This window comes from Notamacropus eugenii, chromosome 5, assembly GCF_028372415.1.
Source record: "Notamacropus eugenii isolate mMacEug1 chromosome 5, mMacEug1.pri_v2, whole genome shotgun sequence".
Taxonomy (NCBI): Eukaryota; Metazoa; Chordata; class Mammalia; order Diprotodontia; family Macropodidae; genus Notamacropus; species Notamacropus eugenii.
The window spans coordinates 278,275,761-278,347,849 of record NC_092876.1 but is presented as its reverse complement, the minus strand read 5'-3'; the positions used below and the strand labels follow the sequence as shown (position 1 = coordinate 278,347,849).

Sequence of the window (72,089 nt, the reverse complement as noted above, 5' to 3'; positions counted from 1 at the left end):
CTTAAGAGAAGATCTCACCATGTCTCTTTCTTCCCCATCAACTCCAGTGGCTTCCTATTGCCTCTAGAATATAATATAAACCCTTTTGTTCCTCATTTGAAGCCCTTCATAACCTGACTGCAACCTACCTTTCTAGATTCATTGGACTTTATTCCCCTCCCACACTCTGAAATCCAGGGACTGAAACTGACCTCTCTGTTCCATACACAAGATGCTCCAATCCCATCTCCATGCTTTTGCACTAGTTTTTTCACTTGCCCGGAAAGCATTCCCTCCTTACCTCTGCCTCATAGGGTTCCTCCTTTCCTTTATTCTAGAGCTAAATGAATTAACTGAAAAAGCATACATTAAGCACTTACAATCTCTGCCTTCAATGGCTTCATATTCCAATGTGGGGGACAAGAAGATTTCAATTTCAAACTCACATTGTAATGGTGGAAGAGGGGGGGAAGAATATATATAGAAGGGTTTGGTTTCAAGTCAGATGGAAATGTCCCAGGATTCTTCTAGTTCAGTGGCAAAGCCAACGATAATTGCCTTCAGCTTCCCTCATCAGCCTCAGCTGATTCTGAACACTAGTATTTCTTATGCCAGTGGTGTCAAAGTCAAATAAAAGCAGGGACCACTAACTCATACATAAGGACCCCTGTGGGATGTATATTGACTTAGAAAACCATGTGTTAACATAGTTATTTTTTATTAAACAGTCAACATATTAAAACCATGTAGGAGCTATATTTTAATCTGGTTTGTGCCACACTCGATTGAGTTGTGGACTGCATGTGACCCATGAGCCACATGATCAATGCTTTGACCTTATACTGTTTTTATAGGACTGTTGCTTGGCCTTCCATCCATCTCTTGTGCATTTATTTTTAAAACTTACATTTTGGTTGATGAGTGATCTCTGCATCCACACTGGTCTCTTCAGACATTTCCTATTTTATTTCTCCTTGCAATTGTTTATCTTTGTGTCTTCAGAATTTTGCTTTTGAGTATTTCTCATACCTCCCAATTTAAATTCCCTTGAAGTCTTTTATTTCATGGGATCCCACTTATCTTTCCTACGAATCCTTTGAGATATACTTTCCAAACATCAAGGGTGTATCTAAAACTAGCCCCAGATCTCCTCTCTTCTATCACAAACTCTAAAATGGAGGGTCATTTTCTCCAAATTTCCCATCATTTCCATTTTCATCACCAAACAGTTTTTCCCTATTAGTGAGATCAAATCCAGAAGAGTATTTCTCTTTTTTTGCTACCTCTATCTTTTGAAAGATGAAATTACCACTAAAGCAAGTCAACAAGTTATTTGCTTCTATGCTTTTGGTAGAGAAAGTACATCCCTCAGACACCTGGATAATCGAAGTTCCCTATCACTGCTATATATACCATGTCCATTTGCCAGGCTTGTGATCTGTTTTCCAAAATCCTCATTTTCTTCTTTTCTATCCAGGTGGTCTATAGTTTGCATCAATAACAAAACCACTTCTACCCTCCCTCCATTGATCTTTATCCAAATCTTCTCCACCATACTCATCCTCTCTGCTCCCTGGTTTCCTCACAGCTTCTTAATAATCATTGCTACCCTAACTTCTTCCTTTTACCTATCCTGTTTCTCTGAAATAAAATATGCCCATCCAGAGTCATAGTCTACTCATAGTGTTCACCTCCTCCAGTCTCAGGGACACCTATGAGCTCAAAGATTGTATCAAATGTAACTCCACATCAAATATACAAACCATTCTGTGCTCATAATGCCAATCCTAAGAAGTCTGACATGGTCAGTTGATCACACACCATCAACTTTTCATGTGGTCAGTGACCCCCTTGCCTATCAATTAGCTCCCTCACCAGAAACTCCTCCAAATCCTTATCACACCCCACTCTCTCAGCCTGGTTCTTCAGCTGGGTCACAGAATCTTTACTGGAGATCATCTACTTTAATACTTCCCTGAATAGGAATATCCTTTGCAGCTGAGTGGTGCAGTTGATAGAACAGGGGACTTGGACTCAGGAAAACCTGAATATGGATCTTGTCTCAGACATTTACTAGTTGTATGGGTAAATCACTTAAACTTTCTCAGCCTCAGTTTCTTTCATCTGTAAAATGGGGATAATAATAGCACTTACCTCCCAGGGTTGTCAAGAGGAAAAATAAGATGACATTTGCAAAGTACGTTGTAAACCTTAAAGCACCATGTCAATGCTAGCTACCATTGTTATTCCAGCTATCTGAGAGGCATGCATCCAGTTCTTCCTCCAGTAAAGAGGTGCCTATCCTCTCCCAAGGCAGCTGATTCCACCTTTGGACAATTCTCATTGTTAGAATGGAAAGCCTTTCCTTACATAAAATCTAAATGTGTTTCTTTACAACTCCTAGCCATTCCACCTAGCTCTGCTTTTGGAGACAAGAGAAAACTAGTTTAATCTGTCTTTCCACATATGCTAACCCTTCAAATATTCTGAAGAAAGCTCGCATGTCCCTCCTACTCCTTTTTTTCTTCCTCCAAGTTAAACATCTCCAGTTCTTTCTTCCAGTCCTCACATGGCATGATATAGAGGTCCTTCCCCATCCTGGTGGCCCCCTTTTGCATACATTGCAACTTATCATCATCTTTTCTAAAATGCGATGCCCAGAACTGAACACAATACGACAAATGTGATGGGATAAGCAAGTCCATTAGACCTTCCAGGCTTCCTGGAAAAAGATGGCCCTGATGACCAGTCCTGAAATTTCTTTATTTAGCCCTTCTCTAAGATTACTGTAAATACTACCTCCTCTCAGCCCCCAATGGCTGTCAGATGATGGAATTCATTACTGTGAGCAAGTAATTGTCTCTTTCTTGATCTAATACTTAACATTTATATAGCAGGTATTATTTCCTGGGAGGGCTCCCCACGATGATCAGGAACTTGACTTTAAAATGTTCGTAATCCTGCCAGCGGAGAGTTTTCTTCCAGAACTGCCTAAATTTAGTGTAGATGCCCACATACAGGTACTAATTTGCCACAGAATCCAGCTTCCAAGAATCTGAAATCAGATTCATTCCAAAAGTTGGACCCGGGGCTTAAAACCAGTTCAGACTTATCTAGAAAGTTGGGCATCGGCTGGTGTTGCCTCTGTAATATGCTTAGGGGAACAATGACAGGTTGAGGAACAATCCCGTCTCAGGTGGTGGTAGCCCCCCTGTGCTCACCTTGTGGGATCTTTTTGCAGCTCCACAAATCACGTAGCTACACCCAGCTTTTCTTCCCAGCCCACAAATAACCTCCACAGGATGTTTTCAGTTTCTATCAAGAGTAGACTTCACAGTTATAGCGTTATTACTGTCAGAATCCTGCAACCTCTGATTTGGGGCATATCTATGAGAAGGGGGATGGGCTCAGCTGTTGTCAGCGGTGTGCCTGTCAGTAACCTCATAACACAGATTCATCACCACTCAAGCCTTCAGTCTTTTCAGACCCACACCCCGCCAAGACCTCAGGCAGCTCAAAATATACACAAAGCCTCCTTAGGGATATATACCAAACAGAGAAACCCTAAAGCACCAGATTCACTGAGCTATCCTGATCCACCACAGAAAGGTCTCACCTAGTTTGCTCATTTTCTTTCCCTCCTATCCTCCCTTCCCTCTCCCACATCCCCTCCCCTGTCCTCTCCTTTTATCCTCCCTCTTACCTTCAACTTTCCATCTTTCTCCCTCTTCCCCTTTCTCCTTTTCTCCCATTTTCTTTCTCTTTCCTCCCAAATAGCATTTTGTTCAACCCCAAAGAATTTTGATATTCAGGGTAGCACTTCAGACATCATTGGAGAGCATTTTCAGGGTGGAAAAGCACCTCTTAAATCTCACCTGCTTCCTCTGTCTCCTATAAGGCTGTCATATCTGATCAATCCTAGACAACAGCTCTTGGGCTATTCCCACAGACTCTACCCCCACCTGTTTTCCCTGGAGTTGAAAGGGTCCTTCCTGTGATGCTACATGGCTATCCCTGACCTTGATAGACTTAGCTCATTTCCCTTTCTCTCCCAGCTGGACTCAATCCCTAAGGCCCCAATTTCTCTGTAATGCTGCAGGTTCTCGATTTCTGGTTAGCATGCAAAGCTCCAGAATTGGACAGCTATACTTAGTAGTGCTTCCAGGCCTTTCCCCCTGGCTCTTTGCCTGGGTCCAAAGGAGACTTCCCAGGACAAGGGATGTAAAATCACTTCTTTGGTTTTTGAACTGATGTGCATATTAATGCATCCTGGCAGCTCCTTAATTATGCAGATAATCTCATAGGCCATCTCGCTTCCTGTCATAAGAAAGCCAGCTTTGTTTGGAGAGACAGTGGTGGGGGAGTGAGCTGTGTTCTTGGAAGCCTTCAAAGTGATCTTTATGTAACCCAGCAAACCCTCCCCCTTTGGAGAAGTCAGATATGTTGGGGCAAAAACGAGAGGCGGGGGAGCGACTGGAAAGGACTGTCTGCTGTGATCCCAAACGATGTCAGGAAGAAAAGGCAGTAGAGATTGCCTGAACAATTGATTTATAGGGAACAAGTTTAGGAGACAAGAGGGAAAGCAGTCTAATTACCCCCCAGCACTATGGTCTGCTTGTAAATTATTCATTTACATAACCAGACAGTGCTTGGTGCAGGCCTATTGTCTGTTCCCCAAACCCATTCCAGCCCATTGAGATCAGTCATTTCAGAGTCCATGGAGATCCCATACAAGGAGTGTTCGTTCCTTTTCCCTACTTCTCTCCTATAAGATAGACTCTGAAGCCTTAGAAAGCATGTCAAGGGTCACTCAGTATAAACCCTTGGCCTGCACAGGAAGTGCCAGGTGACAGCCATCCACCCTCTCTGCTGACAGCTCACAACCTACCAAGGCAGCAGTTGGACAGATCTGATGGTAAGGAAGCTCCTCCTCCCTGTCACTTGGAATCAGAATTCCAGAGACACCAGGTCTGACTCTTCATGAACCCCGTGGACCACACTGTACCGTGGAGTTTTCTTGGCAAAGATACTAGAGTGGTTGTCCATTTCCTTCTTTAATGGATTAAGGGAAACAGAGGCTAAGTGACATACCCAGGATCATACAGTCCAAGTCTGGATTTGAATTCATGTCTTCCTGACTCCAGAACCAAAAATGGACTCCAGAAATGGCAAACCACTACAGTATCTTTGCCAAGAAAACTCCATGGACAGTGTGGTCCATGGAGTCACAAAGGGTCAGATATAACTAAATGAGACTTTGGAGAGCAAACCTCTGGAGGCAGAGGAGTTGTGCCCCTGTGGGCCTAGAGTTAGGAAGACCCAAATTCAAATCTGATCTCAGACAACTTACAAACTACATGACCCTAGGCGAGTCACTTTACCTTTGTCTGACTCAATTTTCTCCACTGTAAAATGGCTGTAATAATAGCACCTACCTCCCAGATTTGTGAAGATTAATTCAATAAACATGTATTAGTACCTACTCTGTGTGAGACACAGTTCTAAGCACGGGGGATACAAAAAGAAACCAAAGACAGACGCCTCAAGGAGTTTACAAACTGATGAGGGAGGAGAGACAACATGCAAACAAAATACATACAAAGCAAATTGTATATAGTATAAATAGGAAATAATTAGCAGAGGGAGGGCACTGGAATTAAGAAGGGTTGGAAAAGGCTTCCTATAGAGATGATATTTGTTTCAAAAAAAGTGTTTAACACAATGCCTGGAACATTGTATGAGATCTTTAAAAGATGTTTGTTCCCTTCCCTTTCATCTTATAGATAGAGATGCAGCAATTTGCTGGAGGTCACAGGCAGCTAGAAGCAAGGAAGGCCCAAAATCTAGGTCTTCTGAATCTTAGGACAATTCTCTTTCTACTCCACAGTACAGATAGTGGTTTTATCTGAGTGGACTGTTCTGCAGACCTTTTCGTAAAGTGATTTTTACCTAATGTGAGTTTGCCCTCCGATGAAGGAGAGTGAGGCCCTGTAAAGGGAGGGGGCCAGCACACAGACATGTGGGGGTGCGGGACAGAGAAGCAGAATCAGAAGCACACACAGAGTCGGGCCAGCCACACCAGGGCCTGATCGGAAGGGGGTGGGGCAGACAGGTAGGGGCCTCACTCAGACACAGACTGGGGAGACACTCAGGACTAGGGACAGATGCACAATACCCAAGGCAGATGGATTGAAGACACAGGGCCAGACTGGACACAGCAGGGCTAAGGTCTCCTCCCTTGGTGCTGGATGTCTCAAGTCAAGCCCCCATCCAGCCGTCCTGGTCTCTCTGCCAGTCCATTCCTCCACTTTCACATGGAGGGTTTTTTAATTTAATTTCTTGTTTTGTTTTGTTTTCTGAAGGAGGGTGAGAGGGAGCAGGGGATAGGAGTGGAGGGAAAGAGCATTGTGCCGTCTAATAAAGTTAGCGTAGGTTTTTTGGTGATGATTTTTTTTTGTTTTCTTTTATTTTGCTTTTTGGAATGTGAATTTCTAAAGCCAAATTCACATAATGCAAATTTATGCAAAGCAAGAACCATCTTATTGCCCTTAACTTATTACCCATTGGTCCTAGATTTGCCTTCTAGAGCTATTCAGCCTGCAAGGTGAACTTTCAGTCCCCCAAAATGGTTATCACATCTCCCCTAAGCCTTGTCTTTTCCATGCTTAATGTCTCCAGTTTCTTCTTCTGTAACATGGTTTGAATTCCCTTCATGAGTGATCTTCCCAAGGACAGAACAGTTTAACATCCTTCTTAAAGTGGAGTAACCAGAATTAGATCCAGTACTGAAAAGAGCGATGATGATGATGATGGTGGTGGTGGTGATGATATGGTGATGATAACTGCTCTTCTATAGTGCTTTAAGGTTTTCAGAGTGTGTTGCCCACATTATTCCATCTGATCCCCATAATAACTCAGTGAGATAAGAGTGTAGGTTAATTATCATCATTCCAATGTTACAGAGGAAGTAACTGAGGCTGAGATTACCCGATTTGCTCATGACCGCAGAACAAGCGTCATTGGTGATATTGAACACATACATCTCTTCCTGATTCCAAATCTAGCTTTTTATCTCCTGAGCCAAGCTTTTCAGGCTCAGTGTAGAAATAGTAGAACTGTCATCTCCGCACTACACATTGTGATTCTATTTCTGTCCTAAAGAATTGTGATATCTCCACTTGACTTTATAATAACAGGAACTTACTAAGCACCTACTATCTATAAAACAGAGTCAGTTAGGTGACAATAGATAAAGCACTGATTCTGGAGTCAGGAAGACCTGAATTCAAATCTAGCTTTCGATTTATGTGTGACCCTGGACAAGTCACTTAACCTCTGTTTGCCTTAATCCACTGGAGAAGGAAATGGCAAGCCATTCCAGTATCTTTGCCAAGAAAACTCCATGAAGAGTATGGTCCATGGAATCACAAAGGGTCAGACATGACTGAACAACTGAACAGGAACATGTATGGAGTGCTAGCCTTGGTGCTTTGGATTTAAAGACAAAAAAGAAAAATAGAACTTATCCTCAAAGAACTTACGTTCTACTTCAGGACACAACATATAAACAGCTAAGGAAGTGAAAGACAATTTGTGGAGAGAGAGATCAGAGAGGCACTCTATATTAGGGAATATCAGAGCTGAGCCTTGAAGAATGCTAAGAATTCCAAGAGGGTTATGAATAAGAGGAACTGCATCTAGCCTAGGTGAAAGCATAGTGGCCAGAGATGGAATCGTGAGGCCAAGCACAGCAAGCAGACCAGAGCTTCTACTAAGTGCATTTGGGTTTCCAGGGTCACTAACCCCAAACAGCCCTAGAGTCCCATAGCTGTATGACTTCAGAAGGAGCTGAAAACAATTCATTCTGTAAATGGAGTGACTCAAAACTGTCATTGTCTTTCTCCATACTCCTGATACTATTGTGTGGGCCCCCAGGGGCCAGAGAAGGTTCAGAGGTTCAGATGGTGAGAAGATTGGATGCCAGGTGGTAGAGGGAAGGGTGATAGAGATGATGTTTAGCTCAGAGGACAGAAGACTTAAGAGGTTTCATTTAAGTATTATTAAGGGACTATTAAGAGAAGAGTCTAATGACTTATTCTGCTTGGCCCCAGAGCACAGACGTCAGAGTAATGAGTGGGAATTGCAGCCAGCTTTTCCAATATAAAGAGAAAAAATTTTCTTTTTAAAAAATTTTTAAAATTTATTTTATTTTTAATTTAGGGAACAAAGCAAGCATTTTCATAACACAGTATGATAAAAAAAAGATGATTACACATAAAACTGCAAATCTATTAAGTACAACTTGCTAGTCTTTTAAAATATATAATAAAGTTAGCTTGTAAATTTTTTTTCTTTTTTCTTTCTTCCCCCCACCCCACCCTAGAGATGGCTACCATTAGAAGCTATCTGCATCCACAGAAAGAACTGAGAGATAGATGTATAGAATAATTTTTTTAAACTTTCTAACAATTAGAGCTACATAAAAATGGAATAAACTATCTTAAGAGGTAGTGAGTTCACCATCAATGAAGATCTTTAAACAGAAGCTAGGTGATCACTTGTTGGGATGTTTGTAGGGTTATGACCCTACATAGAATTATGCTTTGGTCATATGCTTAAGATTTCTGAGTTGGAAGGGGCCATCAAGTCCAACCCCATTCCTGAGGAAAATAAGATTCAAAAAGGTTAGATGATCTACCCAGGATCACACAGTTAATAAGTATCCAAGGGAAGATTCAAACCCAGGTCTTCTCAAGTGCAAGCCCAGCAATCAATCCCTATGTCATGATGCCTCTCATGAAGATTCATGCTTCAGGTACTGGATGGACTAGATGCCCTCCAAGACCTTTTCTAATTCTGAGATTCTGAATATTTGTCCAGAGCTATTTTAAAGTAGTTTTAAGAGCCCTAGACAGAAGTCAAGTGACCTGGACTCTGATTCCAGTACCCCCAGTGATTTGCTTAGTTGCCTTAATTAAACATGCCACTTTAATCTGTCTGAGTTTCAGCTTTCTCAGTATTTCTCATACTCCAGTTTGGTAGGACCTGCTGGAGTCTGGCCTTTGGAAAGTCAAGGCCACCCCTACACATGGAAAGGTAACCAATGAGAACTGTAATAGAGAATGCAAGGGTACAGAGACTTCTCAAAATAGAACCAATCCACTGGTTTTTCAACACATTACCAGGTTCACTCACACATTCAGGATACTTTGGAAGTAGGCACAGAATCATGCTTCATTCTTCTTCCTCTAGTCTCATCTCCTGTGTTGGGATCGAGAGACAGATATTCAGAAGCATCTACTGTGATACATATCTATGCAGGCAAGAAAGGGTATAATTTCAAGGATCTTTAATGATTTTCTGTGTCATGGACCCCTTTGGCAAACTGGTGAATGAATTCTCAGGAAAGTGTTCTTTATTGCATAAAATAAAACATATAGGGCTACAAAAGAAACCAATTATGTTGAAATATAGTCATAGAATATACAAATATTTAGACAAAAAGTTCGTGGGCCCCAGATTAAGAATCTAAGATTGCATGTAGACTCTAGAATTGTCAGGGTTGGAGTGAGATGACTAATTCAGCTTTAGTCTGAGGGCTAAGGTGAGAATTATTGTCTCATCATCATCATCATCACCATTGTCATCATCATCATCCAGGCACAGTGGCAAAAGAGCCAGCCACCAAGTCTGGAAATCCTGAGTTCAAATCCAGTCTCTGGCACATACTGGCTGTGTGACTCTGGGTAAGTTACTTAACCTCTCAGTGCTTTGGTCTCTGAGATTGTAAGTTGCATGAAGATACTAACCTGCTTTGGTAAAGGGAGTTTCCTCACCTAGAAGTTCCCCATATGAATGAAATCACAGATTCAATTCCAACCCTGCTACTATTATTATTAGTAATAGTAATAATAAAACTATTCATTTCCTTCTCCCCTTTTTCAATGGTGCACATATCCAACAGGTCCTAGGACAAGTAACTGCCCTGCTAGCTTTTCTTATGTTTAATCTTCTGCAGACTATTATCACACAGGTAAGGAAAATGATTGCTTTCTGTAACTGAATAAAAGTGTTAGGATGTCAGCTCATTTTCTGTAAATTCACAGAAAGCATCTTCAGGAGCCTCCCTATAGCAGACAAGATGACAGGGATGGTATATATCCATCTTACTCTGCTCCCACATGCTTTTTTTCCACATAAGGTTGTCAGTAAGTTGTTTCTCAGTTGTATCTGACTCTTCGTGACACCATTCTGGGTTTTCCTTGGCAAAGATACCAGAGTGTTTGCCATTTCCTTCTTCATCTCATTTTTTCAGATAAGGAAACTGAGGCAACCAGGGTTAAGTGACTTGCCCAGGGTCATACAGCTAGTAAGTATCCAAGGCCAGATGTGAACTTGGGAAGATGAGTCTTCCTGACTCCAGTCCCAGGACTCTATCCACTGCACCATCCAGCTGCCCTTCTGCAAGGTAGGGCTCTATATTTTGAAAAATTGGGGGGGGGGGCATAGTTTGGAGATTATGAATACTTGGTACAATGCCATCTGCTAAAATTGCTCACATTTTTTGTAGATAAATGTTATATTTGGAAGATTGGAGACTACAGTCTTGACAGCGTGATGACCTGGTTCTAGTATAGTTTCTGGGTTGAGTCCTCAGGGTTATTTTGAGGCCTACATCTGCAGTAAAGGGATTTGTCATCTGTCAGTTTATGGGGGAAACGTGGTCCTGACATCTGATTCTCGTCACTAGGTGACACCTGTCTACGTATTCACTAGGTACTCAGTTACTGCAGCCACAGAGACATGTTTGCTGCATACTCTTTCCTTGCATAATCTGCGTTACTCTTGTTGTTATATCACTATGAGATGCGTAGTTCTTTGCAGTCCTAGCCACCAACCCTCTTCAATTCATTTTAGCCAAACCTCATTATCCCTTCTGCTTCTGACCCTCCCTCTGCCCCTGACCCTAATACCCCAGTTCTCTTTTCACACTGGAAGCTCCTTCAGCACTTACGACCTCCTCACCCTGGAATATCCCTCCACTCTTACTCTTATTCCTTTAAAAGTGGAATAAGAAATTAACAGCCCAAAAGAGGAGAGGGAGGAAATTCTAGGTACAGGAAATACTGAAAGTACTGGGTGCGTTCAGGAAAGAAGTGTTCCTGTGGACGAGTAGGAGGCAAGTCATCAAGAGCTTCTTAAGTCATTCTTGGTCCTGATGCCACGCTCCCCAGCCCAGCCTTCCCCTTGCCTCTCTCCACTCTCATATCCTGCCTTACCCCGCCTAAGAAACGACCTGATTCCAGGGTTCTGATCAATAACCTCCATTATTATCGCTCATTTTTCAGATTTTACTGCTTTGAAAGAATGCCGCTGTCTGGGACCTCCACTGCAACAATGCCAGAACCTGGGCCAGGCCTTTGAAGGAATTCGGAATCCTTCTCACACATGATCACCCCCATTCTTCTCCGTCCTCTCAGGCATAGCAATCCTCCCCTAACCATGCGCCTTTGTTCTCTGCTCAAAGCAGAGTGGAGTTATTGTCCTCCACAATTCCATGGCATAGATACTGGGGATTAACATTTCCCTCCCTGCTATTCAGGCAGGGAATAGTCACGCAGACAAAATCAGTGACTTCCCCAGCAAGCCAGCCTATAGAAAAGCTGAGAATGGTAGTCAATAGTGCTTTGAAAGGCATGAAGCCCTACGTGAGTATAAAGCACCATTATTACCATTATTAGCTATGAGACCCTTACCAAATCACTTAACCTTTCTGAGCCTCAATTTCCTTATCTGGAAAGTGTTCTCCCATCTCACAGGATGGCTGTGAGAATTTAATTCTGTAGTGCTATGTGCAAGACATCCTGCTAGGTGCTGGGGATTCACAGATGGAAAACCACATAGTGTCTGCCATGAAGAAGTTTATACCCAACTTTCTTTAACATCTCCAGTTCCACTGGCTCCTTCCCTGGTGACCACACAGAAATACTCAAGTTTCCTCATCATAAAGACTCTCTTCCCTTGATCCAATTGTCATGCTCTCAGTTGTTCATTTCTCTCCTCCTCTTCCATATATAATAGACCATTCTGGCCCCCACCACCTGAAAGCCACCTCTCCCCCAAGACTCTCTGGTACCCTTAAGGAGACTTGGTTATCTATGCCCTCTGCCAATGGCTCCAGGCTCCAGTGATATTTTTCCTTCAATTGTAGTGGTGGGTTCACTGCAGCCCAGTTCCATTTAACCAACAGTTAAATTCATGTTTACAAAGGAATATTTTCTTCTAAAGGTATAATCACAAATATACAAATTCACTCCCCCAACAAGTGGGAGGCAAAATCTTCCCCACCCCCATCCCCTTACACCAACTCAGTCTCTAGGGAGGGGGAGGAGATGAGGTTCACAGCTTAGCTTAGTTTCTATAGCTCATAGTACTAGTTCCAAGGCCAAAACCCTGCTCAGATTCTAAGTCTCTTGGCTTCTCAGGGTTTGGCTAGGTAGCTAGCTGCACAATGCTGCCTACAATCCTGGGTCCAAGGTCATCACCATGACTTGAACTCTCAGGGCCTGTTGTAATTGCCTTCTGCACTGGAAACTGAGGAGGATGAACAGCATGGAACAGGAATAAACACACCTAAGCCCATTTCTGGAAGCCAAGGTAAAAGAGAGAGAAGAGGGGAAGGAAGTCCTTCATTCAGGGCATCTGTGCTACGGGTAATCTTTACCCTCTGGACACAGCAGGGTAGCCAAGAGATCCTCAGAAACAGTGGAGGAAAAGAGGAGCAATTGGCTCAGTTTCAACAATTTTAAAAATTCAGGCAGACAATTTAAGAAAGGTACCCACAATCATTTAGTAGGGGATGCAGAGGCCTCCATGTTAAGCAACATATCCAAAGGCACCTCCACCTTAGGCAAATTGGGTATGGCCAGACAAGCTTGGGTCACATCTGATAAACTACTTACCTCTGCCTCCTTACCACTCTTCACTTTTCAGTGTCCCATAATCTGTAATAACCCTATAATATGTAGCTCATACCCTACCACTTTTCTGAACTGATCTCTCTAAGTCACCAGTGACCTAACTGCTAAATGCAATGGTCTTTTCTCAATTCTTATCCTCCTTGACTTTTTTGCTATATTTAATGCCATCTCTTCCCTCAGCCTCTGTGACACTGTACCCTCCGGCTTCTTTTCCCTTCCACCTCTCTGACCAATCCTTCACTGCTCTCCTTTGCAGGTCCATCTATCTTTCTTGTTCTTCCTCCTAACCATGAGCATCTATTTCCACTTCTCTTTATATGATGATCTCCCCTTTGGTAATCTCATCTGTGTCAACAGTTTCAATTGTCACAGCTTCACAAATAACTCTCAAATTTATATCCCCATCCCACAAACATGTCCTTGGCACTCTAGACTCAAAGTGCCACCTGCCTACTGAATATCTGCCCCTTGATACCTTTCTGACATCTAAAACTGAGATATCCAAAGCAGAACTCACCAGCTTCAACAAAACCTGCCCCTCCTCCCACTTCCATACTTTTGCTGATGGCTGTGTCATCAACATTCAACATCAACCATTCACCCATTCCTCAAGGCTGGCAAACTGAGAGTCATCCTTGACTCTTCCCCTTCTTTCATTTACTATAACCAGTTGGCAAGTTGCTGATTCTATCTTCACAATAGTTCAGCCCTTATTCCTTTTCACCTAGATTAGTAGTTTCTTAAATGCCATTAATTTCTCCCTCCCCAGTCTACAAGTGCCAAAATAATCTTTCTAATGTACATCTGCACAACCATGGCATTCTCCTGCTCCAAAGCCTTCAATGGCTCCCCATTGCCAATAGGATAAAATACAAAATGCTCATCCTGGCCTTTTAAGACTCACCACAGTCTAAGTTCAAGCTAATATTTGATCCCAATTCCAATTTTCTTCTGCTCTACATTCCATCAGAAATGGAATGTAAGTTATAGAATTTAATGTTCCTGTAAGTAAGGATTGTGGTGTTTTTGTCTCTGTATCCTCAATCCACAGAACAAGTACCCTACATAAAGAACAGGAGCAAGGACTGAGCCTCTTATTTCATTGACAACAGGCAAATCCCAGGAGAGTAAACTGTACCAAGGCAGTTTGGTGCCTTATCTGCAAAATATCATCTTAGTTTCTAACGAGCATTGAGTGAGCATAAGTGACTTGCCCAGGGTCTCCTAGCCAGTTTCTATCAGAGGCAGGACAGGAAGGTGCACAATAAACATCTGTCAGGATTGTAGCTATCATCGTCCTGCGGCTCCCAGCTCTGGGGCTCCCAGGCTCTGCGCACAGTGCCCTGTGTATGTTGCTATCAGTCTTGAGTGCACCGCAGCTGTTCCATAAATATTCAGCAGCTCCAGGAACAGCAATAGAAGATGCCACTGTGGAGAAAACAATTGTCACCCAGCCCCTGCTTGGTCTCTCAGCGACACGTCATCTCCGAGCTGAGTGCCCCCTCCTGCATCCACCTCTCCCTGAAACAGCCACGATTCCCAGGGGAGGAAAACAATTAGGTCCTCCCTCCCTTTCCTGGGCCTTTGCTCAGCTCTCCGCTGGGCCCTCCCTTGACCAGGGAGAGTCAAGATGAGATGCTTTTTCACACTAACGCAGGGCTTGTCAGGGAGTTCTGCTATTTTCTCAACAACCAATGGCTGGCTTGCTCTTCTCCTTGCTCGCTCACTTCCCTGGCAGTGAGGGCACATACCTGTTCTCCTCCAACAGCAACACACAGCTTGGTGCCTGTCGTAGGGAACCTCTGTTAGCGAGACTTAGAGAGAGTTCACTGAGAATATTTTCACTTGGGATCGAAGCTGTTGAGCAGGACCTAGCGGTGACTTTTCAAGGTCACCGAAATAGTTAAGTGTTGGAGTTGGGATGGAACCCAAGTTGTCTGATTGCAAATCTGAATCACTTTCTACTACACTAGCCAGTCTTACTTTACAGATAAAGAGAAACCAAGGCCCCAAGAGCTGAAGTACTTTGCCTGGGGTCACAGAGAGTCAGGAGGTGGCAGAGCCAGGATGATAACTGTCTTCAAGCACTTGAAGAGTTGTTACAGGGGAAGGATTAGCTTTGTTCTTCATGGCCCCAGGGGACAGAAATAGGAACAGTGGGTGGAAAGTGAAGAGAGGCAGATTTAGATTGGAGATAAGGAAAACTAATTGACTTAGAGCTATTTCAAAGTGGAATGGGCTGCCTGGTGAGCATTGATTTGGAGAACTTAAGGGTCATCTAGGCCAAGTGCCTCATTTCATGGTCATTAAAAGGAAGAGGGAATGGGAAAGGAACATACATTTATTAAATGCCTATTATTTGCCTTACAAATTGATCCTCACAACAACTCTGTGAAATGTTTACTATCATGATGTCCATTTTCCCCCACTTAATAGCATTTTTTTTCTAATCACAGGTAAAGATAGTTTTCAACATTCACTCTTACAAGAGTTTGAGTTCCAATTTTTTTCTCCCTTCCCTCCCTCCTCCCCAAGAAGGCAAGCAATCTGATATAGGCTATACTTGTACAATCATATTAAACAAGTTTTCACATTAGTCATGTTGTGAAAGAAGAATCAGAACAAAAAAACCATGAGAAAGAAAAACAAACAAAAAAGAAAATCATTTGTTTCGATCTATAGTTCTGTCTCTGGATGTGGATGGCATTTTCCATAATGAATCCTTTGGAATTGTTTTAGGTCCTTGCATTGCTGTGAAGGGCTAAGTCTATCAGAATCAGTCCTTACACACTGGCTATTACTGTGTGTATGTTCTCCTGGTTCTCACTTCACTCAGCATCAGTTCATATGAGTCTTTCTAGGATTTTCTGAAATCCACTTGCCCATCATTTCTTATGATATCCATTGACCTTGAACAAATCTCTGCTGCCTCTTTGAGGCAGTTAGTTTGGTACGGTGAATAGAGGCAGGTTTAGAGTCAGGAAGACCTGAGTTGGAACCCAGTTTTGAACACATGATAGCTATGACTCTGGGCAAGTCATTTCACCTCTGCCTGGCTCAGTTTCTCCAGGCCCAACACTCTATCCAGAGTGCCACCCAGTGGTAGTAACTGAAACACAGAAAAGGAGATAGTAGGGTCCCCTTGGTTGAAGATCTTACCTTCATCCAAAGGCTATAAGGCTACTTGTTGGATGTATGGTAAGAAGAGAATCCATATTCAGATACAGATGGCACTTAGTAGTCTCTGAGGTCCCCTCATGGCTCTGAGATTCTCTAATAACTTCCATGTCACTAAGAGGGGCTTTAATGGGAAAGCAGAGGTGGGGGAGAAGGTAGCAATGAGCCTAGCAGCAAGAAACCCAGGCTAGATCTCAGAGATGGCAATGAAGAGATGGGTAGGCAAGAAAGTGATACCTCAGGTACAGTTTGCTTCTCAGCAAAGAGGACAGTCTGACACCTGTCTCCATTGAGCAGGGGGCAAGCAACTCCATCAGGAGTTTGGAGGCAAATTTGAGGGTGTATGTGTGTATACATGAGCACCAAGGCATGAGATGCCACAGGATGCAAGAAAAGAGGTGAGGATGAATCCTGGAAAGGAGTCACACCTTCTCCTCCCACTTTGTAGGAAGCATAAATAATACTCTTTCTCCACACTGGCTCTTGGCAAAGCCCAGTCAGCCCCACTCTAGTTACAGCTCTGACAAAACTCCAGCTTCTTTGGCTGATTAACTTCAGTCCATTTGGACATCTTGGTTTCCCCAGCTGGAATGTTTACACTTATGAGATGATCAGTTTGAAGTTGGAAGAGACTTCAGAAGCCTGTTAGTTCAGTCACTGGTTTTACAGATGAAGAAGTTCTGACACAGAAAGATGCTAAGTAATTGACTCGAGGCCACACAGATTTGTAAATGGAATAGTCAGTTCTTCTGAGTCCAAATCCATCATCCTTTCCACTTATCACAATGCCTCCTCCTAGATCCTTCAAGAACTACCTCCTATATGAAGCCTTCCCTGACTACCCCAGGCCCCAGTAACCTCACCTTTCTTCCCTTTGAACTCACTGCATTTCTTGCTTTTGCCAGCTACTTGGCATTTATTGTATACTACCTGGGGACCCTTCTTTTATTATTGACCTTTCCATGTGTGTAAATTTGATATCTCTTTGTCCTCCTCATCCCCCAACAGCTCCCACCTTCTGGAAACAGAGAATGCTCTGACTCCTAAAACAGGCCTGGGCACAGTATGGGTGCTAAGTAAATGTTTGTTAAATGGATCTCTCCCTTGTTCTACACCTCCTTGATACTTACCACAGAATCATACAGCACCACAGACCAGAGCCAGAAGGGACCTCAGAGGCCGTCTGATCCACCTAAAGATGACCAGAGGTTTTATTTCATGCTTATGTAGATCTAATTTCTTTCCCTCCTCTGATATCACAGGTGGGGAGGTGGCAATTAGCAAGGTTTCCTGGCAGCATGGAAGGTTAGGGGAGGGGAGCAGTATTGTGATGGGGGATAGGTCAGCAGGAGAAAGGGACACATCAGGAATTCAGAGATAAGGCATTTCCAGAGAGATTGTAGCTGTTCAGTCATTTCAATTTTGTACAACTCTTTGTGACTCCATTTGAGATTTTCTTGGCAATATATTGAGGTGGTTTGCATTTCCTTCTCCAGCTCATTTTGCAGATGAGGAAACTGAGGCAAACAGGGTTAAGTGACTTGCCCAGGGACACATAGCTGGTAAGCTTCTAGCTGCCTTCAAGAAAGATTAGGCCTAATAAAATCCAAACAAAGCAAAAGTTCTCCTAAATTAGCAATGAGTAAGATTTAGACAGGTGGGATGGAAAAAAATAATTCTAGGATGAAGGAGACACCAGGAGTGAAAGTGTAGGAGTGGCAATCAGCATCGGGTTGTGAAGTGACCTTGAACGAGCCTCTGTAGCCTCTTTGAGGCAGCTAGCTGGTACAGAGAATAGTCTGACCTAGAGTCAGGAAAACCTGAGTTCAAACCCAGCCTTGAACATATGACAACTATATGACCCTGGGCAAGTCATTTCCCTAGGTCACTTAACTCTGCCTCAATTTCCTTATCTGTAAAATAAGCTGGAGAAAGAAATGGCAAACTATCCTGGTATCTTTGCCAAGAAAACCCAAATGGGCACACCAAGAGTCTGACAAGACTGAAAAACAAGATCCCTTCTAGCTCTGAATCCAATGGTCCCATGATTTTAAGAGACACTCATCTGAAGAGCCCAAGGCAGAATAGGAGTGTTCATGTTGGAGAGTGATGGAAAACAAGGCTGGACTGGTCAGATGAGGCTAGGCATGAAGGGGCTGAAAAGCAAAGCAGAGGAGCTCACACTAGATACAGTAGGGTAGGAGAGGCCATTAAAGGTTTCTGGGAAAGGGAGTGAAATGATGAAATCAATGTTTTAGGGAGGTCAGTGTAGCAGCTGATAGAGAATAGATTAAGGAAGGGAGACATAGGAACAGGGAGGCCAGGGAGGAGGATGCTGCTGTCTGAGGTGCTGAGTACCTGGGCTGTTATATGCCCATGGGAATGGGGAGAATGAGATTGAGAGATGCCTTTTTTTTTTTTCAGTAGAAATTAACAGAATAAGATAGAGAGGATGAAGGAGAGGGGAAAGTTACAGCTGACCCTGAGTCTTAGACCACTGGTCCAAGGCCAGCACCCCAAAGGTACTCTATGGTCAAAGCCCTCTGGGGTCAAAAGAGTTCCCATTTCCAAAGCACTGAAAGTCTAACAGCATACCTTCTTCACATCCACCCCATATTATTATTGGGAGCCAATATTATTCTCCCCATTTGAGAGATTAGGTGAATGATGCTCACATAAATGAAGTGAAGTTAACTGGGACTTAAACCCAAATTTCCTGAATTCTCCATTCTTCCAGGGCTCTTTCTGCCTCATCTTATCTGTGCTGTTTACTGACTGACTGGTTCCCCAGAGCTGCCACTGGATGACAAGGAAGCTTGCAGGAAGTAGAGGCAAGCTTGACCCTCTAACCAGCCTGGCTGAATATTTAAGGAGGAGCAGAAGGGGATCGGTTCACCCTAGAGACATGAACATCAAAGGGGTCACTGAAGGCCAAATGGAACTGTTCCTTCTCATGACAAGTCAGCCTCCCTGATGCAGCCTGCAAGGAGGGCTCTGTCGGCTGGCATTGAAGCCAGATGAATCAGAGTTACTACATGCTCGTCTCTGAGGCAACAACCAGTGATGGCGCTAGGAGCCATGGACCAGAGAGAGTCAGGGCACCCCAAGGGTAAGGTCCTCATCTGGGAGGGCTGCTTCATTTAAAGTAGGACACGGCATGCAGAGAGAGATTCTTTTGGATCAATGTAACCAAATGGAGAATAATGCTACCATTTTCTAATGGGTGAAATGGAGCAGAACATCCCCAAGATATATTAAGATGGCAAGATGACGTTTCTATTGAGATGTTGAGATATTTCTATTTTCTTATTCACCCAGACTCATAAGTTCAGAGTCATCCTTAACATTCTCTCCCTCATCCTCTATATTGCATCACCTTTCAAGTCCTGTTGTTGCTACATCTATTACATTTGTCCCCTTCTTTCCACTCAATTTAGTTCAAGCCTTCATCATCTCTTGCTTCTTAATGGGTCTCCCTGCCTCTGGTTTCTTCCTACTACAATCAATCCATCATTCATGAAACTGCCAAAGTATCCTTCTCACCATGCCACTCCCCTACTCAGAGATCTTCAGTGACTCTCCATGGCCTCCAAGATGACATATAAACTCCTGGGCATAGCACTGAAGGCTCTTCCCAATCTAGACTTGTTACTCACATTCATATGTTCCAACCAAACTGCACCATTGGATTTTGCCTGAATTTGATTTTTCATCTTCTGCCCTGTGCCATCCACCCTCTAGGCCCAGAAGGTAATCTTATTTCTGCTTTTCACAACTCCCAGGTTCCATTTCTTCCTTGAAGCCTTCCCTGATAATTGTTAATGTTCGTCATAGCATCATAGAATTAGAGGGTTTGAAGAGACCTCATCAGCCATCCAGTCCAATCCAAACACTCAAGGAATTCTCACCCAACAAGGAGTTGTCCTGGTCCCAGACTGAAGACATCCCATGAGGGGGAACCGATTGCACCTTGGGGTGGCTCTAATTCTTGCACGTGGTTCTTTAATTTGCCTTAGTTTGCCTTTTATCTGTGTACCTAATATGTTTTGCTTCCCAGCTTCTCCACTCCCCAACCAACATAGACTATGAGCTCCTTGAGGAAAGGACTGTTGCTTCATGGTTGTCTTTGTACTCCCAATAATACCTAGCTTAGCCCCTGGCCCATGGTAGGGACTTGATCAATGTTTGGTGAATTGAACTAAATGTTATTGCTAGAAGAGATATTGAAGCAGGGGTTCTCAGCCTGGGGTCCACAGACCCTAATGGGTGTGTTGATAGTTTCAGGGGTCCATGAGCTTACATAGAAAAAAACTACCTCTTTATTTTAATATATTTCATGTCCTTAGTAACCCTAAGCTTCTTATTTTGTGCATTTAAAGACATTATTCTGAGAAGTGGTCTATAGGTTTCCCCAGACTAATGGACCAAAGGGTCTAAGGGGGCCTTAGAAATAGTTTATTCAGCCCTCAAAGAAACTGAGACCCAGAGAAGTTGAGAGACTTACCAAGATCATATAGGTAGAAGGATCAGGAGTCAAACCCAGGTAATCTGCCTCCAGGTTCTGCATATTTTCCCTTTAATACCCTATTTTCTAACAGCCAGTATTTATCGACTTCAAATGTACCATAGAACCTCCAGTACTGAGGTATCAGTGAGTCAGCAAGGAAGAGAATAAGTATTTATTAAGCACCTACTGTGTGCCAGGCACTGGGCAATATTATCTCATTTCATCCTCAAAACAGCCCTTGGAGATAGCTACTGTTATTATCCCCATTTTTGCAGTTGAGGAAACTGAGGCAAACAGAAACTAAGTAATTTGCCCATGGTCCTAAAGGGGGTCTGAGGCTGTGTTTGAACTCAGATATTCCTAACTCAAAGCCCAAGGTTCTATCCACCATGCTTCATAGCTGCCTGATTACAATATCACCTACTATGTATAGAATCCTATATTGGGTACTAGAAAGAGTTTCAAACGAAGAAAGAATATTGATGTTGGAGTCAGGATCCTGAGTTCAAGACTTATCTCTGAAAAATACTAGCTGTATGTTTAGAGGAAAATCAATTAACATCTCTATTCCTCGTTTTATTCCTCTATTAATATAATGTAAAATAATTAAATAAAATTTAATAATGAAGAAAATAATACATATATTAATAATAATAAAAAGAAAAAATAATGGGGCTTATTATAAAGCATAACCTTTATAAATCTTAACACATTAAAAAATTCTGATCTATGATGGTTTATGAAATATAGAAAACATTCTTTCTGCCCATTTCTACTCTGAGCCTCAGTTTCCTCATTGGGGATAATACAACTTACCCTATGTGCTTCACAAGAAAATTCTTTTGTAAACTTTCAAATGCAATTGACATTTGAGTTGTTTTTAATATTACCACGGCACCTGTTCACAGGTGGACAGGTAGGTGGCACAGTAGATAGAGTGCAAGGCCTAGAGTCTGGAAGACCTGAATTCAAATCTGACCTCAGATATTTACTAGCTGTGTGAACCTAGATAAGTCACTTAGCCCTGTTGGCCTCACTTTCCTCATCATTAAAATGGGCTGGAGAAGGAAATGGCAAAGTACTCTAGTATCTTTCTCAAGAAAACCTCAAATGGGGTCATAAAGAGTCTAAAACTACTGAACAAGAGCAAACCTGCTCACAAAGAGCCCAGAGAATATAAATGTAAAAAAAAAACAAAACCCCACATTAGTTACATTTTTTTTTTTTTAGATTAGCTCTCCACCTCTTACCCAGGCTGGAAGTACAGCAACCTCTCATGGGCCCAGTTCTACTTTTGAGCATCACAGTTTAGATCTGCTCTGTTTCTGACCTACCCTGGTTCAAATCTCCTATTGTGCCAGACTTAGTGCAGACATCCCATTAACTTAGCCCACTGCAGCCCAGAATTCCTGAGATCAAGTGATCCACCAGCTTCAAATTCCCCAGTAGCGGAGATCACAGGTATGTACCATCACAGACAGCTCATTCGTTCGTTCATTTGTGACAGTGGTCATCCCATGGACTATGAATTGGGATAAGCTTGGGTCCTGGCCACTTCTGGGACACATGGGCTTATTCCTGAAGTACTTGACACTTTGAGATAATGACAATCTCTTGGCCTCCATGATGAGAGGGTGGGGAAGGCAGTATGTGGAGGGATCAACAAAGAGAAGTATCTACTGAAGGGGAGAGAAAATAGATGCCTGCTCAGTAGTGACTCTATCCCTCGGCCCTTTCTCTTCTTCAACTCTCTAGGACAGAGATATCAAACTCACTGCCTGCTAGGTTTCCAAAACTCTCCACTTAGGCCTGACCCAGATTAAAATGTAAAATAAATAAAAATATAACACAGCTAAGGTTAATCTGTGGTTTTCTAAATCATGGGAAGTGTAGGGATCTGGTTCTATTTGAGCTTTACACAACTGCTCTTGAACATATATGTTAAGTACTCCTCACTGTCTCTCTTTCTGGGATTTTTTTTTGTAAGGGGTGAGAGAGAGGTACCCTGGGGAAAAAAATGACCACAACTTGCACATGGCAGTTTGAGTAGGGGGCTCAGTTAAGTTAAGTGTGCCTGGCCTTCTGGATGTCTTTTGGATTTGCATTTCTTTCCCTGAGTACAGGTGACTAAACAGCAATTCTGACATGGAGATGACCAGCCCTGGAAGCAATCTTGTGAATTCAAGAAATCGGGAGTTCCATGGTCCCCCAGTGGGTGCCAACTGCACTGTAGGAGGCACTCACTACAGCCACTATCACATTTCTTAGAGGGGAAGACAATCACCAAGAGGATGAAGAGTTCAGTCCGTGAGTTGGACATTTGACTGGTCAAAAGACATAAACTTTGAGGGAGACAGTGCATAGCTGAGTGGAAAGTGTGGTGCTGAATCAGCAGGTCTGAAAAATGCTTCATTTTGATGTTTTAAGTGTCAACCTCCTGGAAGAACATAATAGTAGTTATAATTCACCACTTGGTGTTTAAGCTTTTGTCAGTGTTCGCTTATGAGTCTTACTGTGTTTGTAAGCATTTCTTTTGGGTAGAAGAAATAAATTGTTGTCCTTTACCAGATCTATGGGGTTGCTAGGTGGCATAGTTGATAAAGTGTTGGGCCCGAAATCAGTAAGACCTGGGTTAAAGTCTGTCCTCAGACAATTACTACCTGAGTGACCCTCAGTAAGTCACTTAACTTTGTTTGCCTCAGTTTTCTCATCTGTAAAATTAACTGGAGAAGCAAACCACTCCAGTATCTTTGCCAAGAAAACCCCAAATGGGGTCACAAAGTATCAAACACAACTGAAAAACAACTGAACAATAACACCCTGATATACAATCTACACTGACCATGTTTCTACCCCATCCTCTCTTTGGGGAAGACCCTACATATGAGCTGTGATTCTCCTTGGTGTTCAAGTATAAGGGTATAAAGAGCCAGAAGAACGAGGGCCTGGCCCCTTCAGAGTCCAGGATCCTCTAGGTCCAAGCCCAGGGTACTCATGAGTCTGGAGCCAAGGGGAACCCTTACTGAGAGAGGCTGAGCTTCCTGGACCTAAGAGCAGTTGTATATTGCTACACATGTAACACATGTTACACATTCAGCGCTTCCCACATGCCCCAAACGGAGCTAGCCTCTTTTTTATATGGGAAGGAGATACCACTATTTTTCCGAGGTACTATGTTCTATAGACAGTTTTGCTACTAGAGAAATGCGACAAAATACAAGCATGTGGAATCTATAATGATTTTTCATTTTGTGGTTCATTGAAAGAAAACAAATATACTACAATTAAGACATTCTTCTACATTTGGGACACCCCACAGCTGTGTAAGTGACAATGCTTTCTGTTTCTTCAAACCAAGTGTTCTCATAGAACAATCCAGGGTCATTTGGCTTTTAATCAAAATCGCACAGGAGACAGTGGAAAGCCCATGTAAGTAGAGCCAGGATCTGGATTCTAATTCTGCTTCTGCTACTTATTGCCCGAACAAGCCATTTAACCTCTCTGGGTTTCAGCTTCCTCACCTATAAAATGAAAAGGGTGAACTAAGGTCTCTTCTACCTCTTTTGTTGTTGGTCAGTTGTGGCCGACTCATTGTGACCCCATTTGGGGTTTTCTTGGCAAAGATCCTAGAGCAGTTTACCATTTCCTTCCCCAGACCATTTTATAGATGAGGAAACTGAGGCTAAGAAGGTTAAGTGACTTGCCCAAGGTCACACAATTAGTAAGTGTCTGAGGCCAGATTTGAACTCAGACAGATGAGTCTTCCTGACTCTGGGCAATGTGCTCTGTGCACTATGGTGCCACCTAGCTGCCCCTTCCAGCTCTAAAGTACTATATCATGGAGATCTTACTGAATATGGATTCCTTCTGGCCCTCCGAAGCTGGTCTGGTTGGAGAGCTTATATGATTCCAGTGGATTATATAGTTTGCAAAGTGCTCTCCTCTCAACATTCTACCAGGCAGGCAGTGTATTATTATCTCCATCCATTTCCCCTCCCTCCTGCCTTGTAGCCCAGCATATACAGCAATACATCCTGGACCTGGGATTTCATGGGCATGGGAACTCGCTCCACAGTTCTGATCCCAACTTGCCCATAATTTATAGTTGTAAAGAGTAGCCTGAGGCTCAAAGAGACTGGGTGATTTGCCCATAGTCACACAGCCGGTAAACATCAGAGGAGGATTTAAACCCAGGTCTTCCTAACTACAGGACCAACACCCTATTTACTCTGTGTCTGGCCCAGAATAGATACCTGATCAATATTTGTTGAGCTTGGCCCCAATGAAGTATGAAAGTACATCTCCTTCTTATCTTTGCAGAATTGACTATGGGTGTGGAATACTGCGTGCATTGCTGGATTTGGTTGACATGTTGGTTAGTTTTGCTGAATGGCTTTTTTTAGAATTTTTCATTTTTGAGTGAGAAGAGGGGAAGCATATGTTGGTGAATAAAGATGATGTAAAAACAAAATATAACAATAACAATTATAATAAATATTTGTAAAATTGAGTTTGAAATTTGAGGACATTGAGTCTGAGATAGGCTAAGCAACTTATTTAAACTGGCATGGCTAAGGCTCAAGCACTATTTTTTTTACTTCAAGTCCAGCTTTCCTATGAACTATGCTACTTCCCAGACACTACTGTTTACAGTTTGCAAATGTCTTTGGCTTGTTAGAGGAGGTCTCTAATGGCCACTATTGTTGGCTTTTAGAAAACTGAGTCAAGTCTTAAGACTTTTGTGGGACATGACATACTCTCAGCAGAGAGGAGAGCCAGCTATGGTAGAATAAATACCCTAATTCCCAGGAAGGAATCTTTGTCATCTCTTGGGGTAAGGGAAAGGGGAGGGAATTTTTTTCCCCTTCATCAGTCACAATGTCTTTTAGTAGAACTACTTGTCTAGAAGGATACACTAAATGCATCAGGGAAAAGGCCCGGTGAGTCAAAGAGACAGTTAATGGAAGCATCTTTAAGGAGAATGACCCTGCCAGAAAAAAAGAGAGACATCTAGGAATTCAAAAGAGAATTAACCATAGAAATCAGCCTTCGGAGCTGTGGACAAGAACAGGCACAGGGAATCCAGCTCCTGCCCAACCTGCCCAACAGAAACATTGTTTGCAATGAAGACACTGAGATTCCAAAAGAACTCTGGGGCCCCACAATACCAGAGACATGAGTTACTCTGACTACATGTGTTCCCTGTATATGTGCCCCATGATAAGTGTATGCCCATTCTTCCCTCTGACATTGCATAGTTTTGGGAGATTATGTTTCAGGTTTGGAGTTGTTGTTGTTTTGTTGTTGTGTTCATCCTTTGTTGCCAAAAATGATGACATGATTTGTGACGTGAGGCAAGCCTCACTTCTCCTCCAGAGCCATCCAAATCCAGTGACCAGACATTCATCAGGATGACTGGACATGACCCAGGATGCACTGGGAGATCTTGGTCCCTTCAGTCAAAGGTCTGTTCAGGTACTCACGGTGAGGTAACTCCCATCAAATAGGCCTGTTTAAGAAGTAGCTAGGGGGCAGCCCCTTTAAAAGGGCAAAGAAAAATGAAGAGATCAGGCTGGGAAGGAAACAGCAATAGTTCCTATTGATAATCACTCTGAAGCCAAGAGGGTCCAGAAGAGAGCCCTTGGAGAGGTGCCTAGTGTTGTCCAATGTATGAGCTTCAGAGTGCAATAGATTTAAAGTTTGGGGAAGGGAAGGGAAGGGAAGGGAAGGGAAGGGAAGGGAAGGGAAGGGAAGGGAAGGGAAGGGAAGGGAAGGGGAGGGAAGGGGAGGGGAGGGGAGGGGAGGGGAGGGGAGGGGAGGAGAGGACAGGAGAGGAGAGGAGAGGAGAGGAGAGGAGAGGAAAGGAAAGGAAAGGAATCTAGCCAGTAAAACCCAAGTTAACTGGGCATCTGTCTTCTGGCCACCCAAATTTACCTTCCTTTGGAGAGGAGAAGGAAGGGGAAGGCGAGACAGACAGGAGAGGAGGAGCTGAGTTACCCAGGTAGCTGGGTCCCCATTCAGGCAGCCACATCTACTCATTGATTGTTGTGTTTGTCCTTTGTTGCCAAAGAAAACCATGCCATCAGAGAAATGATGACAAGATTTGCACTTGACTTTGTTTTGAGTGAGGGAGGGCTATACAAGGTCACCAGCCTCACAAGGGCCATTCAGGTTTGGGGTAGGGGGAGGATGGATAGCTAGGGCTCTTATTTTGATACATTAGTAAACGTCTTTGCTTTGAGGTCATTGTATCTACTGGCTGATTAGGAAAGGAAAATGGATCCATGACAGAGCTTGTGGCTATGGTTTTAGAAATGTGAATCCACAGAGTATCTTGAGCTTGAGATAACAGTCACTCCTTTGGTGAACCCAACTTGCTAGTAAGTGTTGAGGAATAACTCCCAAAGCAGGATACTCCCTCTTTTTCCTTTTTGGAATTAATAGCATTTCCTCATTGAAAAATAAAACTCTTATAACTAGTAAAGGTACATTAGCATACATCTCTTTCCGTATTGCAAGTTCCATGAGAAATGACTCTCATTCTTTGTGTATACCACAGAGCTTAGCACAAGTTCTTCCTCATGGAGAAATTTAATAAATTCAAGAGATAGGGAGGAGTCATCCAAATACTGAGGTAGCTGATACACTTTTCCCCAAAGATGGCAGGGGCATCCAAAATGGAAACTCTTTTCCTACATAACATTTTACCAAATTTTTTACTTAGACCTATATTTAACATGCTACCATGTTCTCCCATGCTACCCGAGCCACTTACATAGCTGTTGTTTTTATTCAGTCATTTTCAGTCATGTCCTACTCTTTGTGACCCCATGCAGGATTTTCTTGGTAAAGATCCTAGAGTGGTTTGTCATTTCCTTCTCCAAGTCATTTTACAGATGAGGAATAGATGATGGGGTGCTTGGGTGCATTGTGTTTAGACCCCAATTCTAAAATCACATTTCTCCCTAAAAATTGAATTTCTCCCTAACCTCAAAACACTGTTCTCAGCCCAAGGACATAGCCTGCCCCAGCAAAACTTTTATCTCACTTCCTGATACACCTATGGAATTTATTAGTTTGAACCAGCTGTGTACTGGCTGAGCTGATTGTGTACTGGGTCATAATGACATTCACTACTCACTGACCAATCACGTGTATCCTAGACTTAGACATACACATACTCCCTTACATTTATCTTGTCTAACAAGACATTGATGAGAGAGGCCTGGTATTCCTTAGTCAGCCCTGACCCTTAGTTGACTTAGTGACGTTTCAGGCCTAAAACCACACATCCACGTAGCCACTGCCCTCCCCTGGGCTATTTCCAGATGAATTCTGGGTAAAATACCTGTGCAATAGGTACCAAAATGCATGTTCCTTTAAGAACTAACCACTCCTTACCCACACCCTAATCCTACCTTGAATCACCTAGATAGCATATTTGGCACATGTTTTACTATAGAATATCCTATATAAACTTTACCTATAGTCTTAGGCAGGTTCCCTAAGAACTCTTGCTGCCTGAAAAGCATAATAAATCTTTACCTTAACTTCAATAATGCTTGAGTCTGAGAATTCATTCCAGGCAACCTGTCCCTGGTACTCTGGTCTTTGCGGAGGTCTCACCCCAACCCTTCCAGCCCTCATCACTGAGACAAACAAGGTTAAGTGACTTGTCCAGGGCCACATAGCTAGGAAATGTGTGAGGCCAGATTTGAACTCAGGAAATTGAGTCATCCTGACTTCAGGCCTGGCACTCTATCTACTGCACCACCAAACTGCATGTATGTATTATGTGTGTGTGTGTGTATATATGTGTGTATGTATGTGTGTGTATATGTGCATATATATGTGTGAGTGTATGGCTTCATAAATCTCCCCTGTAGAAAGCTCCAAGGCTTATCCCCTTAAAGTAATGCTATGTATTTGGCATAAATAATAAACTACTTCAGTATTTTCAATGATTGGTGATATCCTTGGGGAGGGTATTCCTCTCACTCATGCAGATCAAAACCTTTTAAATGTAGTGAGGAAAATGCAGAATTTTCAATAAGAAGAGTGCAATTCAAATCGGGGACCTTGGACAAGGAATTTCAGTCAGTCAAAAACTAGTCAACAATCATTTATTACTATGTGCCAAACATGGTGCTAAAATCTGAGTACAAAAGCTATCAAAAAGAAGCAGTCCTTTCCTTTATGAAGTTCTCATTCTAATGGTGAAAACAACACATGAAAAGAAGCTAAAAAGTGGACTGGGAGGGCATAATGGAGAAGGGAAGAGAAGGCTGGCCTGGGTACCCTCCTTAAATGGAGGTTCTGGAAAAAGTCATGAAATCAGAGAGAGGGGTCACAAGGGTGTCTTGGAGGTATGACTCCAGGGCTGAAATGATCTTCTAAGATGAAGATCATTAATAGGTCGTTTCCCTAGACATCAGTTTTCTCATTTGTAAAATCAGGAGGTTGGATTAGGTGACTCTTGGTCATCTGAGAAGGGATCCATAGGCTTCACCAGACTGCTCAAGTGGTCTGAGACACAAGATTCAGAGCTCCTGGTCTGGCGGATCTCAGAGGTCCAGCTCTCAAATGAGATTCCACATCTGTGACTCTTCCCATTACTCCCTGCTGACTTTCCTGGACACACAGCCTTTGTCAGTAAATGGGGGCTGGGGGATTGTACCCCTCAGGGACCAGGGCATCCAACGAGGCCAGTTCTACTTGGGAAAATTCAAAGAAGTAGCTGATTAATTTGAATATTCACTATACTTTCCCTCAAAATCTTGGGGGTGACCTACAACAAATGCTAATTTTAGTATATGCCTAAATAAATCCTTTCAGAGATTTAACTTTATGAACATCACCAAAAATGGGGAGGGAAGAAGCAGGCTCCATTGGGGTCAATACATTCTAAGTCAGAGTCCCTGCCTTCCAGAATCTTCCAGTCTAGCTAAGAAGATGACTGATCAAGAGAACTACTTAGTCAAGGAAATGAGGCAGGGTATAATTAAGTGCCAAAATGGGTGGAACAAATTGTTTTAGTTCAACAGCTGTGAGGATACACAGAACTGTGTGATGGAATAATCAAAGCCAGGGATCAAAGACTTCTCAGAAAAGGCCTTCTTTAAGCAGAGCCAGTGGTCAGCTCCATGATTAGTTCTTTGCAGGCAGGAACCTCTAATGAAAGTACAGCCACATGCTGAGCACCTACTAAGTGCCTAGTAAATTCTTACTGATTAATTCATAGCAGGCCCATATCACTCACAGGCAGCCTGGTATAGTGGAAGACGGCAGACTTTGAATCAGAAGACCTTTTTCCAAGTAACAAATGCCTTTAATTATCTGCATGACCTGGAACAAGTCCTTTAGTCTCCCTAGTCCCCAATTTCTTTAGCTTTAGATCTCTGATTCTATGTCTTTTTCTGCCTTCTTCTTTTAGACTATCTTATATGTTCACTGTTAATTTAATTCAATTTAGCAAACATTCATCAAGCATTTTGTACAAGGCATTTTTCTAGGTGTTACAGATACAAAGCTGAGAAAAACCCAGCCTCTGACTTAAGAAGGATACATACGCACATATACACACACACACATACTCATATATATATATATATATGTATATATACACATATTAGAGGTATATATGTGCATGGGTAAAAATATGCACATATGCCTGTTGGTTTTTAGTCATTTCAGTTGTGTCTAACTCTTCTTGATCCTATTTGGGGTCCTCTTGGCAGAGATACTAGAAAGGTTGGCCATTTCCTTCTCCAGCTCATTTTACAGATGAGGAAACTGAGGTAGAAAGGATTAAGTGACTTGCCCAGAGTTGTAAAGCTAGTAAGTGTCTGAAGCCAGATTTGAATTCAGGAAGATGAGTCTTCCTGACTCCAGGTCCAGCACTCTAACCACTGGGCCACCTATCTGCCCATAGCAATATGTACTGATACACATACATATTCATAGCCCTATATACATATACACACATATGCACACTTACATGTTTACATGCTGTCTTCCCAGATAGAATGTAAGTCCCTTGAAGACAGGGAGTTTCTTTTTTGTCTTGACATCTACACATAGTATAATACTTGGCTGCTGGGTGCTTAATAAAGTCCTGCTGATTAAGTCATTGATTGATTGAATGGGGGGATTCAATACTTAGCCAAATAATTGTACTTAATAGAGTATATGATAAGGTGAGAGATGCAAAGTGTTCTAGGAAATTCTGAGAATAGAGAAAATCCTCTGAGTCAGTTTAACAAGGAATGCTTCCTATAGGAGCTGATCTGAGTTAAGCCTCCAAGAGAAATATTCCCAGTGGTACCCTAAGGACTCAGTAGATACTCCAGATAGTAGAGTCATCGATTTATGCTTGGAAGGGGCCTTAGGCATCATCTACTTCAAGCCTCTCACTATAAATACGAGGAAGTGAGGCCCAGAGAAGTTATGACTTCAGGTGGCAAAACAGGGAAGCTCTAAGGGAAAAGGCCCAGATGTTATATTTTACTGGAAGCCACATGATGATAGAGAGACTTAGGATTGGAAAGAGCCTTAAAAACAAGTAATCCAAGCCCTTCACTGAATAACTGAGAAAAGTGAGACCAGAAACATTTGCCTCAGATCACAGTAGCATCAAAGCTTCTGACTCTAGGCTCATTTCTTTACTACCAAATCACCCTGGCCACTCAACTAAAATCTCAGCTCTCCTTCTCAGTCATTCTCCAAAGTTAGCTACACAGTTCTCTGTTTCCCTTCTTGAAGGATTCTCCTCTGCCATCTCCCTGCCCCGGGGTTGCCAACACTGCCACCCAACTACCACCCATCCATCCAAAGGGACCACAGGGCATCTGCAAGTTGGCTAATAAAGGAAGCTGTTTGTGAACTTTTCAGTGTTCCAGCAGTCATGGCCTGAGCCCTCGATTCTAGTCAGCACTTTCTCTGGGTGTACCCTGCCTCTGAAACCCCCTCCTTCTCCCTTAGCCTGATCCCCTTTTAACCATCTCCAGCAGTAAGTCCCTGCATCCTTTTAGGTTTGATACGATCTAATTGTTTGTGGCTAATCCCATATTAGCTCTCCCAGCCAAAGCAGGAGGGCTTCTCCCCATCCTCAGTCACGTTCAGGCCTCCACAGAAGCCTGTTATCGTGTTTATGAGCCACTGCTACCTCAGACAGGCACATTTGCATATAAATAACCTGCCAGCACTGGAGGCTGGGAAAGGCACCAGCTAATGACTCTGTTTATTACTCTGGGGAGAGAGGCAGGGCAAGTGTGCCTTGGATGCTAGGTGGTCATGTCTGGACAGTGGTTGTATATAGGAACCAACATCTTCCCTGACTGATTGTGAGAAGAGCAGGCGTCCCTTCTCATAGGTGCGATAGCAGAGACATGAAATACTCTCCACTGCACAGATTGGGATTTCTTTTAACCTAGAAATTCAGTAACCTTCTTAGTCTCATAAGATATTAGACTTTTCCTCAGGTCAACCCCTAGATGGAATAAACTTCCCCTACATGTGGTCAGCCTTTGAGTATCTCTCTATTAGGAGCACAGCATCGTATTGGACAGTGAGTGGGATGAGTCTGTGGGAGAGACAAAGTTTATGGTGAAATCCTTCCTCTCAAGGACCTTGTCATCTAGAGTCCTATATTGAGAAGCAGAAGGGACCTTAGAGGTCAATTTACAGATAGGGCAATTGAGGGCAAGCAAAGTTAAATGACTTGTCCAAGTAAGTGACAGATCTAAGTTTTGAACTCAGATGTTCTGATCTCAAATCCAATACTCTTCCCTTTGAACACTTGAAAACATAACTATGGAGACATGGTAGTGTCTGTTAAGGGTCAAATTTATCAAGGATAGGATAATCATCTGGGTTCAGAGGAGGCTGCCATCCCAGTAGACTGAGATGCTCAGGGAAGCTTCATAGAAGACATGGGATATGAACTGGGATTTGAAGGATGGATAAGAATTGGATAGGGGAAGAGAGGAAGGGACCACAACCCCATTGAGGACAAGAGCATGAACAAATGCCCTGAGGAAGGACAGCACAGGGTATGATGGGGTCATAGATTCATAGATTTAGAACTGGGAGCAACCTTGGGGATCATCCAATTCAATTCCTTTATTTAAAGAGAAAGACACCATGGAGCTCAGTGAGGGAAAGTCATTATGCTCTAAGACAGTGAATAACCCAATGTTCCAGGAGCAAAAGGCATATGGAGTAAAGCAGAAGAATGCAACATTGATAAGGTAGGTGGGGGCAAGATTCTAATGGGCCTTGAATGCCAGATTAAGGAATCTGGATCTTCTTTTAAAGGAATGGGAGCCACGGAAGGTTTTTGACCTGGGAAATGGAAGTCCTATTGAACAGTCAAACCTGTGAATTAGGAAAATTATTTAGGCAGCTGTGTGAAGGATGAATTGGAGAAGGAAGAGTCAGAACGCATGATCAAAGAGATGATGTGGTATGATTTGACAGGTGCCAGCCTACCCCAAATTATTTCCTTAGGGGACTGTCATGGCACCTGAAATCACAGAGAAACTCCTTTGGGTTAAGGCATTGTCTCCAAATAAGCCCTGTACAAATGTTAACCAGAGAGGAAGGAAGGAGGGAAGAGACAGGGAGGGAATGTCTAGCCTTTTTTTATTAATATATTTGCACCCATTAATACCTAGGTAAGGATTAATTTTGCAAACTATCTTCTTGTCACCTCGAAAGCAAAGCACATTCTTGCTCAGGAGGTAACGGAGCACAGGTCAGACACAATCTGATGAAATGGGTTTGAGTCCAAAACCAGAGGAGTCATTTGTGAGCCCCCAGCAAGGTTTGGAAATGCTCCCTCTGGTGTTGCTATCCCAGGAAAATCTGAGCCTTCACCATAACTAAAGCATGCCACTTGACTTATCTCCAAATAAATACCTGCATGCTATGTAGAAGGAAAATTGCAGGCATTAAAAATATGTGCATTGATTAATTTTTTTAAAGTTTCCCTCATTGTTCACCAGCATGTTCACCTTGGGCACTGGTATACCTTGGCTACCTTTAGCTCCAGCTCTTTGTGATGAGAAAAAGGTCCAAAATGTGATTTGTTGTCCAAGGGGTGCAAAGTCATGTGGGGCACCACAGTATGGATCCCAGTCCCAAAAAACAGAATCAGGAGATAGTAACAATAGTACATGGGGAGGGGTGGTATAAAGAGGCAAGTAGGAGGGACCAGGAGGTTAGCACATATCCCATTGCCCACTTGAAATCCAGACTCTTTACCCTAATGTTCAAGGCCCTCCTTAATCATCCTCCAATCCACACTTCTAGCCTTATTTCTCACTACCTCTGTACAAAGGCCCTTACTTACAACTTCGTTGGACATTTCTGTGACTCCTCAAACCAAACCTTTCCCTGACAACCATTCCCTTATAGGCATTGTCACTGTCTATCAGAATGTAAGTTCCTCGAGGGTAGGGACTATCTTGTACCTGGCACATAGTGTTCAATAAATGCCCTTTCATTCATTCATTTCCTACAGCCAATCAATTTCTCCAAACAGGTCTGTCAATTTCCCATCTTCATTCTTCCATTCCCTGCCTCACTACAATATTTCTCTCTGCCTAACAATAAGGTGACACTCACAATACAAGAACCGAAACTGGGAAAGCTGAAAAAGGGCCTTTTTAGGATAAACAGGTGAGTCCTGTTACACACAGCTGACTGTCAATTTCTTTACCTTAATATATGGTAGAAGAAAAAAATAGAAATATATATTCAAAAGGGAATCAGAGAGTTAAAATGTCCTTTAAAGAACCATGATGGGAAGATGACTTCTGAGCATGACAGCACTGTGGCAATCATAGCCCAACCAATCCAATCCTTTCTTTTTTACCAGTGAGGAAACTGAGGTCCAGGGAGATTGTGGCTAAGGAGATTGCCTTCTCCCCTCCTAAATAAGGTACCTCAGAGCCACTGTAAGGGATGGATTGCTGAACCTGGTAGACCTAGTTCCTCCTGCTAGTATGTAGACTCCTTGAGAACAGGGACTTTTTGTTTTAGTTCCTAGCATGGTGTTTGGTACTTAATAAATGATTGTGGAATTGCACTAATAATAGTTCTATTTCAGAGAGTAATTCTCTAATTTGTATGTTCTGATACTCTCTACAAAGCAGACCAGGCAAATCCCCTCATAACAGGCCAAGACGCAGAATGTTCAAGGGCTGAGAGGCTCCTGTCCTTTCCTCTGGTCCCCAGAAAGTATAAAAAAGTCCATGGGTCATGGGACAAATGGGAGAAGTGCCCTAAAACAGTTTTCTGTGGTTGTCCCTACTCTACCCTAATCTTCAGCCCTATGGGAGCCATTTGACTCCTTCTCTCCCCAGGTTATAGACACATAGAGACTATCACAATGGCAGGACTTTCCTCTCAGCCCTGTCTTCCTGTTTCTCATCATCCTTCTGGTGGGTGTCACACTGTTGCTATGGTAACAGGAATCCCTGAGATGGGGGTTGAGGGGAAAGCAGCCATCTTGTGGAAGCTGCTGGTAGAGAATATTTTTAAATGGTATAGCATGTATGCTTTCACTTTACCCAAGGTCTGAGAGGTCAGCCCCCCTCATGGGCCTTCCCAGTGTGGGAGTTTTTTAAGGTCTCCTTGGGGAGGGGCTCTTATCTGCTTTTGGAGTTAGAGAGTCTGGGTTCAAACCCAAGCTCTGCCCCTGTCCACTTCTGTAGCCTTAGATGAGCTGCTTCTCTCAGCCTCAGTTTCCTCATTGTTGTTGTTCAATGAGGGGAATGAGTTAGATGCTCTAAAACAGCTCTCTCTGTAGTTCTGTGAGAAGCAAGAGCCTCATCAAAAGACTCCAGGGGAGAAGCCTTCCTCTGTCTGCCTCCCCCCATCATTCACTGTAATTCGAGCCCAACATAACACCACATACCCTTCCTGCACCCACGAGCACTCCTGTCCTTTACCCCAGCCCCCCATCTCCACCCTCTCTGGGCATGGAACTTGGGGGAATATAGCCATTAGTCGGGTTTGCACGCCTCAGGTGGGAAAATCCAATCAAGGGTGCTGATACCGAGGAAGAAAGGAAAAAGGCGAGCTAGGAGCACGTTCATTAAGGACACCAAGAAGGCTGATGGAAAACAGGGAGGTTTTGGTCTGGGGTGCCTGGGATACGGGAGGGATTGATGGAGCAGATGACAGCGTCAGGGCAGGGTGCCTGGGGTGGCCGAGCTAACCGAGAAGCAGGGAGCCGGGCTAAGCCGGGGGGCTGAAGGGATGATTGAATGGAGGCTCGGGAAGGATTCAAGCCGGAGACGGAGGATTTGCTGCAGAGGCTCTGCAAGCTGATGGAACGCACACGAGGGAGGCGCAGATGCTGGAGATAGCGGGATGAGGCGGCCGCCGCACGCCACTGGGGGCGGGACCGGGCTGATTTAGCACCGCCGGGCCTCTGGGGACCGAGGCGCGGGCGGAGGTGGTGATCCATCCCCGCGCTGGAGGAGAGATGACGGAGGAGAGGCAGCAGAAAACGTGGCAGCCCAGGGTTTGTAAAGCACGGAGCTCGCTCGCCTCCGAATGGGGCCGATGAGCACATTCTGCCGGCGGCAAGACATTCAAACAAATTCCAGGGCAGCGTTACACAGGAAAGGGACAGCTAGTTCAAAGGGAACATAATGAATTGGCCGAAAGAAACAGCTAATTAACTCCAGATAGCATCAGAGGACGAGCAGGACAGAATGCTGAGCAGCGCAGTCGGCAAGCTGGGAGCCCAGCGCCCAGGTCCCCTCCTTTCTCTTACTCGGACAGGGCAATGTGGGTGGGAAGGGATTAGATCATCTCTGGAAGGAAACTGAGTCCTAGAATCTGGGAGTAGGGTCTTTAAACAATAGCAAAATCTCCCAGGCAGCCTCAGCGATTGGTAGTCAGCTCTGTACTCTCCATTTTGTGAATTATTGAATGAAGTATTAGTTGTCCTGGGTCACCAACAGTGAGGGTGAATCCAGCAAGAATGTACGATGTGGAGGAAGAGAGTGGGGAGAAAAGGAATGGGGGCAAGGGGAAGGGGGAGAGAGGGAGAGAGACAGAGGGGGGAGAAAAAAGGAGGAAGAAGAGAAAGAGGAGGAGGAGAGAAGAAAGAGAAGGGGGAGGGAGAAAAGGAGAAGGGGGAGAGGGAAACGCAAAACAGAGTCTTAAAGAAAAATAGAGATGGAGAGGCAGAGACAAAGAAACAAAAGATGAGGCAGAGACTGAAAGAGCTATGTACTTACTAAGTACATTAGCTGTGTTAATCACTTCACCTCTGACTTTGCAGATGGTGCTGGGGAAGAGAAAAGAGGGAGAATCGGCAGTCCTGTATTCAAATCTTGACTCTGTTACTGTCAGTGAGACATTAGGCAATCCCTTTCTTCATCTGCAAAATGAAGGGTTGGACTCCAATGTTTCATCTCTAAATGTCTGATCCTGTGACTAGGATGGTTGGTTTTCAGCTCTAGTGCTGTGAGTCTGCAGCTCCAAATAAGTGTTTTGAAGCTTATCAATTGCTTTAATAACCCACATCCTACCTCCCCACCACTATCACACAAAATGAGGAGCAACAGAAAAGAGGTCAGAGAAGAACTGAATTTGCCCCAAGAGCAGGATTTGCCTTCCTCTGCCTGTGGAGCTTCTCGGACACAATGGATCATACATTTGGAGCCAGGTGGTCTCACCCAATCCCTTCATTTTATGGAGAGACCCAGAGAGGCTCAAGTGAGCCAGTCCAGGCCATTGTGATATAGCCAAGATTTGAACGAAGGTTTTCTGCCTCTAATCCTTCATTCCTTTCTCCCAGTAGAGCAAAGTCTCAATTCTATGTGGTTCATCTCTTGTGTTTTCCCAGTTCTATGTCCCTTGTGCTCATTTGCCCCCAACTTTCTTCTAGTCAACTGGGTCATAGGAAGTGAGGAGAGAGGGAAATTGTGGTCCAAACCTGCTTTGCTTTCAGATAGAAGGGAAAGGCAACTCATCTATGTGAGTTCAAATCTGGTCGCAGACATTACTAGCTGTGTGACCCTGGGCAAGTCACTTAACCCTGTTTGCCTCAGTTTCCTCATCTGTGAAAATGAACTGGAGAAAGAAATGGAGAACCACTCCAGTATCTTTGCCAAGAAAACCCCAAATGGGGTCACAGAGAGTTGGATGTGACTGAAAAACAACTGAATAATAGCCACATACTGAGTGATCTTGAGCAAACCACTTGATTTTTCAGGGATTAAGCTTGTTCCTCCTAGGGAGGGCAAGGATGCTGACAGCTAAGAAAGATTGTGATACCTTTTCTCTCTCCATTCATAAAAGGCATAAATGAGATCATGTCCTGAAGGTTGGGACCCCAGGCAGCGCCTGTTCTTAGAAATTGTGTACAGAAATGTCTCCTGGTAACTCCTACTGAAGATCTTGAAAACAATTTATCCTACAAGCTTCTGCCAGCTTACATTCTCCCAGTATCATGGCTAGCAAATCCAGCTCCCTCTAATCCCTGTCATTCAGAACTGCCACCTGAAGAAGCAAAAATCCCTTTCCCCACTGTCTCTACCCCTACTCTCATCCTTATCACCTTTTCACCCCCAGTCCCTAACTTCTTTGTCCTATGCCTTCTATTTCATCCTCTATCATTAACAAATTCTTCTTTATCGTAGATCTTTGCCGAGTACGCTCTTTCCATCTTTTGGCACTAAGCAAAACCAAGCTTTCCTTGGTAGAAACCAAAACCTTTTTCATCTTTAACCACATTGGCCACTTCTTTTCTTGTGGACCCAGATACACGTACCAGGAGCAGTAAGAACATTCCTTGTTCTCAGCTGTCAAATTTAGACCCTTGTTGTTGTTCAGTAGTGTCCAACTCTTCATGACCCCACTTGGGGTTTTCATGGCAAATATACTGGAGTGGTTTGCCATTCCTTCTCCAGTTCATTTTACAGATGAGGAAACTGAAGCAAACAGGGTTGTGACTTCCCTAGGGGTACTTAGCTAGTAAATGTCTGAGGCTGGATTTGAACTCAAGAAAAAGGATCTTCCTGACTCTAGGCCCAGAGTTCTATCCACTATACCATCTTGATGCTCCTAGCAAACCCTTATTAGCAGCCTCTCCTCTTTTGAAGTTCAACCAATACCAACACCCTGCAGTTATATCTCCCTCTTCATACACTTTCCATATATTGGTTTTCAGATTAATATACCTTTTTCTGACTTGAGCACCAAGCTCAAATTTTTCTCCCTGCTCAGAACCCTATAGTTGTTCTTGGTGACCTTAATATTCATGTTGTTGAGTTTCTAAAACCCTGTCCTCCTGGTTAATCAAATTCCTTAGAACGTATAACCTTCACCTCCAACATGACACCAACAGGAGTGGTCACACTTTATACCTCATCTTCACTTGAAATTGTTTCATCTCCAACAACCCCAACTCTGAAAACTGCTGTCTCATCATTATCATCTCTCTCCCCACCTCTCTCACTGCCTTATAACTTCTGTAGCTGCTATTCATCCTCCTCACAACCTCCAATTCCCCCATTTCATTCAGTTCTCTCATTCCAGCATGCTCTGATCTCACTTTGCTCTTTCTGAAGTCTTGACCCTATTGTTAATATGTCCATAAACACACGGTGCTCCTCACCCCTCACCCACTACTCCCTTGAACTTTTGTAGTCCATGCCCTACTAATTCTCAACACTGAGTTATCCCCACCAACTACCTTCTCTTCTCCTGTTCTTCAACCTCCAAGTGCTGCTGAAGAGACTGAGCTAAGTCCACTACAAATTCATGTTCTCTGATCTGAATTGTGCCTTCGCTGCTGAATAGCAAAACTTTTATTGATACTCTATCAATTCCCGTGATGGTTATTTCAAATCTTCTCCTAGCCAACTTAGCATATGACCTGCTTTTGGCTTTACCAAGAAGCTTGAAGTGATTTTTTACAAGCTCCCTCATCTCCCATCCTCCATATTTCAAAACATTCTTACTCTCTTTTTCTCCCTTTGCTTCAGTCTCAGAGACTTGGGATACAAAATTGAAAAACAACACAGCCCCTGTCCTCAAAGAGCTGCAATCTTATGGAGGTGAGAGTAGGAGAATATGACCAAGCATAGATGAGTAAGTGTACCATATAGCAGAATAAGATGTAAGCAAAGGAAAGAATGAAAGAATGCTGCAAGAAAATCTCTAATTCCTCATCTACTATATGAAAGGATTGAACTAAGTGACACCCAAAAAGAATTCTAGCTCTGAAATTTTCTGAGTTTATGTTTGTCCTCTGGGATGGTCCCATCCTGCCCTGTGCATTTACATTAGTAAATAATCAGGCTTCTACAGAGAGAAAAGACTTGGAAAGACTAAAATGGAGACAAATTCCTCAACCCCTTCTTGGCTGAGCCCCTTCTAAGAGAAGCAGGCCTCTACCTCCTGCTCCATTTTCCAAACTGAGTCTGTGAATTTGTAGGACAAAACCCTTTACTCTCTTCTCAATCTTAAAATGTCTGGTCCCAATTACCCAAGCACTCAGGTCACCAAGGCTTGATGGCATCATTACTGGAGTGAGATTCCCTGCTTTGGTTACCCCGCCCCCATCCACCAAGCAGAAAGTGGGCCAGTGGAGTCCCTGTGCATTACAGGGTTTGACATAGAAGACTTAGCTGCCAATGATGTCCCTTTCCAAGTTCAGTGGTCAGCCAGCATGGAGATGAAAAGAAATTGAATCCATGTGTTTCTGATTCATTTGTACTCTGAGAAAGGGTTTCATGCATAAAAGAGGTGGGGATCCCAGAAGTGATTTTACAAACTCCTTTTATACTTTTATTTTTCATTAGGATTCAGAAGTCACTGGTTCCCAGGCCTCACTAAGATGACTGCCTTCGTCATCCCCTTGAACTGTGCAAACACAATTGACTGAAATATCTCATGTACTAGGGACATTGCTTCCCTCTAATTCCCTTGACATCTAGCCTAGAAAAAATGAAATAAGGAATTAGAGGTCACAGCTGCAGAATACACTATGACTGTGAAGAAGAGTCAAAAAAGGAGTTGAAAGACCTGGGGTCTAGTCCTGAATCTGCAAGTAACTCACTATGTGACTTTGAGCAAGTCACTTCTCCACCTTTAGACCTCAGTTTTCTTATCTGTAAAATCAAGGGATGGGATGAGATGAACTTTAAGGTCCTTTTTAGTTCTCACATTCTATGATTCTATGAAATTAAGAAAGCATAACTCATTTCTTCTCTGGAAAGCCCCGAAATTTTTCTCCTTTACTAAGATGGGCCAAGGGCCAAAGGGAGCTTGAGTAGAATGGTGGTAGCTCTTAATCAATCTCTAAGATTTAAATTGGATTTCTAGTTTTGCTGGAGAATGCAAGATAAGATCATAGGACTTAGACCTGAAAGGTATTTTGGGATTAGGTATTTATAAGATCATAGGATTTAGAGGTGGAAGGTACCATAGAAATTACCAAGTCCAACTATCTCACCTGTGGCTCCCCCTTACAATGGGCTCCTAGAAAAACTACCCCAGACTGGAAATACTCCATGAATCAATACTCACTCTAAAATATAGTTCAAGCACTCCTTCTTTACTTTTAGCAATCAGCCAAAAAGACTCCTTGGTTTAAAATGAAAGACCTTTAATCCAATAACAGACCAAATAAAATGAGGGTACAGAAGAAAGATACACGGACCAGAAAACACATGGAAGACACACACATAGGGAACATATGTGGCCAGAGAACATATATGAAGATGTTCATGCTACATGGATATGACAACTCAAACTTCCAAAACTGAAGAGATCCAAGTGTCTTCAGATAATTTGATAGTGTTCATGCTCTCTGCTGCTCCTTGCTAGGTTTTCCACTTCTGTTGTAGGATATACACTTCTACTGGGAGTTGCATTGTATTTGCAGGGCATCTCCACTTGTCTCAGAATCATAGAGTTTCTCTCTGCTCCCATCATCTTGATTTCACTTCTACAGTCATCTGATGGCATCTTTGCTCTCGTCCTCAAGTCATAATGCCTTTAAAGTCTAGATGCTCTTTTGGTTCTTGTCTTTGGTTATAAGCCACCACACCAAGCTGAGATCAGGCAGCAAAAGTCTTAGAGAATATTCCTAGGCTAAGATTACTTCTTTTCTTTTGACTACCTGTGTCTGGTATTGATCAAAAGTCTCTGGTCTCTGACAGCTATCTGACTTAGAGTTAGAAAATTCTCTGAAACTCTCATTTAATCCCTGAGGGGGATCCCTTGCCCCAAATCCCATTCTGGGAAACATCTCCAAAAACCCAATTAGAGCTATGTGGAAGCCAGGATCCCATCTCATTTCCAAGATCCTCTGTAACTGGCAAATAAATGAAGTTGAAAAGGAGCTGAAGTAAGTGAAGAGAGCAAGATCCTCTACCCTTCTGGTGTACATTTCTGATTTGATTATACATATCTGCTAGCAATAACGACAACCACAACAAATTTTGGCTTTTGGAAATTACTGGAGGCTAAATGGTTTTTCCCAAGGTCATATATGTAGTAAATAACAGATGTAGGATTCTCACCCAGGTCTTAGCATTATATTTGATGAGAAATACTGTAAATGGCAGCCTGGGTAATAGACAACTTCTCTACTAAGATCTAAGTCACATCAATCTTAGTGAAAGACAGTAAGTAAGAAAGACAGCATTGTAGAAAGGAAAGTGGTATTGGAAGAAATGGATCCAAGTTCTTGTTTTGGGATTTACTAGTTACGTGACCTTGAACAGATCACAACCTCTCTGAACTTCAGATTTTTCATCTATAAAATGCATATATTAGTTGCCTTTAATTAATTAATATCTTGGGCCATCTCTAGTCATTCTGATGAATATCTGGTCACTGGATTCAGATGGCACAGGAGGAGGAAGTGAGGCTGGTGACTGTGCACAGCCCTCCTTCACTCAAAACAAAGTCAAGTGCAAGTCATGTCATCATTTCTCTGATGTCATGGTCTCCCCTGAAAACAATGGACGATCACAACAACAACAACATTAATAAATGCACTGCCTACTCCACAAAGTTACTATAAAGAATCGGCTTTATAAACTAAGATGCCTTATATAAATAAGAATTATTATAATTCAAGTAGCCCCTTCTGGCCATCCATACTTTTGGATGGTGTTGTGCTGTTCTGCCCCAAACCAGCAGCCTCACCAGGAGAGGGGTCTCTCTGAATGGGAAAACTTCATTAGGAGGAAATCAGACTGACTAACCTATGTTGTTTTTCTCTTGAATCGAGGGGTGTGAAATTCTAAGCCAGACTTGGGTTATGAAATGTGTCATTTTTATCTGTGATATTTGTTCTAGCTGACCTCAACTTGTCCCTGAAGATAGGAGACTTTCTCACCTCCTGTCTCCATTTTAATCAGCATCTGTTATGACAGCCAACCTCAAACACACATGCATCTCTTAGTGTCATTTCCTACCATTAGGAGTAAATCTAGGTACTGGGGATCCAGTCCCTCTTTTATCTTGTATTTTGAGAGTATAGACTTGCAAACACAGAGAGATCCTGCCACTCTCTGGGATTTGCAGCCTCTTTCAATCAAGCAACTCTGTCTAAAGCCATAAAAATCTGCTTTTTCTCTCTTAATGATTCTTAACTGAACTGATGATGGACAACCCCCAGTATTTTGTGTGAGAGGGAAGAAGGAAGAGAGGGAGAGACAGACAGACTGATAGACACACACACACAGAAGGGAGAGACAGAGACACAGAAACAGAGAAACACAGAGACAGAGAAAGACAGAGACAGAGAGACACACAGAGAAAAACATAGAAAGACAGAGAGACAGAAAGAGGTAAGATGTACAAAAACAGACAGAGATGCTTTTTTTCTTCCTTTAGACCTTCCTTCTCCTTCTTGCCCCAGATTCAGGACAGAAATATACTAAGTAGATTGATTCCCAATATGTGATTAGAACTAGGAAGGATCAGGGAGTGAGATTGGGGAGAAGAATGGGGGGTTGCTTGCAGCCAATCACACTTTAGCTAACCCCCACATCATCTCAAAAAGCAGAAGCCATGAACAGCCTGCAAAATGGAAAAGTTCCCCCTGACCCTGATTTTGGTGTGCCCACCACCAAAATGAGAGCATTGTATCAGATTTGCAAAGATGGCAAAAAGTGAAAATGATAAATGTTGAAGGAACTGTGGAAGAAAGACACACTAATGCACCATTGGTAGATTTGTGATTTGTTCCAGTCATTCTGGAAATAACTTGGATTTCTACTGGAAAAGTCACCAATCTGAACGTCCCCTTGGCCCACCAATACCACTGCCAGGCAAATACTCCAAGGAAGTAAAAAACAAAGTTAGAAGTTATCAAGTACACAGAAATAATTACAGTAACATCTTTGTGGCTGCAAAGAACTGGAAACAAAATGGACTCATTGTGTTTGTCCTTCATTCTCGAAAAGGACCATGACAGCAGGGAGACGATGACATGACCTGCAGTTGATTTTAAGGGAGGGAGGGCTGTGCAAGTCACCAGCTTCACTTTCTCCTCCAGGGCCATCTGGATCCAGTGGGTAGATATTCATCAGACTGACCAGAGATAGCCCAGGATGCAGTGGGAGACCTTGGTCCTTTTAGGCTAAGACCTTTTCAGATTCTCACTTTGAGTGAGGCCATGCCCATTCAGTGCATAGGCCTCTTTAAGAAGTGAGTAAAAAGGGATGGTCCCTTTAATCAAAATTTAAAAGAAAAAAGAAAAAAGAAAGCCCTTCCAGGTTGCTGGTCAAAAGAGAAGCAGTTACTATTTACATGTAAATTCAAATAGAAAAATATAGTAAATAGTAAAATAGAGAGTAACAACAAATGATAGCCCATGAGGATATTGTGCCATAAGAAACTATGAATATGAAGAATTTAGGGAAGTGTGGGGAGACCCCTGTGGATTAATACAGAACAAAGTAACCCGAAACAGACTAACAGTAATAATAGAAATAAAACAATAAAATAAATAGAAGGGACAACTTGAAACTCAAACTGCAACCAAAAATAAATAGAATAATCATGATAATAATGCAGATAAAAACAACATTAAACAACATAAGAACTGGCTTTTGATATCTTTTGATTTTATAACATAATGATTGGTTACTATATCTCTCCCCTTTCCCTATCCTAGTGGGGTTAAGGAAAGAAAAGAATTCAGAACAAAATCAGCTCCGTAAAACTAACCAATCTATCAATGAAGTCCTTCAATATATCTAATATTTTGTACTCATAATCCCCTAATTCTGCAAAGAAGGAAGGGAAATACAGTTTTCTTCATTTCTTTGAGAACAAACTTAGCCATGAAGACGCAGTTTAGGTTTTTGTTCTTTCCATCTCCATTGTCCCTGTCTTTGTGTTTTTTGACTACAAGGTCATCGTGTCATTGTGTTGTCACTGTGTTTATTGTTTTGTTGTTCTACTTTATTTGAGTCAGTTCAAATAAATATTGTTATGTGTCTCTAAATTCTCAATATTCATCCTTTCTTAAGATGCAGTAATATTCTATTCCATTCACTTATGGAAATGTGTTTGACCATTCTTCATTTAATGTGTATTTATTTTGTTTCCAGTTCTTTGTACCACAAAAAAAGTGTTTTCCTAAATGTTTTGGTGTATGTAAGATCTCTGTTTCTGAGATCCTTGGGGTATACTCCTGGCAGTGAGAGTTTGACATCAAAACTCTTATGATGTGACCAAAAATGACTTCAAAGTATTAGCAGAGAAAGATGTCTCTTTCCTCCTTGAAGAGAGGTGGTGGACTATAAGTACAAACTGAGGCATGTGTTCTCAGAGATGGCCATATGTTGATTCATTTTTATCAATTATACTTCCTTCTAACAAGAGAAGGTTCTGTTGGGAGTGTGGTCAATGGAAAGTGACAGTAAGCTTTAAAAAGAGCATCAATAAAAGTTATTTTAAAAATAAAAATAAAATGAGGGGTGGAATAGGTTAGCCCAGGGGTGGGGAGCTACATGTGGCCTTCAAGATCCTTGGGTGTGGTCTTTTGACCCATTCCAAGTTTTAAGAACAAATATTTTTATTAAGGCGATTTGTTCTGCAAAATTTGGATTCAATTAAAGGACCGCACTTGAGGATCTAGAAGGCTATATGTGGCCTTGGGGACACAGGTTTCCCATCCCTGGATTAACTCCTAAATCCATTTCAGCTCTAAATCTATGATCTCATAGACCAACATGGGGAGGAAAATGAAAACAGAGAGAGTTCATTCTAGACCTAATTTTCCATTGCATATGGTAGCGATCTAAAGTTTAGGTTGTAGAGAGGAAGGAACAGTGGACTCTATTGATAAGCTATAATCAAAAGAAAAAAGTTCAATTAAAAATTATACTGGATGATTGTAATTTAGACTATTCCTGGTAGGGAGAAAACTCCTCATTTCTCAGCTCTCAACTCTTCAACAAGAGAGCTATGGAAATCCAGCAACTTCCTAGGGAAAGTAAAAGAACCTGCTAATTTAAATACACACACACTTTTCATCTCAATGGCACTTTACAACTATTATACATTAGCGTGATAGAAAAGGCTGAGACTATTGTCATCTTTGAAAAAAATATGAAGGAAGAAACTATACTCTGGGAGGTGAAAAAACAAGCCTAAAATTGCTCAACACAGGAATAGAGCAGAGAATAAAGGCAGTGTAGTGTGTTGCATTTGGAATCCAGAGGATCTGGTTTCAAATCACAATCAGGTTCCTATCTTTGGGAGGTTGAGTACATTTGGAATCATCTCACCTCTCTGGGACTTTGCTTCTCACATGTAAAGGGAGACTAGGTGATCTCTAAGCTACTTTCCAATTCTAAATTTATGATCCATGACTCTTTCCATCGCTCTTTTCAATGTGGCCCACTCCTGATAGACAACCAACAAGTCAGAAAAGCCTTCTTCAGTCATTATCTTTGGACCCCACTTCTCAGAAGCGCTGAGTGGCCAGGACACTGCAGAATCACAGCCACCAAGCAGAAAAGCCTTTCAACAGTTACAGGGTAAGTTGGGGACGAGAGTCTGGTAAATCTGCAGCCTCAAAAGCATCAGGCAAGCATTGTCCAGGGTGGTAGGTTCAGATTCAACCCCAACAGTGAGCTGGAGCTATTCAGATCTCTCTGGGCAATGACTACAAATCCTCTGCATTCTTCCTCATAAACAATTGTGGAGAGAACCCAGCAGAAAGAAATGTAGCTCAGGAAAGAGCACTGATAGAATCTTCCCTGAATCAAGACCAAGCTCTGTTGTTCACATTCTGGAATAAAGGTGTCCATGAAGGTTTTGATCTATTCAACTATGGGTCTTCCAGACCAGTGACTTTTACATTATGTGATCAAAAAGTTAGGGATTATTATCACCTCTTTTTTTTTAATCAGATAAAGCAGTTACTCCCAATCAATAACACGCCATCATCATCATTATTCCTTGATGCAAAACAATGTGTAGAAGTGTCAAGGGGCAAATTTATGTTTCATAAAAGGAAGAACTTCTAAACAATTAACACTATCCTAAGTGTAAAGAGCTGTCCTCAGAGATGGTGGATCCCCTCTCCCTGGAGAGATCCCTGGAGAGCAAAAGCTGGCTGAACATTGGTTAGGTATGTTATGGAGGAGACTCCTCTGCACATATGGGTTGGACTGGATATCTTCTGAGATCCCATCCAACTCTGAGATCATGAGTCTGTGATCGTTAGTCACACTTCCTGGGAACTCCATGTGGTAGGCACCATACAGAATGCCCAGAATGCATGGCTCATGCTGCCTTGGAGTCCAAGACATAAAATCTTAGAATGATGGAATTGGGAGGGACCTTAGATCCAACTCAAGATCACATTCCACTGGGGAGTGTTTTTCTGAACACAAGGAGTTAGAAGTGAAAAGCAAAAAAAAAAAAAAAAAAAGCTATCAGCCACCCCTAGGGATGGAGTAGGGCAGCTAGATGATACAGTGGATAAAGCATCAAGTCTGGAGTCAGGAAGACTCATCTCCCTGAATTCAAATCTGGCTTCAGATACTTACTAGTTACATGACCCCTGGGCAAATCACTTTGATTGCTGAGTTCCTTCATCTGTAAAATGAGCTAGAGAAGGAAATGGCAAACTACACCAATATCTTTGCCAAGAAAACCCCCAAACAGGGTTGTGAAGAGTCAGACATGACTGAAATGACAGAACAGCAACAAAGAACTGACACCTACAGTACGAGCTCTGTACTAGGAGGGTACAAAGAAATGGTATTTGCTTTTAGAGAAATGAAATAAGCACACATTGAAAAAAGTTTTCATATCTATGGTAAAACACAGAAGTAAGCAACCATAGTTCACATTTCGACACTGCTTTAAAATTTTCAAAATGTTTTTCTCACAACTCTATGAGACAGGTAGTATAAGTGTTATCTCCATTTTATAAATGAGGAAACTGACTTTCAGAGGAGTGAAATAGTTTGCCCATGATCACCCAGATAGTGTGGACAATATTCAAACCTGTCTCTTTACTCTGAGACCAGTCCTCTTTTACTAAATCATATTTACGATACAAGTTGGTCACCTGCACTGGATGCTAGATACAGCTCGGTAACGTAGTAGTTAACAGTGCTAGACCAGAAGGAAGGAAAACCTGAGTTTAAATTTGGCCTCAGATGCTGACTATATGACCCTGGGCAAGTCACTTAACCTCTATCTGCCTTGGTTTCCTCATCTTTAAAATGTTGATAATAATAGCACCTACCCCCTAGGGTCATCATAAGAATAAAACAAAGTAATATTTTGTATGGATCAGTGGATAGAACACAGGCTACAAAGTCAGGAAGACCTGAGTTCAAATCCAGCTTCAGACGCTTACTATCTATGTGACCCTGGGCAAGTCATTTAACCTTGTTTGCCTCATTGAAAAATGAGCTGGAGAAGGAAATGGCAAAACACTCCAGTATCTTTGCCAAGACCTCAAATGGGATCAAAGAGTCAGACATGACTAACTGACAAAACAACAACAAAATATTTTGTAAAGTGCTTTGCAAATTGCTGTCACCATAGCTCTATAGGAAGAATTTACTGAAATGGTAGGTCAGAATACCAGGTCCAGCTCCAAGATGCCATAATTTTACTTTTTAAGGTTTCTTTTTTAATTAACAGAAATCTATTTTTCTACCTCCCACCCCCCACCTCATTAAAAAAATAAGGAAAGAAATGTTTTCTAAGAAGTGTGCACAGACAAATAAAATAAATTCATTCACTGGCTGTATTGAAAAATACATATCTCATTTTGTGCCCAAAGTCCATCACATCTTGGTCAGGAGGAAGAGAGTATGTTGTGTTATGGGTCCTTTGCAATCGTGGATGGTCATTTCAGTTCTTATGCTTTCAAAGTTGTTTATCTTTATAGTGTTGCTGTTACTATACACATAGTTCTCCTGTTTCTGCTCATTTCTTTCTTTACTAATTTAGGAAAGTTCTCAAAATTGTTCATTTTTATAATATTGGCATCAGAGCATAAATTGTTCCTCCTCAGGTTGTGCTCATTTCAGTAAGCTCTGGCTCCATTCATATAATTCTTTGCAAGTCTCTTTGAAATTATTGGGGTTTTTTTCATTTCTTACAGTATTTTTTCACTTTTGCATACAAAAATTTATCCAGTCTTTCCTTAACTGAGGGTTTTACTTTCCAGTTTTTTGTTACCACAAAAAAATAGTTCTTATAAATATATTTGTATATCTGAGACCTTTTGTCTGTTTCTTTGATCACTTTTTGGTATAGGCCTACCAATGGGATAACTAGGTCAAAGGGAATGTCCTGTTTAGTAAGTTTTTTGTGGATAATTCCAAATCGTTTTTCAGAATAATTATATCTATTCACAGGTTCACCAATAGGGTATCAGTATACCTGTTTTCCCACAGCTCTTGCAACACTTCACCTCCAGTCATCCTGATGAATATCTGGCCACTGGATTCAAATGGCTCTGGAAGAGAAGGGAGGCTGGTGACCTTGCACAGCCCTCCCTCACTCAAATCAAAGTCAAATGCAAGCCATGTCATCATTTCTCTGATGGCATGGTCTTCATCAGCAACGAAGGACAAACACAATTTTACTTTTTAATTTTTTGTCATATTTGTTCATCTGATGGGCATGAGGGAGAATCTCAGAATGCTTTAATTTGCATTTCTCTAATTAATAGTTATTTGGAGCATTTTTAAATATGATTATAGATAGCCTGGGTTTCTTCCATTGAAAACTACTTAATCATAGTTTTAGACCATTTCTCAGTTAGGGAATGGCTCTTATTCTTATAAATTTGAATAAATTCCCTATGTGACCTTTAGTAGAGGAACTTGCTACCAAGACATTTTCCCCAGCTAATTGTTTTCCTCTCAATCTTAACTTTATTGGATCAGTTTGTGGGAAAAGTTTTAATTTAAAATACTTGCTCCTTGACCAAAATTATTGGAAAAATTGGACAGCAGTATGGAAGAAATTAGATTTAGACCTCATATGTCATACCAAAAAAAGCTCCAAATGGATACAAGACTTAGCTATAAAACATCCCATAATAAACAAATTAGAGAAGCATGGGGAAAATGCTTATTAGATCTATGGATAGAAGAAAAGTTTGTGTTTCTATGTATTCATGTGCTAAGGCGACAAAGAGTATATAGGAACCGTGCATTAGACCACAGTCCAGCCAGTCACATATCTTGTTGCTAGCAGAAACCCTAGGGATCATCCTGCAGGAAGCTGGAGTTGTTGGTCATGACATCACCTTAAAGGTTAAGTTACTCTCCCATTTTCTGTGTAGCCACGTCATGTACAGCTCTGTTACTCCCCAATTGGTCTAACCCTCTTGGAATCCACTTATGTTTGCTGCCAGTACCACCTCCTGAGGTAATAAGTTTCATAAATTTATTACCTGCTGTGTGCACTGACCCTCCTCTTATTTGCCCTAACCCCATTTTATTCTAGCTTCAAAGACATGAGCCAAGGAAAGTTTCATTGAACATTAGCACAGGAAGGCTCTTGGTAAGGTATCAGGTGAAATAAATGTTGGTGATATTTTTGTCTAGCACTCCTGTCTTTCCATCATCTCTCATTCTCCCTTTAAGGAGAAAGAATTGAGGAAGGGTCCTAATTCTGAGGGAGATAAAGAGGTGTTGAGAGCTTTTTGGAAGAAAGAGAATGGACTAGAGTTACAAAGTGAGATATACATTAGCAGACATGACCAAGGTGGTAAATTGTTTTGCTTATCTATGTCTATAAGGGAGGACTTCTGGGGGAGAAAGCCTGGAAGAATTAATAGTTGGTGCTAGAAATGTCAAAAGGAAAAGGGGAAAAAAGAGAATAAATAAAGCAAAAAGTACACAAAAAGAAAGAGGTTTAGAGGACAGGATACCCCCTAACAAAGCAAAATTGTTACTCCCATGTTAAAAAATGAATATGCGCTCTTTTAAACAACAAAAAATTGTAAATAGCAGAAATTTATGGTTTTGAATACTGTTCTCCTTGTTCTTCTTTGTATGCTAAAATGTTCCTGCTGGTTGATGACTAATTTCATAACAAAATATGTAAATGTTTTAAAATTTTTAAAAGAAAGAAAAATAAACACCCAAATTAACTAAAAAGGCATATGAAAAAAGATGCTATCTGCATTCAGAGAAAGAATTGATAAAGAGAAGTATTATAGAATAATTTTACACAAACACGCACACATATACAGACACACACCTATTTGTGTCTAATGGTAGCCATCTGTGGAGTGGGGGAGGGGAGGAGGAAAAAGGGGGGGAAAGGAAATTTACATGATAACTCTGTTGTGAATTTACAAGGAATACCAAGTTGTACATAGTGGATTTCTGGTTTCATGTGCAATCATCTTTTTTAGAATACTATGGTATGAAAATGCTTGTTTTATTCCATAGTTTTTTTTAAAGGAAATTAAAAGAAGAAAAAGAAAAGGGGCAATGAGAGGAGGGAGGGAACTGGGTAGATAGAAAGAGAGAGACAGGTATCAGAGATGTTATGGGAGAAGCAGCATGTTGTAAGGAAAAGTACATAAAATTTGGGAGTCAGGAGAGACTTGAGTTCAAATCCTAGCTAGTGGAGGAGCTAATTTAACATCTCAAATGGGAATACCTACCTCCTAGCAAAGGTTGTGAAGAAAGTTCCTTGTAAAACCTAAAATGACAGTTGTTATTACTCAATGCTAATCCGCAGCCAGAAATGAGGCGAAACAAGAAAGAATTACTGACCTCAAGAGCTTGTGGTTTGTACTGAGGCTTAATCCATAGAGAGACAAGTCCCTTCAGATAAGGATGAAAATGGCAGACAAATGTCATTCTTATCTGAGCAGCCATGAAAAAAACACAGAAGGACAGGGGTTATGGAATGTTCTATCATCACACTGTAGCAGAAAGAGCACTATATTTGGAACCAGAAGGGAGGTTCAAGTTCTAGGTAGACACACCTCTATATGCCTTTCCAGTCTCTCATGTCATCTCAGCCCATGGCCAAGTAAATTATGGGTTGGGGTCTTTTCAGAACATCTCTGTGAAGAGCCTTTGGAAGATGAAACTTCCAAATAAACCCCAGGACTTAAGACAAGGCTGAAATCTTATTTGAAGGGATTTGCTTTTGATTTCAGTTTTAAAAATGCATTTTTAATAACAAGACTATTCCATCAGACTGGGGGTATTTGACTGTTCAGAGCAGCAGGGGAAATCTTTTTCAATGTAATTTACATCTTTTCCTAAACCAGCTTCCCATCTTTCACACCAACAGCTCAGCTCTCTCCAGAGCCTATAATTCACAGACCCTTATTCTTGGGGAGGAACATACACAGTCCTGATGATTGCATAAATGTATCCCCAATCCATTCCAAAGAAAGCAGAAATGAATGTTCCCCTATTGGGGTGCATAGTATTGTCACATCCCCAAAGTGCAGATAAAATGACTAATTTAACATAGATTCTATAGAAATGCTGCAGTTTGTCCAGTGCCCCACTAAGTTCCTCTACAAATGCAGCACAATTAATGTTTAATTAAATTAAACAAACACTTGTTAAGTGCTTATTTTGTTCAAGGTCAGTTCTTCAAAGTCTTGTCTCTATCACATTATGAAGATGACCTTGGATTTTTATGGTTATACTGGCAGAGTGAACTCTCACAGGTCCTACCAGTCTGAAGACTTGGTCCCAGTATCAGATGGCTGAGCATCAGTCTCACCAAATATGGAGAGTTTCATCTCCAACAGGTTGGCAGCTAGCTGGCGAATTCTTTGAGCATGGCAAGACACGCTCAAGGTTCTGTGTGAGACACAGGGGAGGCAGTCATAGTTCTCAAGGAACTTATGATCTAACAAGAGGGAGAGATATGTACAAATAATTAAAGGCATATTTGAATATGAGCAAAGCAGACAAGGTGTTATAAAAATCCAAAAAAGGGGAAGATCACTTTCAGCCTAGGGGTACTAGGGAAAGTTTCATATTCATTTGATGATGGTAGTGGTAGTGTAGAGATGCTACTAAATAGTCCCAAAAGCTCAAGAGTCTCTCTCTATAGTAGATGCAGACAGTGACAGAGATGAAGATAGTGTTAGAGATTAAGATGTCAACATACAAAGAATAACAAGAAAGAGATAGAAATGAGAGAGTTAGATAAAGGATATTATGTGAAATTTAGAATTACATATGTTGTTGTTTAGTGGTTTTCAGTCATGTCCAACTCTTTGTGACCCCAGTTGGGGTTTTTTTAGCAAACATACTGAAATAGTTTGCCATTTTCTTCTACACTCATTTTATTTGGAAACTGAGGCAAACAGGGTTAAATGACTTGCCCGGGGTCACACAACTAGTAAGTGTCTAAGGTTGGATCTGAACTCAAGAAGATGAGTTTTCCTGACTCTAAGCCCAGTGCTCTATCTAGTGCCCCACTTAGCTGCCCTCCTGTAAAGTGAAGGGGCAATACATAAGCATATTAAAGACAACAAATTTGAGCATCAACCACCTGCCTACCCCAGAATTATTTGTATTTATATCTATATAAATATTTGTTATGTATGAATATTCTAGATGGTAATTCTATAACTATATAATTTTCATTGGTCATCTACATTAATATCTAAAAACCCTGAGAAGAGACTTTTGAGGGGGGGTTTCATGTCAGCACCTTCTGCTTTAGTGCCCACCCATTTCCTCTCATACGGTCCTTAGGTGAAAATAGTGACTAACCATCTCAGCCTTCCTAAGCCAGGAGGCTAAGTTCCCCATCACTTCCCAGACTCTGGAAATAACTTGAATTTCTAGAGTTGTTACATTTTCTAGTCCAACATTATCTTTATCAAAATCGGTTCCATTAGTTGTCAGATTCCACTAGTCATCTCAGTCAATATGCCTGAACCAATAACCCTGCTTGTAGACAGTCCAAGGAGGGAGATCATTTGGAGTGAAGTTCCTTCCTTAGTGGCCCTGGGCATGAAGTAGAACTTTAACCAGTGGCTTGAAGGGAAGCAATCCTGTGTCAACCCACTGTCTAATCACTGTATCAAATGGAAGACAAGTTAGTTTTCCAGGATGTTACCTAAATCCAAGGAAAACAAGCTCCCATAATCATAATGTGCCCAAAGACCTGAAAGAGAAATTCAGTGGGTGCCTGTGCCTTCTTTCAAGGTAGCTCTCTGAAGGCTCCAAAGAGATGCAAAGCTAACGTCTCACCAGCCCCACTCGAACATGAGGCCTTCCTTCACAGAACAACAGAGCAAAATGGAAACTCCCAGCTGTTTGTACACCCTGGAGTCAAAGGTAAAGAAGGTAGGTTCAAATCCTTTCTCAGTTGCTATGAAGCCATGGGGAAGTCACCTCGCCTCTTGTGGCTGGGGTGAGGGGGCTGGACTGCTAGCCTCCAAAACAAATCAAACGAGGCTGGCACTGGAGATTGGACACCATCCTTGGAGCAGGGACTGTCTTGGCATGGTGCCTTGATTAACAAATTATGTTGGAGTGGAAAATTTTTCAGGTGTAATCTATACTTATATAGGAAGGTTAATCCTCAGAATAAACTATAATAATGATAACAGATTTATAAAGTGCTTTAGAATTTATGAAGCACTTTCCTTACAACTTTGTGAGGTGGGTAGTTCAAATGCTTTGATACCTATTTTACAGATAAGCAAACTGGAAGCCAAGTGATATCACGATATCATAGATCTAGAGTTGGAAGGAAACTCACATGTCATCTAGTTCTAATCCATGACAACACCACCATTTTTCAGATGAAGAAACTGAGGCCTAGATAGGCTAAGTGAATTGACTAACCTCACACAGGTTTTAAGTGGCTAAGCAAGATTGGCAGGTCTCAGGTCTCTAAGTTCTGCTCTCTTTTCCTTCTACCAGGATTCTTCATGGTCATCCAATGAATTAGTAACAGAGGCAGGATTTGACCCTGAAAAGGATCTCTGATACCTTGCCCTTCAAGATCAAATGCTTTAAAAAAAATTGAACCCTTTGTTTTTCTGGACAGGAAAACTGAGACACATGAAAGGAAGTGATTTGTCTGAGTGTTCTCAGGTAGAAAGCAGCAGGGTGTTCTACCCCCAAACTTCCTGCTTTTCTCCTCCATCCCATTTTCCAGGTTGCCTGTCTCCTAAGCTGATGACTCTTTCCACTTTACTAGGATAGTTCCCAAAAATCAATGGTCACAGTAGGAAGGAGGCCTCCTAAGCAACAGAGCCAGGACAAATGAACAAATTCAGACAGAGTAGTGTTTCCTATCATCCTGGACCATATTCAGTGAAAATGAGACACTTTTCGAAAACAATTTCTAGGTAAGTGGTGGAGAAAATAAGGACACCCTCAATACTAGCAGGAAAGAAAGGAACAGCTGAAATTGGCCAATGATCTGCTCTCACCCCATCAGGCTGAGAGAGAAGAGGGGACCCAGGGCAGGAAAGTGTTTCTTAGATAGCTCGGCACACAGGCATAGGCTTAGACAATGACTTGTGTGGGTTGTCATGGCAATGAAATTGAAACCCTGATAAACAATGACCACTCCAACCGCATCCTAACCTCAGAACTGACCTGCTATCTCTATGGTACCAGCTCCAGCCTGCGAAAGTCATCCTGAGATGAACCTCTCTCAGGAGCAGGCAATGATAAAAGGTGTCCAAACCATGCTGCTGGAAAGGTTGAAAAATGACTGTTTCTTGGCCCCTTCCTTCCAGACTGAGAAAGTGGGAACCACCTTCTTAAGCTTCCCCATGGTCTATAGGATATTGTGGAGGGCTGGTGAGGTGTAAAAGATACTAAACCAGTTGGAAGATTAGGGGTCTTCTTGTCACTAGTTACTGGTGTGACCTTGGAAAAGTCATACCATATAGGATTATGGATTTAAAGTTGGATCTTAAAAACCACCAAGTCCAGCCCCCTCAGTTTACAGATAAACAAGCTAAAGCACAGAAAAATTTAAATGATTTGCTCAGGATCATATCACTAATGGGGGTTTAAGGCAATATTTGAACTCGGGTCTCCATTGTATCGAATCACTCCCAAAGACCTTCTCTGTCCTGTAGTTTCCTCAGTTGTAAAATGGGAGCATGATGTAGCAGAAAGAGCACAGGATTTGGAGTCAGAGGGCCTGGGTTCAGCCCTCAGCTTGGCTTCTTCCTATCTGCGTGAACTTGGGCAAGCTCTAAGTGTCTCTCTGGATTGCTTTCTCATCTATAGAAGAGACTGAACTAAAAGATCTCTAGAGTCCCTTCCAGCCGTAAATCCTACCTTCTCTGAGGACTCAACTGATTCTGAAATAATAAATCAAAACCCAGGAAAGGAACAGACAGAAAGGCACCGGAGTCAGCAGGACCAAGAAGAGAGGCCTCCATCCCCTCAGGTAAATTCCTGCCTGCAGTGGGATGGGGACTCCCCTTCAAAAGCCCATCAGGGTTTCTGGTGTCCACCATGAAGCAGACCAAGGCAGAGTGAATTAATGTCTCTGTTAGAACTTGAGGAGAGTACATCTGTGTGTCTCTCATCCTAACCTGGTTTCACACACCAATCTCCCATCAATCTCTTGTTGCCTGAGACACGATGTCTAAGTCTTCCTCAATATCAGCGGGAGCTGAGAAAGAGAATAGAATATGCCCCAAAGGGTTTAACTTGCCTTTTTAAAACCGATATTGTTATTTATATTCGATAGTGGCTATAGCACCAAGCTGCAAAGAAGGCAGGGTGGGGGAGGGGAGATGGAAATTCTTACTGGTTGTTATTCTTGTGGAAACTTATAATTCAAAAGTTTAATCATGCTCATTAGCATAATTTGGGCAACTTCAGTCCATAACCTTGCCCTGGAGTTGATTATTTATGGCACCCAAACAGCAGCCGAAAATTAACTTTGATTTAATGTAACAGTTCCATCCCCAATATAATTTATAATGCAGATAGGTTTGTCAAAAATAAATCGCACTGGCTGGTCTGTCTCAGAACTGGGAGCAGAGTAAGGAAAAGAAACAGAATCTTTCATCTTTTATCTCGTGCTTGGGTGGTCTCTTTCCCCTTTGCCCAGATAGATGCACGATTTCCTGGGGACTGTCTTTGGAGCTGGTACATGAATACTGGAGGCTTTAATCTGTGGAAATATGTTAGGAAGGTGCATTTCTAAAACTTTCTTATTCGCATGTAAGCATTCCCTCATGGGCAAAAAAAGTATATTTAAAAGAATATTTGATTTAAAGTCAGAGAACCTGATACATCAGAGCTGTGCTACTTGCTACATCTGGACAAATCAACTGGATTCTTTCAGTCTTGATTTTCTCATCTGTAAATTGAAGGGATTGGTCTAAATGATTTTGAAGATCTCCTCTAGCTCTGTCTAATGATGCTAGCTAGGATCCTATGACCAGATGTCTTCTGAGGTCCCCTTCAAAGTCTAATTCTCCTGATCCCAGAAACTGATCATCTTGGAGAACTCTTTCCATCTCTATGATTCTACTTAAGGCGAAGCATTCCATGGCCCACTCCAGGCACATTCTCTAATTAACTCCACTTCTTTCCTCCTCAAGATCTAGGAAGACTGCACAGTACATTAGCATACTCCATTTCTGGATATAGTCATGATCAGCCCATCCCTTTTGGGCCCTGTGCAGACCATGTTCAGGCAGAGAGAGCTCTCCAGTCCCATCCTTTCTTTGGAGTCCAGCTTCTACCTTTCTCTCTCAGCAGCAACTATAATGTTATCATCTTCCTAATCTTCCTTGTTTTCCTATTGCTTTTTCTGTTTCTTTTGTGTGGCCTATCCTTCCCAGATGATTCACATATTCCCTACTAAGGTTGCAGAGACAATGGGAAAACAGTCCTCAGACCTTGTCTTAAGCCACCATATAAGTTAACAGACCTTATATCCTTTGGCACAAGCTGATTTTTACCTAGGCTTCCCTCTGTCATCCTAGCCTCACCAGTCAGTTTTACCCAGAAAACACCTGACTTAAAAAGGCCTAGGTCTCCCTTCGCATCCAGGACCATCGCCAGTCTTCCTGACCTCTGTCTTGTCACTGGACTCCAAAGACTTTGGAGGAGAGAGGCTGATGACTTTGTACAGCTCTGCCTCACTCAAATCCAATTCACTTGCAAGTCAAGACATCACCCTCCTGATGTCACTGGGCCTCTCTGAGAACTAAGGAGGAACAACAGTAACCAGCTTAACCCATTGACCACCATAACAAAATGTGTGTACCATCATAGGATGTATATTGTGAAGAGAGGCTTTAGCCAATCAGTCAGTCAACAAACATTTATTAAGCACCAATTATAGGCCATGCACTGTGCCCCTTTATTTTATTAATGAGGAAACTGGTGTTCAGAGAGGTAAACAAACTGATCCAAGGTCACAGAGGTTATAGATAGAACAACCAGAATGCAAACCCAAACCCTTTTATTTTTGAAGTCAATAAGAATTCTTTTTCTTGCACCAGAACAAGGTTTCTGTTTAGAAAGTGGATACAGGCTAGGAAGAGGCAATGTTATCTCAAGACTGGCCAATTCCAACCAATCTTGCTAGCCTGTTAGAAATGCAAGTGAATGAGAAGAAAGGTGGTAGGTAATAGATTGGGAGAGGCATGGGAGGAAAGAAAGTCTAAATCCCAACAAAATATTTTCTCCTCTCCTCTAAAGAAATAGCTTCTCTCTTAAATCTTGGACTCTGCTCTCTCTTATGAGTCTTGGAATAAAAAAAGACATGGGAACAGAATACTTGATAGTGTGGCCAATGAAAAGAGTATGTGTTTAGGAGGCAAGAGTTCTAATCCGAGTTCTAGCTTTATGACCAGGATCTCTCTAGGCATCAGCTTCCCTCTCTATAAAATGATCCCTAAAGATTCTATGAAATCCAGCTTTGAGAGTCTATGAAATAAAGATGAGGATAGCTTGGGACGTTAACAGAGCAAGTCTGGGAGAAAAGAAGTGTCATAATAGCAGACTTCTGGGCTGAATCTCCAATGGATTAATCCTCTGGATTAAACCTTTTCCCACTCCTCCCCCTTAAAAGTACAAATGTATTGACCCCTACAGATACTCCAAGCAAAAGCTGAACTACAGAAGGGGAGGAGGGTGGAGGGAATATCTTATCTTTGGCCTTCATTTCTTCATCTATAAAGAGGACATTGAACCTGATGAATTCTAATGTCCTTTCTAACTCTAACTCTATGATGCCATGGGTGATAATTCATCCTTTGAGCTGACCCAAACTCTCTGCCAAGGAGGCAGTTTCTTTCTGTGGGCAGAACCAAGTAACCAACTTGGCACTGGCTCAGGAATTCTTCTTCCCTGCTAATTCTCTGTCTGGCTTCAGAAGCCATCCAAATATGCCAAGTTTTGTGGCAACAGGTTTGAGGAACCAAGGAGAAATCTCCACCCACTCCTCTACTATCTCCACCCTCTGCACACTCAGGCCAGTCAGTGCCAATTCTCTCTCAATAATGCCGGTAGGAGTTGATGCCATCTCACAATGGGTGGCAGAGACTGTGCCAATGGCTCTCCAAATGCCCTGCAAACTGGCAGGAGAGTGAGGAAACTCAAACCATGAGATTTGGCACCTTAGCAATGTTGGTCTGACTTGAGAGAGTGGATGGGAGGAAGGTTGAAGCTATTGGTTAAAATGAGTTTTTTGATGATATATGGGTTTACTTGTCTGGGACCTCTTGGTCACATTATTAGACCTGGATTAATCAAAAGTTGGCTTCTTTTTTGTCTCTTTTTCTCCTTCTTAATATCTGTAAATATTTACTTATCTGTAAATAAGTGTAAACACAGTATCTAACACATAACAGGCACTTAACAAAGACTTCTTCCTTTCTCTTCCCCTTCTTTCTTAAATGATAAGAAAGCTATAAAAAGGCTATAGGGTTGATTGAGAAGGAGAAAGCTCTTAGTGTCAGTCACCAGAACACAAAGCTCAGGAAGGTCAGAACTCTAGTCTTCATACTATTTGTTCTTCCTTGGTAGTTTCCCATCAGGTATCCATTTCTCTAACTGGACCATATATGGGAAGGCTCTACTTTCATTGAACCCTTTGGATAAAATGCTGAACACCCTCAGACAATGATAATATAACTTCCACACAATTGGTTGATATGGTCAAAATAGCCAAGAAACCAATTCATCCATTTCGTGAAAAAATAAGAATAGCCAGTTAGATCTAATGTAGCTCTACCAACTAGTTGACAGAATTGGCTATTTTTCATTTAGCTTTTGAGAGGCTATACAGACATAATCTGAAGGCTCACCCATTTTGGTGTCTTACTTGTCTTCCACACAAGAAAGTCTCTCTTAATGTCTCCTCATTCCAATACATGATTTGTGCCCCTGCCTGGTCACACTACGGCTAGCTACGTCAGGAACCAGGAGCTAAGAACTCAAGCAGGTCTCCCCTGGCCCTGGAGTCTCACGCCCTAAGACTGGTCAAGGTGGAGCTGGGTGTGGCATCACAGAGACTTAAGGCCCAGGCAGAGGTTACACCCATGTTCTGTACTGTTGGCACAGTACATATGACATAGATAAGGCACTATCTGCCCTCTCATCTTCTCTGTTTCTTCTTCCCCACCCTTCCTAGGTGCAGGGTTTCTTATCAGCCATATGTTGTCCTGATAGGCAGTGAACACTCTGCTTCCCCCTCAACACCCAGCCTAACATTGTTGGCATCCACGTACTGTCTTGCTGAGCATCTGTCAAGAGGGGTGACGGATAATCTTGGTGTGCTTGGCAATCCAGTTGGACAAGTTTCTGCCTGAACTTTAGTTCTGTTGGTTGCTGACTAGAAGAGATTGAATGGGAGGCTGAAACTATGAAGATGCAGGGTCTAAGATGCAGGGTCTGTGACTTCTCATCCTCCAGGGGCTCAGCTCTACAGAAGACCTTCCCCACCCTACCAAAAAATGAGGATAGAAGATATTTTTGATGATATAGATAGATTCCTTTGCATAGCCTCCAGAAAAGGATTACCCCTAATCCAAAAAGGACATATTGGGGCTTATTTTGTTTTCAAAAGATCACCACAAGTCCTGAGTAATACAATCAGGAAGTTCCTCCTGATACCTAACCCTTTTCTTTCCTACTTCATGCAGCTGTCTGATCTCTGTCTCCAATGGGATGTACCACAGGTGTAGCAAAGACTTAGAAACCAAGCAGTCTGATGTTCTCCCAGCTTGCTCCAGGGCTTGGTGATGTAACTAATCTTTTACCTCCCTCTGGAGATGAGACAACCTTAACCTCGCCTTTCGAACAACTGAAAAAACATGGATCCTGGCCCACATTTATGTTTTGCTCAACTGCCTCGCATCAGATATAATAGGGAATTGAAGAAATAAAATTGACATCCTCCTGGCACAAGCCACAGGTGACAGGAGGTGCTGTTTGTAAAGTGGTCCTGTTCCACCTATTACCCCCAAAGTACAAGGCCCCTTCAAATAGATCTAGGTGAAAAGTATATCATTTTTCCATTTTCACCCCCACCTTGGATCCTGAGCAGTATTTCCCAATGTTGCTTAAAGGACACGTGTCCCTCATCCTTCCTTGCTAAGTGAGAGCCATGTTAGGTTAAGCCAGAGATGAGTAAGACAGTCAGGGGAGTGGGAAAGGGGAGGACGGGGGTTGGTGAGCAGGTCATGGCTAAGCTGAAGCAGGCCCAGGGCCAAGGATTCTATGTCGGAGCACTCTTTTCTCATTCAATTTACACTCTTCCCTCGAAACTGTTTTCTTTCTCATAGAGCAAAAAACCAGGGCCAACGCAGTACAGTCTAGTTGAAGGAATGATGGATTTGGGCATGAGGTAACATGGGTCCTGGTCTCGGCTCTGCTGCCAACTTGAAGTATAAAGACCCTGGGCAAAAAATATCAGCCCTCAACATGACACTGTGAGCAAATGCTGGATGAGAAGTAAGATATTATGGGATTAAGTTCCAGTTCAGCTACCTACTAATGCAAGCTCATTAAGAATGGGGATTGTCTGATGAATCTGAGGAAGTTTAGGGAAGCCAGGGATACCACATTGAGGAATGGGCTTTAGACAGAATGGATAAGGAACTAATGATAATTTGGGAAATAGTCAAGGGTCCCCAGGAAGCCCTGTTTTCCATTTGAGTTCTCCAAACATTTCAATGGGAAGGAAAGATAAGGGGAGAAAGGAGACGAAGTATTGAATTTGGAGTCAGAAGACATAGCTTTTAATCCCAGGTTTTCTACCTGCTTCCTATGTTATCTTGGGCAAATGACTGGCTCTCTGAACTTTAGTTTCCTTAGTCAACTAGCATTTGATTAAGCAACTACCATGTGCCAATGACTATGCCAAGGACTGGGGACACAAAGAGAGGACACAAAATAGTCTCTGTTCTCAAAGGAGCTCAAAGTCTGAAGGGAGAGAGAACATGCAAACCACTCTGCATAAACAAGATCTATACAAGATAAACCCGGGGTAGTCTCAGAGAGACTAGAATTAAGAGAGATCAGAAAAGGCTTCTTTCAGAAGATAGAATTTTATCTGGGACTAGAAGGAAGCCAACTTCAGGCTTTTTGCCTGGCATTTTGTTGTTCAGTCATTTTCAGTTGTGTTCAACTCTCCTTGAGCCCATTTGGGGTTTTCTTGACAGAGATACTGGAGTGATTTGCCATTTCCTTCTCCAGCTCTTTTTTACAGATGAGGAAACAGAGGCAAACAGGGTTAAGTGATTTGCCCAGGGTTATATAGCTAGTAAGTGCCTGAGGCATTCCAGGTATGGGGGAGAGCTAATAAAATTCATGGAACTGGAGATGGAATGTCCAGTAAGAAGAACAACAAGGAGGCAGAATGAGAGAACCATTAGACTAGATGACAGCTCAGGACCTTTTTAGCTCTAACAATCGGTGAATGCAGCCAAGCAGCATCCCTAGCCACACCCCTTTCACTCTCCCTCTCTCTTTTTTCCAGTTCCTCAGTTACAGAGCAGTCTTTAAGAGAGACTCCCATAGCCTGGTCGGCTCCCTGGTAAACTCCTTTCCTTCCCTCAGATTCTTACCCTGTGCTGCATTGGTCTATCATTCTGCTTTCCTAGGACCATATAGGGAAAGGGCATTGAAATAAGCTCTAGGAAAGCTATACAATTAGAGTGGAATAAGTCCTGAATTTGAAGGTTGTTGTTTAGTCGTGTCTCACTCTCCATGACCTCATTTGGGGTTTTCTTGGCAGAGATACTGGAGTGGTTTGCCTTTGCCTTTTCCAGCTCATTTAACAGATGAGGAAACTGAGGCAAACAGGGTTAAGTGACTTGCCCAGGGTCACACAGTAGCCAAATTTGAACTCACCAATATGAGTCTTCCTGACTAGAGGACCAGCACAATGTTTGCTTTTCTCTTCCAGCCTCTCAACTCCTCTGATCAGCAGCTCTGTTACCCTAAATTGTCCTTCCTGGCATCACTTAGAAATTAGGTTGTCCTTCTCTGCTTGTATCTTGATATCAGACTACTTCACCGTCTGAATGTAAAAACTCTGCTGTGCCCCACCCTTGAAGAGGGCTGCATTTCTCCTGGCCCCAGGAGAGTCAGGCCCTCATGTCCTCATTTAAAAAGCAGGGGAGTTCGCCTAGCACAGCGTCCCAGAAGGTATAGATGGTTTCTCCTCTCCATAGCTGCTACTGGAAACAAAATCATCTCCTGCCTCAAATGGTACAAGGGGGTTCCTGGGGCAGAGAGGGAACTGAGAATCCCGTCATCTTCATCTCATCAGGTTGCAGTGGTCCCAGGAGGGGATGAGAGCTGGTGGAAATTGAATGGCAGAAGAGGAGAGAGAGGAGCAAAGAAAGTCAGGCATGGAGGACAGCTAAGAGAGGGCTGGTGGGAGTTGTAAGAAGACGCTGCTGCTGACACAGCAGCTTACTTTTTCTCTATTTTCTACCATAAATCACTCCTGTCGGCACCCAGCTCCTGTGAGGCTGATGGGAGAGAGCGAAAGAAAGCAGACTCCTAGGATCCCTTCTCCACACAGTTCCTGTAATGGTCTATGACCTTGAATCAGCCCCCTGATTTGTTGGGTGCCTTAGTTTCCCCTGACTAAAAAAATTGAGCAGTTTGGAGAATATATGAGATCATGTATACAAAGAGTTTTAAACTCTCTGTGCATAAGCACTTGTGTAAACATCAGGTAATATCATTAGTAGTTATCATTAGAGCCTTAATTAAAATATAGCATGGGGCTCAAAAATCTCCCAGCTGCCTGGTATGGGAATGGAAGCTCAGCCTTCAGAAGAGAGAGGAGCCATGAGTGGAAGCAACCTTTCTGAAATGGATTTTCACTAGTCAGACAGAAGAATGTTATAACAGGAAGAGCTCAGGATTTAGAGTTAGAAGGTCTGGGTTCAAATCCAGCTTTGCCACTTAATATCTGTGTGACCTTGAGGTAGTGACTCCTGGTCTCAGTTTCTCATCAATTGAGTGAGCTGGACCAACTTAACACTATGATTGCTTATGGTTCTAATACTGGGCTCCTATGAAAAGAATCAGTAGGTGGGTGGCACAGTGGATAGAGTGTCTGGGCCAGAGTTAGGAAGAGATGAGCTTGAATCCGGCTTCAGACACTTACTAGCTATGTGACCCTGAGCAAGTCACTTAACCCTGTTTCCCTCGGTTTCCTCTTCTATAAAATGAACTGGAGAAAGAAACCATTCTAGTATCTTTGCCAAGGAAATCTCAAATAGAACAACAAAGAGATAGACAGGACTGAGACAACTGAACAACATGAAAAGAATCACCCTGGAGAACTGACATTATTTCTGTAGGTTAGACAAGCAGAAGTTTTTTTTTGTTGTTGGTCTTAAGGAGATTGAATACCATAGCTCTGCCTTACTATGTTTCATAGTGGTAGTGTGATGTAGTGAAGAGAGAGATGAGCCCAGAGGCTCAAATTCCAACATATTATTTATTAATTTATATATTTATTAATGTATATATGCATTAATTATATAACCATAAGCAATCACGTCCCCTCTCCAAGACTCATGTTCTCCATTCATGAGATGGGGACGCTATTTGCTTTATCTCCCTCATGCAGCTACCGTGAGGAAAGCACTTTATAACCATTCCAACCCTATATAAGTGTGAGCCTTTATTAGAATTACAGAATCAGAAAATCTAGGCATTGCAAGGAACTTGAGAGGCCATGGAGTGCAGTCCATGCATAAATAAGCATCTCCAGGTCAATCAGCCTCCCTTGAAGACCTTTAATGAGGTGGAACTCACTACTTTCCAAGGCTCTAATTGTTAAGAATTTTTTCCATAAGCATCAATTCTAACTGCTTCTATGCAACTCTCATCCGTAGCTCCTTGTTTTGGCCTCTGGGGCCAAGCTTAGCAACTCTGTCTAATCCCTCTTCCACAAGACAGCCTTTCACATACTTAAAGACAGCGATTATGTCCACTTTAGCCTTCTTTTCTCCAGGCTAAACATCCTCCCCAATTCTTTCAATTGATCCTCATATGGTGTGATCGTGAATTCCTTTACCATTCTGCTTGCCTCTCTCTGGACGTATTTCAGGGTTAGCAATGACCTTTCTAAAATGGAGCACCCAGAACTGAATGCAGCATTCTAGATGGGATCTGATCAGGGCTTGAAACAGGAAGATTATTACACCCAAGTCCTAAAGCCCCTCTGTCTCCTTGCACAGCCCAAGACAGTATTAGATTTTTGTGTGTGTGTCAGGTTTTCCCCCCTTAGGAGCTGTACAAATTGTTGACTTACATTTATCTTGGATTTCAATAAAAACCTCATCTTTTTGAGATCAGTTACTATTTAGCCAAACCTCTTTCCATCTTGTTCTTACAAGTTCATTTTTTGAACCCTTTAAGTCTTTACCTGTAGATTCCATCTAATTAGATCCACTTAATGTCCCAACCAATCCAAGGTTATTTGAAATCCTTACTCTCTCCTTCAAAGTTATCCATCCTCCCTAACTTGGCATCTTCTGCAAATTCAATAAACATGCCAATATATGCTTTTCTCCAAGTCATTGATAAAAAAAAATGTCAATTGTCATAGGACCATAAATCCTTGCAGTATTCTACTATATACTCTGTCCAAGTTAACACAGAACCATTCATGACAAATCATAGGTCTTTCCATTCATCCAGTTCTGAACCCAACTAACTCTACTCTCATCTAGCCATATGCCCTTAATGTTGCCCATTAAAATAGCACAAGAGATTGCCTAATGCTTTGCTAAAATTTAGATCAACTCTGTCTACTATATTCCTCTGATCTGCCAGACCAGAGACAAGCTTTACTAATAGCAAAACAGAAAATAAAGTTAATATGACATAATATTTTTTTGATGAAGTCATGTTGTCTCTCTGTGATCAGCATTTCCTTTTTAAGAGAAAAGGAGGAGATGTTTATCTATCCTTTTTAGCAAGACAAGGATGATGGACCATATGCCCATCCAGAAGCACAGGGATAGACTTGGTTATTTGTCCCCTTCTCATATGAGGATTTTATGAAATGATCTTTCTTCCCTATGAAACATTCATTTCCTCTCAAAATTCCAGAAACAAGACCCCCTAATCCCAAGACTGGGGGAAATAATGACCAAAAAAGAATGTACCCACATACCCCTCCAATAAAAAAAAAATTAACATAGGAAAAGGTGCTGCTGTCAGCCATAAGGAAGAATGCTGGGGCAAATTAAATAGACAGATTTTATCTACATAGATCCTTACAAAATGATAACAAAAACTGCAACAACCATAATTTACACTTGGTCAATGTACATAATCATGCCCCAGAATGGTTTGAATGATCCCTAGATATGGGGGGAGAAGACAAAAGCATTTGGAGGGTGGGGGGCCCTGCTAGGGAGATCCCAGAGAGAAGGGTTGAGAGGGTCTATGAAATGATTTTTATGTCCCTCTCCATGTGTCTCCCACTGACCACCCTTCTGTACTAGGTAGAGCTGGCCTCAAGCAATCAATCAATTAAAAAGTAGGTTCATGCATTCTGAGCAAAAAGGGACCTTGGAGAATATCCAATCCAATATTAATTTGTTATTAGTGTACAGATGAGGAAACTAAGGCTTAGAGATTAAGTGACGCCCATTGCCACATGGGTGCTAAGGATCAGAGGTGACATACTATCTACTATATCATACTTCTATTTACTGAGCATATTCATATGATGATAGATTAGTTTTTATCCAGAAGTACAAGGCAAGAAAGACCCCATAGTTAGTAGATCCCTGTGATTATAAGGTGGGATGCTGAGTTCAGTATAATGTTGAGTTCAGGACAGGACCATGAACATAATAAGGTCTGCATCTTACTCTAGCCAAGGTTAAACAATTTCATTGCAGAAGTACAGGCAAAGTCCTAGAATTCTAGGCCATTGAATGGAACTGCTAAGGGAGAATTATTTTTTAAAACCCTTCCTTCCTGAAGTTGGGATAACACATTGGCTGTGATTAGTAGATAGGGCTGAGGATGAGGCAGAGGCAGAGTTCATTTGGTCCTCCCTTCCCCTTCAGAAAGTTATAAATGCCTTCAAGGACAGTCCCATCCAACCTTAGGTCTTCAGGAGTGGGGAACCTGTGGCCTCAAGGCCACACGTGGCCCTCTAGGTGTGCAGCCCTTTGACTGAATCCAAACTTCACAGAACAAGCCCCCTTCATAAAAGAATTTGTTCTAAAATTTGGACACCCGGTCAAAAGGCCACACCTGAGGACCTAGAAGGCCACATGTATGTAGCCTCGAGGCTGCAGGTTCCCCACCCTTGCTTTAGTTTGTTCCCTAACATCATAGTAGCCTCCTTTGGTGACTGTCTGAATACCAGGAAACCCTGGAACTGTCCAGCACAAGCCTACGTCCTGAACCCGTTAAGGGGTTGGTACTTAAATATGCTGGTGACTTGGGGAAATAAATATAGCCTTTCCCCCAAAAGGGAACTTGCTAGGAAAAGAAGATAATCCAAGGCATGGTCCTGGAGATCGATGAAGATAAAGGCCAGGTTTTCTGGGTAACCAAAACCAAGAGCTAGACAAGAGCTGGACAGTGTTTGTAGTGATAGACATCCAAAGCCAGGGAAGGCAAGAGGAATAGGATAAGAGACTATAAGCAAGCAGGAAGCATTGGTAAAAATGATGGTTTGTCTCCAAGTCATCATTCTTTTGCGGTAGCAGTATGCCCATGATGCTCAATGCACAGCATTGACAACACCATGAGCCCCGATGCCAAGATCCCCCTTACCTCCTGGGTCAACTCACCACCCTGGGTAATTAGTGATCCCACTGACTGCTGCTTCCCATTCACTGGCATCACAATCTCCTTGGAAATTGGTGCCTGCTTTCAAGCAGCCTTCTCTTTCCTTTGCTGCCACTGCAATGAGACAGAGAGAGTCAGGTGACGAGCTCTGAGCCCCCGAGTCTCTTTGCTGTTAAGTGCTGTAATTTAGTCTGGGCTCTGTGTTTTGATTTTGCCCAGCTGCGTCTGTGTGCATTTAGATTAATCCTGTTAGCTGGCGGGAGCAAGGCTGCCTGCTGTTTATCAAGAGTTCTTCTACAATTCCCATTCGATACGCAGCCGCTTCGAGGAGGCTGGTCCACCTTCCGCTGGTGAGAGCCAGGGCAGGCAAACATGAACACCAGGGAGGCATTTGGGGTTGCCCAGATTCACCTTTGCAAGTAGGATGAAGGTTTTACAAGCCTCAAAACCTGCTCCCTGGTCTGTGACTCTTTCTTCAGGCCTCACCATTCTAGATTCTAGTGACTCTGGGGCCACACATCTGCTGGTGGGCACAATAGTCACATACCGAGGCTAGTGCCAAGGACTGACACTGGTGCTTTCCTATTATTGGACTTCCCTGCCCACAATCTAATTTTTCTTCAGTACAGTTTATTTTTGTTGGGTCACAACGGTTGGACTAGTTGGTCTTTAGGGTGCTTTCCAAATCTGGGGTCCTGGGATTCTAGGAGAACCTGTGATGATTGACATGGCCTCCATTTGATCTAGTCCGTACCTTATAGCTTAGGGATGCATCCTCATCTATGGGCACAGGTTTATGTGCACATGTGTTTGTGTGTGCATGCATGTACATGACTGAGGGTACCTGTGGGAAAGAATACACCAGAGTTCTAGTCCTCTCCCTGTCAGCAACCAGCTATGTAACTTTGAATAACAGCCTCCTGAGACTCAGTGTCCATGTTTTGTAAACATGACTAAGAATACCTCACCAAAGGGCATCATCAGTGCTGAGTCTGCTACCCACCTCCCTGACAGAGAGGTGATGAACTCAGTGTGCAGATCAAGACCTATATTTTTGGACATTAGAGCCAATGCTCAAATTTTTTTATGGAATATGCATACTTATTGCATATTTTTATTTTTTGAATGGGGGAGGACATTAGGGGGTGAGAAATAGACTTTTTATTGAATTTTTTTTCATTTCAAAGAACATCATAGGATCAGAGGCCTCGCTACAGGAGCACCCTCAGAGGCTATCTAGTCTCCCTCATTTTGCACAGGAGAAAAACTCAGGCTTAGAAAAGTAAAGATAAGCCCAAGGTCACACAAGTAGTAAGTCCTAGGGCCAGGAGCTGATCTGAGATTTCTTTGATTCTAGAACCAATGCCTTTTCTACTGTGCCAAGACTTGTGGTAAAGACTAAATGAAATCCTGGGATTATCGACCTCAGGCCTTAGAGTTCATCTAGTCATTTTACAGACAAGAGAAATGACTTGCCTAAGGACACACAGGGAGGAAAGTGTGGTTTAAGCTATGCAAAGGGAGTTTTCTAGGCCCATGAGCACACCTGGATCACTGGGGTTAGAGCCATTCCTTCTCAAGAGCATCCCTCCCTTACCTCCCATGTCCCCCAGTGATAATCACTCATATGAGCATGAGGCTTTAGGTGGTTTACAATATACTTTCTCCAAAAGGATCTTTGGAAATGGGAAACACACATGTACGTGTGTATTTTTTATCATATATATTATATATAATTATATGTGTATTATACTCATTTTTCAGGTGAGGAAACTTATCAGAGGAAGCTCAATGAGTTGAGTTGACTTTTTCAAGGTCATACAGTTCAATGATGGCAAAGCTAGGGATCAAATTCAGTTGCCATGCCCTATGTGGTACCAGGGATTCAAGTTCAAATCCTGACTTTATTCTTCACTGCCTGTTTGGCCTTGAGCATATCATTTAACCTCAGTGGCCCTCAGTTTCCTCACCTGTAAAATGAGGGTACTTGATTAGTTGGCCTTTGTCTCTCCCTTGGCCAAAGCTCTCTTGGGCCATGAGGTTAATTCAAGGTCCCCAAGGGAAGGGATTGTCCAGGAAAACTAATCCTTGTTGCTCTCTGACCATCCAAAAAGGGTAAAATCCCTTGACCCAGGACCACTCAGCAACTACAGGACTACCTTTCTCCATGCTTCCTAGTATTGAGAAATCAAAACACTTGGAGTACTTTCTCACATCAAATACAAGTTCTCCCTGAGGAGCCCACAGCCAGACCCTGGCCTTCCCTTCTTGGGACTGAGCCAGGTAATAAAGATCTAGAACCAGAAGAAAGGTGCTGGGCTGGAAGGGAAGGAGTCGGCACCATCCCCCTCACTGCCGTTTCCCCGAGGTGCCTGTCACTCACTGTCTCTTTATCTCTGGGAGCCAGGATCAAGGTGGAAAGCACGGAGGAAGCTGTTGGCAGGATGAATACTTGTTTCCTCAACCTCCAGCAATACCACACTCTGTTAACTTGGTGAGTGACACCATGGCTTGCCTGGGCAACACAGGCCACATTGGTGATTGGAGGCAGGGGGGCCCTGCAGAGGAGAAGGGGCTGAGAACACCCCACCTTTTCCTGGGATAGGGTGGGGCAGTAAGCAGCACTCCTGGAGGGGGAGTCCGAAGAGTCAGGTAAGAACAGGCCTAGGAACCCCTGAGTTCTATTACCAGCTATGAACATCCTGATATGCTTTTCCTCTATCTCAAAAGAAACTCCCAAAAGTTAGAGATAAAAGAGAAAATAGATAGGGAGTGCTTGGAGATCTTAGCTCTGTCTGCCAGGCATTGATACCCTGATATGTTAGCAGAGAGAAGCCTTTAGAAACCTAATGGCCTTCATAGGCTAGAGCGGGAGTGAGGAACCTGTGGCCTCGAGGTTACATGTGGTCCTCTTGGTCCTCGAGTGCGGCCCTTTGACTGAATCCAGACTTCACAGAACAAATCCCTTTAATAAAAAAAGAATTTGTTGTATAAAAGTAGGACCCAGTCAAAAGTCCGCACCTAAGGACCTAGAAGACCTCGTGTGGCCCTGTAGTCAGGAAGACCTGAGTTCAAATCTAGACTCAGACATTTAGTAGGTGTGTAACCCTGGGCAAGTCACTTAACCCTGTTTGTCTCAGTTTAACCCTGTTTGTCTCAGTTCGTCTGTAAAGCAGAAGGAAACGGCAAACCACTCCAGTATCTTTGCCAAGACAACCCCAAGTGGGGTCACAAAGAGTCAGACACGTCTGAAATAGCTGAGCAAACAACATGATGAGCCCTGGAAGGGAAGGGACCAGAAAGCCCGCATCCAAAAAAGGAAGGAGGTTAGAACTTCTGTATCTACTGAATGTATCAGGATCCTTCTTACTTCCAGCCTAGGCTAGAGAAGGAAGCCCCCCACAATAAATCAATCAATAAATTCTGAATAGTCAGATCTATTACCTACCATCTATTTGGCCTTGAGCAAATCACTTAACCCACATGGGCCTCAGTTTCCTCACCTGTAAAATGAGTAGTGACCAGGTGGGAAGAACACTGGACTTTAACTTAGAAGTCCTGAAAGTCAAGCTCTGCCACTGGCTGTGTGTGTGAGCATGCATGCGTGTGTGTGTGTGTGTGTGTGTGTGTGTGTGTGTGTATGTTCTTTGCTAAGTCACTTCTAGGCTTCAATCTCCC

The 72,089-nt window shown here is 42.4% G+C and overlaps 2 long non-coding RNA genes across 3 annotated transcripts; both read left to right on the top strand.

Annotated features, from left to right (window-relative positions):
- The first annotated feature begins 26,025 nt into the window (after positions 1-26,025).
- On the top strand, positions 26,026-70,992 carry LOC140506133 (uncharacterized). Of its 2 annotated transcripts, none has more exons than XR_011967793.1 (4): positions 26,026-26,108; positions 54,327-54,467; positions 61,907-62,075; positions 70,819-70,992. It is a non-coding gene; the product is annotated as an uncharacterized lncRNA (long non-coding RNA). The 2 variants fall into 2 exon arrangements; XR_011967792.1 differs by lacking the exon at positions 70,819-70,992 and adding an exon at positions 63,898-64,355.
- LOC140506134 (uncharacterized) lies at positions 32,697-46,941 on the top strand. The gene is made up of 3 exons (XR_011967794.1): positions 32,697-32,891; positions 34,259-34,323; positions 46,553-46,941. It is a non-coding gene; the product is annotated as an uncharacterized lncRNA (long non-coding RNA).
- Positions 70,993-72,089: the final 1,097 nt, after the last annotated feature.